Source organism: Dendrobates tinctorius, unplaced genomic scaffold (genome assembly GCF_039654945.1).
Source record: "Dendrobates tinctorius isolate UK_male_01 unplaced genomic scaffold, ASM3965494v1 ptg000109l, whole genome shotgun sequence".
Classification (NCBI taxonomy): Eukaryota; Metazoa; Chordata; class Amphibia; order Anura; family Dendrobatidae; genus Dendrobates; species Dendrobates tinctorius.
In genome coordinates, this window is record NW_027361777.1 from 2,212,372 (window position 1) to 2,284,460 (window position 72,089).

The following is a 72,089-nucleotide window of genomic DNA, read 5'->3' on the forward strand; positions in this document are numbered from 1 at the left end:
AACATACTATAGTACTAGATTACCTGACAGCAAAAGAAGGAGGAATGTGTCATATAATTGGTCCCACCTGTTGCAATTATATTGACAAAATAGGTGAACTTAGAGACCAATGGTTAAATCAGCACAGTGCAAACAGACTCCTGGTGGGGTAACACATTCTCTTTTTAAATCCAGCAAATTGGTTTAATGGCCTAGCAGGATGGATTTTTGGCATTGTACAGACTTGTATGCAAATTTTGTTGTTTTGCTTATTGTTTTATCTAGCCGTAAAAGCGCTAATATATGTATTACTTAAGCTGCTGAATAATATATGTGTGAAAAAATAATCTAAGGCTGAACCTTCTGTAGTGTATCATAGACCCCAGATAGCCGTTGCTGATGGGGAAAGTGAGTGTCCACACTGAGGGTGGATGGGTGAAGCAGGTAGGAAGCCCCCTTATGGGTACTAGACCCATGAGACAGTAGCTCCTTTGTGGACATCAGCTGACCCTGTGGCAAAAGTTATACCATTTACAAAAGGGGGAAATTGATATAGAAGGTTTGCCTTCATATCCCTTTAATACTTCAATTGCCTTTTGCCTATTATTGCTAGAATTATTCTTATGACACTGCAGACTATTAGTCTCTGTTTCAAGGAGACTATACTTGTTATCATATATGTCCTCAATAGTCAGCAACAACATGTTCTGGGTACATGGCAAACAAGGTATGACCCTGAGGGGTGGGGGCTACATGAGCCACATAGAGCTACATTTGTTGTAAATGGTATAAAATATTGCCTTGTGTTTCATTACGTCAGATAAAGTGATTTTCCCACGGCCCGTGTGCAGTCTCTTTTGTCTCCAAGTGCTTGTAAATTAAGGGCGTAAAAAACTCCTAATTCAGACTCACTGGTCATCTGGCATTCCTGACTTTGGTCAGAACGAAAACAGCTACGACAGCTTCAATTCAATTCAGTCTGTTTTTGGAAGCCTTATCTCTCCTGATGCTGGGTATTGTAACCAAAAAGCATGCATACCAACCTCCCTACCTATCTGCTGAGGCTCCCTGGGGGGGCTACATGGGAGACTGTGTGGGGCTCATGCAGTATATGGGGAGGCTGTGTGGGGTCTCATACTGTACATGGCGAGGATGTGTGAGGTTCATGCTGTACATGGCGAGGCTGTGTGAGGTTCATGCTGTACATGGGGAGGCTGTGTGGGGCTCATGCATTACATGGGTAGGCTGTGTGGGGCGGCTGTGTGGGGCTCATGTTGCATATGTAGTAGCTTGTGTGAGGCTCATGTTGTGTATATAAGGGGCTGTGAGGGGTTAAAGATATATAGGGGTTTAGCATATTTAATTCTGCTCAATATTAAGTGATAATATTAATTTATTAATATTAATTGTAAGAATTAATTTCAAGCTATTGGTTCTGCCTTCCACAACAGTCATGGTCTCATGTGGCCCCTCTAAAAAATTAATTGCTCACACCTGCTTTATAGTGAGTCTGACCCATAGGCAGCACGTGTCCGGCACCGGCTATACGGTCTAAGCCCAGTATGTTTGTCTCTGAAACACTGCAGCATCACAGAGAAAAACTTTTCTGACTTCTCCCCTCCTGCTGCCAATGACTGGTTGCACGCAGAAAGAAAATTGTCCCTCAGTGGGAGCAGATGGGGAGAAGCCACCAGGGACCCACCTGTCTGACTAGTCACCTGTGTGACCTCAGTCCACGGCGGCTTTCAAAGTAGGTTTTTGCATGAAATGCCGCAGCGTGTCAGAGTCAACCATACCTGGCTGGAATGATACAGCCAATGTCTGATCAATGCGGCCTGTGGATTGAGCAGCTGGCATCAGCCATCAGATTCCCTTTAAGATCCCATAGGTGCCAGTTATGTCACATGGTTGACCATTATCCTTATGTCTTTGAAGAGAGCTATAACTCCCAGCATGTACAGGAGCTAATATGGCATGTTGGGAGTTATAGTTCACCACAGGAGTAATGATTTTCTTTTGCATTAGTGGCATGGGAGCAGAGAGGACAATTTTTTTTGTTAATTCTAAGGCTATGTGCACACGTTGCCGCGCAAATTTCAGCGGGAATGCCGGAATTCCATTCCGCAGGAAATAAGCGAGAAAAACGCATTTTAATTTCTGCCTATTTCCCACGGAAAAACTAGCAATTTGCAAAAGTAATTAGCTTGCAGAATGCTAGCGTTTTCCAAGCGATCTGTAGCATCGCTTGGAAAACTGATTGACAGGTATATCACACTCGTCAAACAGTGTTTGACTATTAAGGAAAGAGAGCGCACAATATATCCACGCTGACCACACAAGGACAGAAATATTCTTCATTGCTTTATTGTGCCGATGCGTTTCATGGCATATCTGCCACTTCCTCAGGGCCAAAGAATTACAGAATCTGATTACAGCAGTGGTTTTATACAAAACCTTCATGACATCACAATTACATGCAAAAAGACATCACTTCCTGTGGAAACACCCCCTCCAATGTCAAAATGTCATACACCAGTCACAATAACTTTATATCAAGATCTAAACTCTGATAAAACACATTAAACATCTAAAAAATCAATCTTTAATTTGAAAAAGTGTATGAAACCTATATTCACTACATATTAAAATTTGATAAAAATAGAGTTGACTAGAATCCAACCCACAGATTTTTGGCGAGCCAGAACACTTAAGGCCTCCCATTACCATCATACTATGTCTCCACTTGTTAGGATTGTTGTGGTTTTATATAAGCCCTTCATGACATAAGACCTACATGACATCACTAACAGACAAAACATCACTTCCTGTGAAAACTCCCCCTCCAATGTTAAAATGTCATACGCCAGCCAAGATAACTTTATATCAAAATATAACCTCTCATAAAACACAATGAACATCTAAACAATGAATCTTTCATTTAAAAATGTATGAAACCTATAATAAATATATATTGAATTTTTATAAAGATATAATGACTGGACTCGAACCCACAGGGTTTAGGCAAGCCAGAACCCTGTAGGCTTCCCATTACCATTATGCTACCTCTCCACTTGCAAGGAATGGTTATGTAATTTGGAATTAACCGATTGTTTGGTAAAATTCCCACTAGGTGTCCGACATCCAATAACGGACCCCCATGTGAGAACGCTGACCCGCCAGGTCAGGGAAGGAAATCCGTCGGGCCGCTAGGGACAAAGAAACATGAGAGAAAGCTTATCAAAAAATATCTACCAACTCATTGAGGCCTTTAGGATGAATGGTATCTAGTTTATATATCCAATACAGTTCTCTCTTATTTAGACACTGTATTCTGTTTGGGGTATCTGATGGTATATGATCTATGGGTGTAACTCACAGAGAGGCTTTATTCCCGTGTTTTTCAAAACAATGTCGAGACAAGCCATGTTTCAGATATCCTTTAGAGATATTGTGTCTATGTGAGTTCATCATTAGATGTAGAGGCGGTGTAGTGCATCTCACATATTGTTTCCCACAGCAACAATCAATTAGATAAATCACAAAACTGGATTGACATGTTAGCTTAAATTAATGTCATATACTCTATCATTATCACTGTTTGAATAAAAGGTATTTACATTATCACTGATCCATAAACACAAGCGTTTTTTTGTTTTTACATTTAAAGGAAACTCTTATGTGCTTCTGTAGGGTACTTTTTCCTGCATTCGGGGCTTTTTTGTCTCCCACATCCCTAATTCTACTGGGGGCTAAAATGTTTTATAGGGATGGCGCCCTCCTAAAGGTAACCACTGGTCTAGTTGGTAATACTTTCTGACAGACTGGGTAATTTAGTAGGACCTTTCAGTGCTTCTGTATTATATTCCTGAGAAAGTGCCATTTTGGGAAGAAAAGGTTGTGATGAAATTAGTGGTATAGTATTCATCTGTAGATTTTTTATTGTCTGTCCCATGTATTAAACTACTTTGTGAAATTCCCTTTGCCTCTGATTATGCTTTTTTTACTAATTTTTTAGGGTATTCACGCTCTAAAAATCTCTCTCTTAGACATTTACTTTGACATTTCTGTCCTTGTGTGGTCAGTGCGGATACATTGAAAAACCTGGTCTTTTTCTTCCTCCTTTGTGATAGTGTTTGACTAGTGTGAACAACTTTTTACTATTGAGGCTGCCTATGAAGCATCAGTAGTAAAAAGATCTAATATTAAAAATAATTAAATAAATAAAAAATCGTGTCATTCTCACCTTCCGACGTCCCACGCAGCGTTCCCGATCATCGCGATGCTCCCGGTAGGTCCCGTTCCCATTTGATGACATCGCGGTCTCGCGACTCTGCTACGGTATCGCGAGACTGAGACGTCATCAATGGTCATTGTCGCAATGCATCACTTGGAACGGGACCTGCCTGGAGCATTGCTGAGGCCTGGTGACGCTGCGAGGGACATCGGAAGGTGAGATTATCACCATTTTTTTATTTTAATTCTATTTTTACAGGTATATGGTACCCAGAGCCTGGAGGAGAATCTCCTCTCTTCCAAACAGTGGGTACAATCCGCAAATGTTCTGCTTACTTTTCGCATGGTGAGCATAGCCTCATGCGGAAAGAAAGCAGAACAATGCATTCCTATGTGCGCGGAATTCCCGTGATTCCGCACAAAGAATGAGCATGCTGCGTATCTTTCTGCAATGCAATTCCGCCACGGAAAAATCCGCAGCATTAGGAAAGCATGTGCGGACTGCTATATGATTGCATGGGATGCTTTTTTTTGCGTTTGTGGAATGCTCTGCGGATTTGGCCGCGCGGATTTTTAAAATTCGTAGATAAATCTGCAGGTCAAAACACCTGCAGTTTTACCTGTGGATTAGCCTGCGGTATTGCCCTGCGGTTTATCATCTCTACAGTGGAGGAGATGGTAAACTGCAGCCGAATCCGCAGAAAGAATTGACATGTCAATTTTTTCTGCGGTTTAGAAACCGCAGAAAAATCCACGTGGAAAAATCTGCACCGTCTGCACTGCGGTTTTTGATATCCATAGGATATTATGGTAGTGTACACCGCAGCAGAAACTGCTGAGGATCCGCAGCATAATCCACAGCGTGTGCACACACCCTAAGGCTGTGTTCACACGTAGCATTTTTTTCCAGAAATGCCCGATGGCCAGTCCGGCCCTGGGTGTGATAAGCTGCAGTAATGTGTTTAGCTTTGGTTGCAAATGTGGTAGGGGCCGGGCCTCGGGGGTGGACCACTGCTTACCCTGCGGTGCGTGTTTGTGGTCGTCAGGAGGACGACGAATAAAATCCGTAACTGTTACAAGTGAAATCTGTCTCCGCCTCGTCCTTGAAATGCCTGGTATCTGTGTCATCCGGACAGGGTAAGCAGTGGTCCACCCCTGAGCCCGGCCCCTACCACATTTGCATCCAAAGCTAAACACATTAATGCAGCTTATCACACCCAGGGCCGGACTGGCCATCGGGCATTTCTGGAAAATGCCAGAACGGCCAAACCCTGTAGTGGGACACACGATCTGTAATCCTCTTCACGCTGTCAGCTGCTAAAAATCACGGCCGCCACATGAAATTTGTGGCTGCGGTCTGATGGCCAACTCCTGATCCGGGAAGCAGCGACGTTACAGAGATAGGGCAAGGGGAGGAGGAGACTCAATGTGCTCAGTGCTGTGCTGCTTGGAGCTCCGGTCCTGCTTCTTACTGCAGTGATCAGTACATCAGACGTCCACTTCCTCAAGTCTAGCGCAGCTTGCATGGCCAGAAGGGGTTAGCAAGCATCTGATAAGCTGAGTGCACTACACAGAGAAGAAGCCCAGACAGCAGCACAGGAGCTGCACCTAGGAAGAAAGAAGCTGTTAAGAGGCAGGCATTAGTGTACGTGCACACGCTGTGGAATGCTCTGCGGATTTGGCCGCGAGGATTTTGTAAAATTCGTAGATAAATCTGCAGGTCAAAAGACATGCAGTTTTACCTGTGGTTTAGCCTGCGGTTTTGCCCTGCGGTTTATCATCTCTACAGTGGAGGAGATGGTAAACTGCAGCCGAATCCGCAGAAAGAATTGACATGTCAATTTTTTCTGCAGTTTAGAAAACACAGCAAATCCGCGTGGAAAAATCTGCACCATCTGCACTGCGGTTTTTTATATAACATAGGATATTATGGTAGTGTACACCGCAGCAGAAACTGCTGCGGGTCCGCAGGGCCAAAACTTCTGTGGATCCGCAGCAGAATCCACAGCGTGTGCACACACCCTAAGGCTGTGTTCACACGTAGCTTTTTTTGCGTTTTCGCTGCAATTTTAAACGTGCGATTTTGCTGCAAAAACGCAAAAAAAAGCATCCCATGCAATCATATAGCAGTCCGCACATGCTTTCCCAATGCTGCGGATTTTTCGTGGCGGAATTGCATTGCAGAAAGATGCGCAGCATGCTCATTCTTTGTGCGGAATCGCGGGAATTCCGCGCACATAGGAATGCATTGTTCTGCTTTCTTTCCGCATGAGGCTATGCTCACCATGCGAAAAGTAAGCAGAACATTTGCGGATTGTACCCACTGTTTGGAAGAGAGGAGATTCTCCTCCAGGCTCTGGGTACCATATACCTGTAAAAATAGAATTAAAATAAAAAAACGGTGATAATCTCACCTTCCGATGTCCCTCGCAGCGTCACCAGGCCTCAGCAATGCTCCAGGCTGGTCCCGTTCCAAGTGATGCATTGCGACAATGACCATTTATGACGTCTCAGTCTCGCGATACCGTAGCAGTGTCGCGAGACCGCGATGTCATCAAATGGGAACGGGACCTGCCGGGAGCATCGCGATGATCGGGAACGCTGCGTGGGACGTCGGAAGGTGAGAATGACACGATTTTTTATTTATTTAATTATTTTTAACATTAGATCTTTTTACTACTGATGCTTCATAGGCAGCCTCAATAGTAAAAAGTTGTTCACACTAGTCAAACACTATCACAAAGGAGGAAGAAAAAGACCAGGTTTTTCAATGTATCCGCACTGACCACACAAGGACAGAAATGTCAAAGTAAATGTCTAAGAGAGAGATTTTTAGAGCGTGAATACCCTAAAAAATTAGTAAAAAAAGCATACTCAGAGGCAAAGGGAATTTCACAAAGTAGTTTAATACATGGGACAGACAATAAAAAATCTACAGATGAATACTATACCACTAATTTCATCACAACATTTTCTTCCCAAAATGGCACTTTCTCAGGAATATAATACAGAAGCACTGAAAGGTCCTACTAAATTACCCAGTCTGTCAGAAAGTAATACCAACTAGACCAGTGGTTACCTTTAGGAGGGCGCCATCCCTATAAAACATTTTAGCCCCCAGTAGAATTAGGGATGTGGGAGACAAAAAAGCCCCGAATGCAGGAAAAAGTACCCTACAGAAGCACATAAGAGTTTCCTTTAAATGTAAAAACAAAAAAACGCTTGTGTTTATGGATCAGTGATAATGTAAATACTTTTTATTCAAATAGTGATAATGATAGAGTATATGACATTAATTTAAGCTAACATGTCAATCCAGTTTTGTGATTTATCTAATTGATTATTGCTGTGGGAAACAATATGTGAGACGCACTACACCGCCTCTACATCTAAGGATGAACTCACATAGACACAATATCTCTAAAGGATATCTGAAACATGGCTTGTCTCGACATTGTTTTGAAAAACACGGGAATAAAGCCTCTCTGTGAGTTACACCCATAGATCATATACCATCAGATACCCCAAACAGAATACAGTGTTTAAATAAGAGAGAACTGTATTGGATATTTAAACTAGATACCATTCATCCTAAAGGCCTCAATGAGTTGGTAGATATTTTTTGATAAGCTTTCTCTCATGTTTCTTTGTCCCTAGCGGACCGACGGATTTCCTTCCCTGACCTGGCGGGTCAGCGTTCTCACATGGGGGTCCGTTATTGGATGTCGGACACCTAGTGGGAATTTTACCAAACAATCGGTTAATTCCAAATTACTTAACCATTCCTTGCAAGTGGAGAGGTAGCATAATGGTAATGGGAAGCCTACAGGGTTCTGGCTTGCCTAAACCCTGTGGGTTCGAGTCCAGTCATTATATCTTTATAAAAATTCAATATATATTTATTATAGGTTTCATACATTTTTAAATGAAAGATTCATTGTTTAGATGTTCAATGTGTTTTATGAGAGGTTATATTTTGATATAAAGTTATCTTGGCTGGCGTATGACATTTTAACATTGGAGGGGGAGTTTTCACAGGAAGTGATGTTTTGTCTGTTAGTGATGTCATGTAGGTCTTATGTCATGAAGGGCTTATATAAAACCACAACAATCCTAACAAGTGGAGAGATAGTATGATGGTAATGGGAGGCCTTAAGTGTTCTGGCTCGCCAAAAATCTGTGGGTTGGATTCTAGTCAACTCTATTTTTATCAAATTTTAATATGTAGTGAATATAGGTTTCATACACTTTTTCAAATTAAAGATTGATTTTTTAGATGTTTAATGTGTTTTATCAGAGTTTAGATCTTGATATAAAGTTATTGTGACTGGTGTATGACATTTTGACATTGGAGGGGGTGTTTCCACAGGAAGTGATGTCTTTTTGCATGTAATTGTGATGTCATGAAGGTTTTGTATAAAACCACTGCTGTAATCAGATTCTGTAATTCTTTGGCCCTGAGGAAGTGGCAGATATGACATGAAACGCATCGGCACAATAAAGCAATGAAGAATATTTCTGTCCTTGTGTGGTCAGCGTGGATATATTGTGCGTTCTCTTTCCTTAATAGTCAAACACTGTTTGACGAGTGTGACATACCTGTCAATCAGTTTTCCAAGCGATGCTACAGATCGCTTGGAAAACGCTAGCATTCTGCAAGCTAATTACTTTTGCAAATTGCTAGTTTTTCCGTGGGAAATAGGCAGAAATTAAAATGCGTTTTTCTCGCTTATTTCCTGCGGAATGGAATTCCGGCATTCCCGCTGAAATTTGCGCGGCAACGTGTGCACATAGCCTTAGAATTAACAAAAAAAAATTGTCCTCTCTGCTCCCATGCCACTAATGCAAAAGAAAATCATTACTCCTGTGGTGAACTATAACTCCCAACATGCCATATTAGCTCCTGTACATGCTGGGAGTTATAGCTCTCTTCAAAGACATAAGGATAATGGTCAACCATGTGACATAACTGGCACCTTTGGGAACTTAAAGGGAATCTGATGGCTGATGCCAGCTGCTCAATCCACAGGCCGCATTGATCAGACATTGGCTGTATCATTCCAGCCAGGTATGGTTGACTCTGACACGCTGCGGCATTTCATGCAAAAACCTACTTTGAAAGCCGCCGTGGACTGAGGTCACACAGGTGACTAGTCAGACAGGTGGGTCCCTGGTGGCTTCTCCCCATCTGCTCCCACTGAGGGACAATTTTCTTTCTGCGTGCAACCAGTCATTGGCAGCAGGAGGGGAGAAGTCAGAAAAGTTTTTCTCTGTGATGCTGCAGTGTTTCAGAGACAAACATACAGGGCTTAGACCGTATAGCCGGTGCCGGACACGTGCTGCCTATGGGTCAGACTCACTATAAAGCAGGTGTCAGCAATTAATTTTTTAGAGGGGCCACATGAGACCATGACTGTTGTGGAAGGCAGAACCAATAGCTTGAAATTAATTCTTAATATTAATTTATTAATATTAACTGTATCACTTAATATTGAGCAGAATTAAATATGCTAAACCCCTATATATCTTTAACCCCTCACAGCCCCTTATATACACAACATGAGCCTCACACAAGCTACTACATATGCAACATGAGCCCCACACAGCCGCCCCACACAGTCTACCAATGTAATGCATGAGCCCCACACAGCCTCCCCATGTACAGCATGAACACCACACAGCCTCCCCATATACAGCATGAACCTCACACAGCCTCGCCATGTACAGCATGAACCTCACACATCCTCGCCATGTACAGTATGAGACCCCACACAGCCTCCCCATATACTGCATGAGCCCCACACAGTCTCCCATGTAGCCCCCCCAGGGAGCCTCAGCAGATAGGTAGGGAGGTTGGTATGCACGCTTTTTGGTTACAATACCCAGCATCAGGAGAGATAAGGCTTCCAAAAACAGACTGAATTGAATTGAAGCTGTCGTAGCTGTTTTCGTTCTGACCAAAGTCAGGAATGCCAGATGACCAGTGAGTCTGAATTAGCAGTTTTTTACGCCCTTAATTTACAAGCACTTGGAGACAAAAGAGACTGCACACGGGTCGTGGGAAAATCACTTTATCTGACTAAATGAACCACAAGGCAATATTTTATACCATTTACAACAAATGTAGCTCTATGTGGCTCATGTAGCCCCCACCCCTCAGGGTCATACCTTGTTTGCCATGTACCCAGAACATGTTGTTGCTGACTATTGAGGACATATATGATAACAAGTATAGTCTCCTTGAAACAGAGACTAATAGTCTGCAGTGTCATAAGAATAATTCTAGCAATAATAGGCAAAAGGCAATTGAAGTATTAAAGGGATATGAAGGCAAACCTTCTATATCAATTTCCCCCTTTTGTAAATGGTATAACTTTTGCCACAGGGTCAGCTGATGTCCACAAAGGAGCTACTGTCTCATGGGTCTAGTACCCATAAGGGGGCTTCCTACCTGCTTCACCCATCCACCCTCAGTGTGGACACTCACTTTCCCCATCAGCAACGCTATCTGGGGCCTATGATACACTACAGAAGGTTCAGCCTTAGATTATTTTTTCACACATATATTATTCAGCAGCTTAAGTAATACATATATTAGCGCTTTTACGGCTACATAAAACAATAAGCAAAACAACAAAATTTGCATACAAGTCTGTACAATGCCAAAAATCAATCCTGCTAGGCCATTAAACCAATTTGCTGGATTTAAAAAAAGAGAATGTGTTACCCCACCAGGAGTCTGTTTGCACTGTGCTGTTTTAACCATTGGTCTCTAAGTTCACCTATTTTGTCAATATAATTGCAACAGGTGGGACCAATTATATGACACATTCCTCCTTCTTTTGCTGTCAGGTAATCTAGTACTATAGTATGTTGGTTAGTAACTATGATTAATTGTCTCTGTATTGTATTAGTTTCATTAAGAACTTCAAGAATCTGGAAAATCTGATCATCTAGGTAGTCGATAGCTTCCACTAATTTATCCCTCATTTGTGTTATGAAGGGGTATATTAGCATATAACTGAATATTTTATTTGTTATCCCCATTTCTACTAGATGCGGCCTACCATTTGGACGGGGCTTATTGTCTGCAGCCCTTCTATACAAAGTATGAATTGGAATTGCTGCTGTGTCTATTTTCTTATAAGGAATTATGAAAGTGGCTTGTATTAGTTTGGCAAGAGTGCAAACTCCTCTTATGTCTGGGCTCACCCACCTGTAGGCACGATGTCCGCAAACCAAGAATACTCCTTCAGGGAGAACACAAACGTGACCAGGGGTCTGTATACATTGGTATAAACTCAAAAGTCCTGACATAGGCTTAAGGGCACACCAAGTATTATTCATTTGATTTCCACTTATACCAGATGTACATTTACCCCTTTCTTTCCTTATTATTTTACCCGTAGATGCTCTACAGCCTTCAACACCATCTTGGTACACCGTCTCATTAACCTGTGTTTGATCATGAGTGTATATACGGAAGCAATTATTGTCCTCACCACAGGTATTTGCTCCAGTGTGTTGAAGACTGAACCACAGTCCATCATTGGGAATGGGGTCTGAGTGAGGGATTTCAGTCCTCCTCCTGGCGACCATATTTCCGATGTCTGAATCATATTCCCGCCACCACATTTGTACCTTAGGCCGCGTTATGTTAAACTGAAACCAGGGATTAGAGGCCCATCCGATTATAGCCAATGAGGCAGATATATGATGGGGCACATCTTTTCCCAGAAACCTAGATTGAGTCCAAGTCTCTTTGTGTATGCAGTGTGGTGTTAATACCTTCTAGGGCAGCACGGTGGCTCAGTCCCACCAAGGACAACATCTGCAAGGAGTTTGTATGTTCTTCCCGTGTTTGCATGGGTTTCCTCTGGGTACTCCGGTTTCCTCCCACATTCCAAAGACATACTGATAGGGAATTTAGATTGTGAGCCCCATTGAGGACAGTGATGATAATGTGTGCAAACTGTAAAGCGCTGCAGAGTATGTTAGCGCTATATAAAAATAAAGATTATTATTAGATTTATTATTATTCCATGGCTCCATAGGTAAGGCTAAGTATGGTATAGTCCTTGCAGATACTGGGCTGTGTGTACAGATCCAACAGTCTTTTGGTTTCTGTCCTTCCATGTCCTATAAGAAGAGCATGATGTTGAATAAGTTTGTTGTCCCAGTCAGCATTTAAGAGTTTGTCCTGTGTCTCTGTAGAGTGCAGTAACCCTTCCACTGCCAGCAAGGTGATTAGGAGAACAGTCATTCTGCTGTTGAAAGGACCTTCTTGCAGTGACTCAAGTTTTACTGAGGTGGATGTGGTCAGCTGGACTTGGAAGGGGCCGTCAAATCGTGGGTTCAGGCTCCTTCTCACGTGTCTGCGTATAACCACCCAATCACCTGGATTGAGCTGATGCACATCTGCACTGACATTAGGATCTGGAATGGATGAGAACACATGTTTATACACCACTTTAAGTCTTTCCTGCAAGGCCTGGACATAGGCTGTCATAGAACCGTGTTGCATTTGTAGCACCTGTGGGAAGTACAGACCAGTCTTTGGTGCACTACCAAACAGGACTTCAAAGGGAGACAAGCCTGTCTTTCTATTTGGAGTGTGTCTGACTCCAAGTCATGTTGATTATACCTATATGACTTGTCTTTTCCACAGCAGTCTCTACATTCTAGTAATATTGAACACACTAGATCCAGCAGCATTCCCCAAATCCACTCCACAAGGTCTACCAACAGATCATGTTGTAATGAAATCCATAGCTCAGTTGCTAAAAAATTTTCAAACAGAGGATTCCATGCAACATGATCTTTTGTTGAACCTTGAGGACTGGAGTTGGGGAACCCTGCTGGATGCACTCTGTGCAATATTCCTAGAATGTAGAGACTTTTCTGGAAAAGGAAAGTCATGTAGATTTGGTTTGTTGACAACACATATCTCCAAGACTGACACAAGAAACAAGTCTCACACAAGAAACAGTAATGGAGATATGTTTTTCCAAAAACCCTATGTGTATGGTGCAGTGTGTGTAGTCGGCGATAGACAAGGTAAACCATTACCAATTTTTTGAAAGCAAAAGTGCACATTTATTTTGAAACCAAAAATAAACAAGAAAAATTTTATTATGAATGACATTTGGGGGAAGATTGGGAGACTTTGGGTGTGTGGAGATACAAGGAACGACTGGAGGTAGAGGAAGGGGTTCTAGGAGAAGGGGTGACAAAAGTACTCGAGGAAGGGAGCTCTGGAATGGACATTGAGGCAGGTTGAGACACATTAGGAGGAGACGGTGGATGGACCAACAAAGTTTTTTTTTTTTCTTCTTTTTTGGCACAGGTATATCCTGCCCCGACCTACTTGCAGCCTGTGACCGCTTTTCTTTTGTAGACCGCCTGGTGACTGTGGACTGTGGCATTTCCCTGTAAAATAGGGAATGTGGATCACCCCTTTGCTGCTCTGTGGTGGCAGTGCTGCTCAAAGTGGCAGTGGCGGTGCTCCTAGATGGGGAGCATGTTGGGTCGGTGCTACGTGAAGGAGGCTGCGAATCAGGTATCTCAGCCAAAGTTCTTGGGGGACTACGAGGAGGAGGAGTGGTGGTGGTGCTCGTTTGATGAGGAGTGCTGGCGGTGCTCCTTTGCTTGAGGAGTGCTGGCGGTGCTCCTTTGCTTGAGGAGTGCTGGCGGTGCTCCTTTGCTTGAGGAGTGCTGGCGGTGCTCCTTTGCTTGAGGAGTGCTGGCGGTGCTCCTTTGCTTGAGGAGTGCTGGCGGTGCTCCTTTGCTTGAGGAGTGCTGGCGGTGCTCCTTTGCTTGAGGAGTGCTGGCGGTGCTCCTTTGCTTGAGGAGTGCTGGCGGTGCTCCTTTGCTTGAGGAGTGCTGGCGGTGCTCCTTTGCTTGAGGAGTGCTGGCGGTGCTCCTTTGCTTGAGGAGTGCTGGCGGTGCTCCTTTGCTGAGGAGTGCTGGCGGTGCTCCTTTGCTGAGGAGTGCTGGCGGTGCTCCTTTGCTGAGGAGTGCTGGCGGTGCTCCTTTGCTGAGGAGTGCTGGCGGTGCTCCTTTGCTGAGGAGTGCTGGCGGTGCTCCGTTGCTGAGGAGTGCTGGCGGTGCTCCGTTGCTGAGGAGTGCTGGCGGTGCTCCGTTGCTGAGGAGTGCTGGCGGTGCTCCGTTGCTGAGGAGTGCTGGCAGTGCTCCTTGCTGTTGACTGCTGATGTCGGTTGCCCAAGCAGGTTCTGTGGTGGTTTGGCTCCAAGCTGGTGGTGCTGTGGCGGTGCTCCATACAGGAGCAGCGCTTGCCATAGTGGTGGTGGCGGAGGTGTGTCCTGCAGCACTCAGACTTGAGGTGGTGTAGTGATGTCCGGCTTCGCTGGGAATGCAGGTGGCCGTGCAGTGGTATGCAGCAGAAGTCGGTAGTGTGGTCAAGCGAGCCAGTGGTGGAACTGTTGGAAATGACACCACTGACTGCTGCACATACTGATTCTGCTGCATAGCCTGCAAGTAAGCAGTGTTGCAGGCCTGTAACACACTCAGCTGTTGCTCAGGACTAAGGTGTTCCGCCATGCCCTGTTCAATTTTACTGAAAAAATGGTGCGCTGGTCTGTTGAGGTCGACCTCCAGACGGTCAAGGCGCTGGTCGACAGAGTGGAAGCGGTGTTCCATGTGGTTAAAACCACGTTCCATGTGGTTAAAACCACGCTCCATCAGGAAAAAAACGCTTTCCGTTCTGGCGGCCAGCGCCCTGAGGCTGGCCTTAAAGGCCTCGCTCAAGTGCATGAACTCGGGCATGACATTACTGTCCAAGGCCCACTGCCGCTGGCGGGTAGTGCCCGCATAACCAGTGACAGAGACCTGGGACAGGGGAACACCTGATGGACCAGCTTTCTGGTCACCAGCTGTCTGTGTTGCTGACCTGCAAGATGCTTCCTGGCTGTCGGATGGCTGAGACGGGTCCGAGGTCGATCGATGAAGAACCGCTCCCGGGACAGGGTTAGGTTGCAGGGTGCTGCTCCAAGTGCTGTGGAAAGAAAGGGAAAACATTAGTATCATGCATTTACAAGAAGCAACACCTGTGGAATAGAAAAGCATATATTAAGCACAAACGAAAAAAAAAAAACTTACGCTCTGCTGGCAAGGACCGGTCTCAGGAAAGCCAACTCGTGATGGTAGCGGTACTTTCTTCTGCGCCTTGCCGCAGAACCACTCCGAACCGGTCCCTCAGCACAAACATCAGTGTTGAATCGGTCCTTCATCGAGCGCCAACGTGTGCGGATTTTTTTCACTGTTGGTAAAAAAAAAATTAAAAATGCACTAGTTTAACGTCATTCTCACCACACACCTCATTGAACTTTGAAAACAGTCTCTGCTGCAGCACCAATAAAATTCTAGACACAATGCAGTAACTGTTGAGACGGCGGACACTGTTATGTTTCCTGCTACAATATATGTATCAGCGAAAACAACAGTATCATCAGGAACAAGAGTGAAAACAGGATCAAGACAGCAGTTGAAAAATCAATCACAGTTCTCAACAAGGCATTGGTAATATATCAAATCAATCACAGTTCTCAACAAGGCATTGGTGTGTTTAATGCAAGAATATATCTTGCAAAAAACACAGCACCGTCAGGTCCAAAAAACAATGCAGCAGTTGAAGACACAAATCAATCACCGGTTTCAACAAGGCATTGGTGCTTTTCATGCAAGAATATATCTTGCCAAAAAAACCACCACCGTCAGGTCCACAAAACAATGCAGCAGTTGAAGACACAAATCAATCACAGTTCTCATCAAGGCATTGGTGCTTTTCATGCAAGAATATATCTTGCCAAAAAACACCACCACCGTCAGGTCCACAAAACAATGCAGCAGTTGAAAATACCAATCAATCACAGTTCTCAACAAGGCATTGGTGCTTTTCATGCAAGAATATATCTTGCCAAAAATACACCACCACCGTCAGGTCCACAAAACAATGCAGCAGTTGAAGACACAAATCAATCAAAGTTCTCAACAAGGCTTTGGTGGTTTTCATGCAAGAATATATATTGCCAAAAAAAACACCACCACCGTCAGGTCCACAAAACAATGCAGCAGTTCAAGACACAAATCAATCACAGTTTTCCACCAGGCATTGGTGTGTTTAATGCAAGAATATATCTTGCAAAAAACACATCAGCACCATCAGGTCCAAAAATAAATGCTATATCACAGAGCATCTTTATACTTACTGAACACCCTTTTTGAAGCTGCAGAGGCGCTGTCCAAGCCATCCATCACTGCGGCCACCTCATTCCAGAGCTGCCGGGTCACCACTGTGTCTTTGTACTGCTGGTCACGGCTGTCCCACAATGGGATGCGGTCCTCAACGAGGCGGATGAGGTGCTCGTTGTCTGTGTAGACTTCTTCGTCATCCCGCTGTGGAACCTAGAAAAAAAAATATAGAATGTTTAGAAGTTTGGAAAAGATACAAAAAGAAACAGAAAAGAAGCAAGAGAAAGAAAGACAGAAAAAAAAAATATATATATACTCACATTGCGTCTCCTCGCCACGACTTGACTATGCTGCTCCCGCTCAGAATCCTCAGACGGCTCCCGCTCAGACCGCTCCGACTGCTCCCGCACTCCATTTTCACTTCCCGTGTCCGATGTCTGTAAAGAAAGAAAAAATTAAAACAAATTTCTAGAGGCAGCTATACTTATCAAAAGGCAGCAAGATTCTCACCTCACGATGAGCTTGGGCCAGTTCTTGCCGAGATGGCGAATAGACCGATCCGGAAGAAGACATGCTGAAAAGAAAACAAAAAATACATTAGTACATAATAAATTGTACAGGACACACAGACATTATTTTTAAGAATACTCACATTTTGGCTCCTGAAGCTTGAATTCACAGGTAGAAGGCTCTTGTAGAATGCTTGTCTGGTCTCTGCAAGGCATTATGTAGAGTAATTGTCTGACCCTGAAGACACATTCTTTTATGTACACTCCTCCAAAACAATGTTGCTTGTTTAGGGGGAGTTCTAGACAAGTGTCTAGACATTGTTTACTCAAATCGCGTGTGCGCACAAGGCGCTGACGTGCGCGGTGCCAAGCGCTCATCAGCAACCACATAGACTGTAATGCTATTTTTGGGCGCACACGTGCGAGTGCGATTTTTTTAACGATGCCGCCGGAAAAAAAAATGCAACATGTAGCGTACGTCGCGTCTGGGTGCACACCTGTAAAATGCGCAGCGCACGCTAAACGCTGAAGAGCGCGTACATTCGCAAGACCCTGCGATCACCATGTTAAAGATAGGGGGACATTGCGCGTGTGCACGATGCGCTGCGCGATCAAACGCTAGTGTGAAACGAGCCTTACTACGTAGATAAGGGAGCAGAACCAACCTTACGAGAGAGACATGGGAGCAGAACCGAGCTTACTACAGTGCTATGGGAGCATAACCGATCTTACTACAGAGATAAGGGAGCAGAACCGAGTTTACTACAGAGATAAGGGAGCAGAACCAAGCTTAATATGTCTACTTCACAGATATGGGAACAGAACCAAGCTTACGGCATGCATATGGTACAAGAATCTAGATTACTACATCAATACAGAACCAAGCTTACGGCATGCATATGGTACAAGAATCTAGATTACTACATCAATACAGAACCAGAACCAAGCTTACTGCTTAGATATGGTACCATAACTGAGCTTACTGACAAACATACATATATCTCTAGAAACACTGACAAGTAAACACACATTACAGCAGGGACATTGCTAGGGTTCTAAAAGTTCAGGGGTCCATGCCTCAAAGTGCATGTCTACCCATCTGACCCCCCTATAATCATCTAAAGAGCATCTATAGATATACAAGTACAGTATACCACTGTTGCTAACCAAAAACATACAATGCAAAGACCAATATTATCAAAATTACTACTATAAAAGACCAAAACAATAAAACTACTCAATGTCCACCACCATCACCACTACTCAGCAAATACATAATATAATATAACCATTACCTTTACATAACAAAACACTATACAGAGACCAATGACACCACCATACACCTACTACTACATAGACTGAAACAAATTTAGCGGTCACTAAATAAAAAAATTGTCTACTAAAAAGAGCAATATTACCATCTTACTGTTATCGTATATTGGTAGATACTAGTCCCACAGAACATACACGTGAGTACAGTAGTTATATATAGAACCTTACAGCTGACAATCTTTCTGATTTGGGTTGCTCACTTTTCCTGTCTTTTTCATCAGGCCCAGACCTCCATTACCACTTCTCCAGCCACAACTCATCTGCACAGATTACAACAAAAACACATTTGACATCTCACATTTCTACTGATGTCTCATTTATTCCCAACCTACAAAAACTCCCCACTCTGCTTACCTGAGGCATAGGATACTGACCCCAATATTTTAAAAAACTGTGCCATTACTATGATTACTCCCTCCCCCAAAAATTAGTGTCCCATAGAAATTAATACCCCCACTGTGCAAAGGCGTGTATGCTCCTTTAACCCCTTCCCGACCAATGACTCCACATAGGCATCATGAAAAGCTGTGCCAATCTGACCAGTGACGCCTATGTAGCATCATGAATTAATTGCCCTCCTGCGGGTCGGGTGACTGACCTTTCAGTGACCCCACCCGACCCACACACACAGGGGGCTTTGTACTTCTCCACAGGTGGGGTGGCTTCACCCCCACATGTCTACAATCGCTCTGATTGGCTGTTAAAAGTGAAAATGATAAGGTGCTGGTTTAATTATATTGTGTTTATGTCTGCTGTAACTTGCATTTAGCATTTATGCTCTGTTAATTATTCTAAATAAATTATTTAGCTTGAAAAACTCCAATTTTGATCTCTTGTGATGCTTAATAGCTCATTTATGATATTTTTTTTGCTATTATATTTCCAGTGAGTTGAGCCTTTGAAGAATTTTTTCCAGTATTTGGGATATATTTGCACTTTATACTATATACAGTATGAGCCTGTTCATCGCTTCCTATATACAGTATGAGGCTGCATATTGCCTCCTATATACAGTATGAGCCCACATAGCCTCCTGTATACAGTATGAGGCCGCATATAGCCTTCTATATACAGTATGAGGCCGCATATAGTCTCCTATATACAGTATGAGCCTGCACATTACTTCCTATATACAATATGAGCCCACATAGCCTCCTATATACAGTATGAGGCTGCACATCGCTTCCTATATACAGTATGAGGCCACATATAGCCTCCTATGTACGGTATGAGCCTGCACATCGCTTCCTATATACAGTATGAGGCCGCATATAGCCTCCTATATACAGTATGAGCACCCACATATAGCCTCCTGAATACAGTTTTTGCCTCCTATATACAGCATGAGCCTGCACATTGCTTCCTATATACAGTATGAGCCTGCACATAGCCTCCTATAAACAGTATGAGCCTGTACATCATTTCCTCTATACAGTATGAGGCCGCATATAGCCTCCTATATACAGTATGAGCACCCACATATAGCCTCCTTTGTACAGTATGAGCCTGCGCATTGCTTCCTATAAACAGTATGAGCATCCACATAGCCTCCTATGTACAGTATGAGCCTGCAAATCGCTTCCTATAAACAGTATGAGCCTGCACATCGCTTCCTATAAACAGTATGAGCCCACATATAGCCTCCTGAATACAGTATTTGCCTCCTATATACAGTGTGAGTCCCCATATAGCCTTCTATATACAGTATGAGCCTGCACATCGCTTCCTATACACAGTATGAGGCCACATATAGCCTTCTATATACAGTATGAGCACCCACATATAGCCTCCTGTATACAGTATGATGCTGCATATAGCCTCCTATATACAGTATGAGGCCGCATATAGCCTCTTATATACAGTATGAGCCTGTACTTCGCTTCCTATATACAGTATGAGGCCGCATATAGCCTCCTATATACAGTATGAGCACCCACATATAGCATCCTGAATGCAGTGTTTACCTCCTATATACAGTATGAGCCTGCACATTGCTTTCTATATACAGTATGAGCCTGCACATAGCCTCTTATATACAGTATGAGCCTGTACATCACTTCCTATATACAGTATGAGGCTGCATATAGCCTCCTATATACAGTATGAGCCCACATAGCCTCCTGTATACAGTATGAGGCCGCATATAGTCTCCTATTTACAGTATGAGCCTGCACATTGCTTCATATATACAATATGAGCCCACATAGCCTCCTACAGTATATACAGTATGATCACCCACATATAGCCTCCTGAATACAGTTTGTGCCTCCTATATACAGTATGAGCCTGTACTTCACTTCATATATACAGTATGAGGCCGCATATAGCCTCATATAGCTATACAGTATGAGCATCCACATATAACCTCCTATGTACAGTATGAGCCTGCGCATTGCTTCCTATAAACAGTATGAGCATCCACATAGCCTCCTATGTACAGTATGAGCCTGCACATCGCTTCCTATAAACAGTATGAGCCTGCAAATTGCTTCCTATATACAGTATGAGCCCACATATAGCCTCTTGAATACTGTGTTTGCCTCCTATATACAGTGCGAGTCCCCATATAGCCTCCTATATACAGTATGAGCACTCACATATAGCCTCCTGAATACATTGTTTGCCACCATATTGCCTCCTATATACAGTGTGAGTCCCCATATAGCTCCTATATACAGTATGAGCCCCTATATAGCATCCCATATCTAACTGCATTTACCTTGGTATCATTAATTTTCTATGAGACTGCTCTGTTCTCATATTGTGCATTTATGCATTTAGTAGGGCTTAATGGAATGATTGCGCTTGTTACACATCAACTCTAGATGCGCTCACTTATTAGACTTTGGTTGGGGCAACTTTAACCCCTTCACCCCCAAGGGTGGTTTGCACGTTCATGACCGGGCCAATTTTTACAATTCTGACCACTGTACCTTTATGAGGTCATAACTCTCGAACGCTTCCATGGATCCCGGTGATTCTGACATTGTTTTCTCGTGACATATTGTACTTCATGTTAGTGGTAAAATTTCATTCAAATAACTTGCGTTTATTTGTGAGAAAAACGGAAATTTGGCGAAAATTTTGAAAATTTCGCAATTTTCCAACTTTGAATTTTTATGCCCTTAAATCACAGAGATAAGGCACACAAAAAACTTGATAACTAACATTTCCCACATGTTTACTTTACATCAGCACAATTTTGGAACCAAAATTTTTTTTTGTTAGGAAGTTATAAGGGTTAAAAGTTGACCAGCGATTTCTCATTTTTACAACACCATTTTATTTTTAGGACCACATCACATTTGAAGCCACTTTGAGGGGTCTATATGATAGAAAATACACAAAAGTGACACCATTCTAAAAACTGCACCCCTTAAGGTGCTCAAAACCACATTCAAGAAGTTTATTAACCCTTTAGGTGCGTCACAGGAATTTTTTTGAATATTTAAAAAAAAATGAACATCTAACTTTTTTTCATAAAAAAAATACTTCAGGTTCAATTTTTTTTATTTTACCAAGGGTAACAGGAGAAATTGAACTGCAAAAGTTATTGTGCAATTTGTCCTCAGTACGCAGATACCTGATATGTGGGGGGGAACGACTGTTTCGGCGCATGGCAGAGCTCAGAATGGAAGGAGCGCCGTTTGACTTTTTCAATGCAAAATTGGCTGGAATTCAGATTGGACGCCATGTCACGTTTGGAGAGTCCCTGATGTACATAAACAGTGGAAACCCCCTACAAGTGACCCCATTTTGGAAACTAGACCCCCCAAGGAACTTATCTAGATATGTGGTGAGAACTTTGAACCCACAAGGGCTTTACAGAAGTTTATAACGTACAGCGGTACAATTAAAAAATCATATTTTTTCCACAAAAATGATCTTTTCACCCCAATTTTTATTTTCCCAAGGGTAACAGGACCCTAAAAGTTATTGTGCAATTTGTCCTGAGTACGCTGATACCCCACATGTGGGGGTAAACCACTATTTGGGCGCATGGCAGAGCTCGGAAGGGAAGCAGCGCCATTTGACGTTTTTGGCTGGAATTGAGATCGGACACCATGTCGCGTTTGGAAAACCCCTGATGTACCAAAACAGTGGAAACCCCCCACAAATGACACCATTTTGGAAACTAGACCCCCTAAGGAACTTATCTAGATGTGTGGTGAGAACTTTGAACCCCCATGGGCTTCACAGAAGTTTATAACATAAAGCCATACAATTAAAAAATCATATTTTTTAAACAAAAATGATCTTTTCACCCTCAATTCTTATTTTTCCAAGGGTAACAGGACCCTAAAAGTTATTGTGCAATTTGTCCTGAGTACGCTGATACCCCACATGTGGGGGTAAACCACTATTTGGGCGCATGGCAGAGCTCGGAAGGGAAGCAGCGCCATTTGACGTTTTTGGCTGGAATTGAGATCGGACACCATGTCGCGTTTGGAAAACCCCTGATGTACCAAAACAGTGGAAACCCCCCACAAATGACACCATTTTGGAAACTAGACACCCTAAGGAACTTATCTAGATGTGTGGTGAGAACTTTGAACCCCCATGGGCTTCACAGAAGTTTATAACATAAAGCCATACAATTAAAAAATCATATTTTTTCCACAAAAATGATCTTTTCACCCTCAATTCTTATTTTTCCAAGGGTAACAGGACCCTAAAAGTTATTGTGCAATTTGTCCTGAGTACGCTGATACCCCACATGTGGGGGTAAACCACTATTTGGGGGCATGGCAGAGCTCGGAAGGGAAGCAGCGCCATTTGACGTTTTTGGCTGGAATTGAGATCGGACACCATGTCGCGTTTGGAAAACTCCTGATGTACCAAAACAGTGGAACCCCCCACAAATGACACCATTTTGGAAACTAGACCCCCTAAGGAACTTATCTAGATGTGTGGTGAGCACTTTGACCCCCCCAGTGCTTCACAGAAGTTTACAACGCCCGGGCGTGAAAATAAAAAATTCGTATTTTTTCCACAAACATGATCTTTTAGTCACCATTTTTTTATTTTCCCAAGGGTACCAGGAGAAATTGGACCCCAAAAGTTGTTGTCCAATTTGTCCTGAGTATGCTGATACCCCATATGTGGGAGAAAACTACTGTATGGGCACACGTCGGGGCTCGGAAGGGAAGTAGTGACGTTTTGGAATGCAGACTTTGATGGAATGGTCTGCGGGTGTGATATTGCCTTTGGAGAGCCCCTAATGTACCTAAACAGTGGAAACCCCCCACAAATGACACCATTTTGTAAACTAGACCCCCCAAGGAACTTATCTAGATGTGTGGTGAGCACTTTGACCCCCCCAGTGCTTCACAGAAGTTTACAACGCCCGGGCGTGAAAATAAAAAATTCGTATTTTTTCCACAAACATGATCTTTTAGTCACCATTTTTTTATTTTCCCAAGGGTACCAGGAGAAATTGGACCCCAAAAGTTGTTGTCCAATTTGTCCTGAGTATGCTGATACCCCATATGTGGGAGAAAACTACTGTATGGGCACACGTCGGGGCTCGGAAGGGAAGTAGTGACGTTTTGGAATGCAGACTTTGATGGAATGGTCTGCGGGTGTGATATTGCCTTTGGAGAGCCCCTAATGTACCTAAACAGTGGAAACCCCCCACAAATGACACCATTTTGTAAACTAGACCCCCCAAGGAACTTATCTAGATGTGTGGTGAGCACTTTGACCCCCCCAGTGCTTCACAGAAGTTTACAACGCCCGGGCGTGAAAATAAAAAATTCGTATTTTTTCCACAAACATGATCTTTTAGTCACCATTTTTTTATTTTCCCAAGGGTACCAGGAGAAATTGGACCCCAAAAGTTGTTTTCCAATTTGTCCTGAGTACGCTGCTACCCCATATGTGGGAGAAAACTACTGTATGGGCACACGTCAGGGCTCGGAAGGGAAGTAGTGACGTTTTGGAATGCAGACTTTGATGGAATGGTCTGCGGGTGTCATGTTGCCTTTGGAGAGCCCCTAATGTACCTAAACAGTGGAAACCCCCCACAAATGACACCATTTTGTAAACTAGACCCCCCAAGGAACTTATCTAGATGTGTGGTGAGCACTTTGACCCCCCCAGTGCTTCACAGAAGTTTACAACGCCCGGGCGTGAAAATAAAAAATTCGTATTTTTTCCACAAACATGATCTTTTAGTCACCATTTTTTTTATTTTCCCAAGGGTACCAGGAGAAATTGGACCCCAAAAGTTGTTTTCCAATTTGTCCTGAGTACGCTGCTACCCCATATGTGGGAGAAAACTACTGTATGGGCACACGTCAGGGCTCGGAAGGGAAGTAGTGACGTTTTGGAATGCAGACTTTGATGGAATGGTCTGCGGGTGTCATGTTGCCTTTGGAGAGCCCCTAATGTACCTAAACAGTGGAAACCCCCCACAAATGACACCATTTTGTAAACTAGACCCCCCAAGGAACTTATCTAGATGTGTGGTGAGCACTTTGACCCCCCCAGTGCTTCACAGAAGTTTACAACGCCCGGGCGTGAAAATAAAAAATTCGTATTTTTTCCACAAACATGATCTTTTAGTCACCATTTTTTTTATTTTCCCAAGGGTACCAGGAGAAATTGGACCCCAAAAGTTGTTGTCCAATTTGTCCTGAGTACGCTGACACCCCATATGTGGGAGAAAACTACTGTATGGACACACGTCGGGGCTCGGAAGGGAAGCAGTGACGTTTTGGAACGCAGACTTTGATGGAATGGTCTGCGGTTGTCATGTGCGTTTGGAGAGCCCCTGATGTACCTAAACTATTGAAACTCCCCACAAGTGACCCCATTTTGGACACTAGACCCCCCACGGAACTTATCTAGATGTGTGGTGAGCACTTTGAACCCCCAAGTGCTTCACAGAAGTTTATAACACTCGGACGTGAAAATAAAAAAAATCATTTTTTTTCCACAAAAATGATATTTTTGCCCCCAATTTTTTATTTTCCTAAGGGTAACAGGAGAAATTGGACCCCAAAAATTGTTTTGCAATTTGTCCTGAGTAGGCTGATACCCTACATGAGGGGGTAAAACACTGTTTGGGCGCATAGCAGAGCTTGGAAGGGAAGGAGCACCATTTGACTTTTTCAACTCAGAATTGGCTGGAATTGAGATCAGACGCCATGTTGCATTTGGAGAGCCCCTGATGTGCCCAAACAGTGGAAACCCCCAATTCTAACTCCAACCCGAACCCCAACACGCCCCTAACCCTAGCCCTAACCCTAGCCCTAACCCTAGCCCTAACCCTAGCCCTAGCCCTAGCCCTAACCCTAACCCTAGCCCTAACCCTAACCCTAGCCCTAACCCTAACCTAACCCTACCCCAACACACCCCTAGCCCTAACCCTAGCCCTAACCCTAATGGAAAAATGGAAATAAATACATTTTTTTTATTTTATTATTTTTCCCTAACTAAAGGGGTGATAACGGGGGGTTTGATTTACTATTTATGGCGGTTTTTATGTTTGGCGGCTGTCGCACGCTAAAAGACGCTTTTTATTGTAAAAATAGTTTTTGCATCACCACATATTGAGAGCTATAATTTTTCCGTATTTTGACCCACCGAGTCATGTGAGGTCTTATTTTTTGCGGGACGAGTTGACGTTTTTATTGGTACCATTTTCGGGCACGTGAAATTTTTTGATCGCTTTTTATTCCGATTTTTGGGACGCAGAATGAACAAAAACCAGCGTTTCATGAATTTCTTTTGGGGGGGATGCGTTTACACCGTTCCGCGTGCGGTAAAATTGATAAAGCGCTTTTATTCTTCGGGTCAGTACGGTTACAGCGATACCTCATTTAGGTCGTTTTTTTATGTTTTTGTCGGTTTTATGCAATGAAAACTATTTTATATAAAAAATAATTATTTTTGCATCGCTTTATTCTGCGAGTTATAACTTTTTTATTTTTTTGCTGATGATGCTGTGTGGCGGCTTGTTTTTTGCGGGACAAGATGACGTTTTCAGCGGTACCATGGATATTTATATGCGTCTTTTTGATCTCGCGTTATTGCACTTTTTGTTTGGCGGTATGATAATAAATCATTATTTTTTGCTTCGTTTTTTATTTTTATTTTTTAAGGGGTTCGCTAAAGGGGTTAACTAATGGGACAGTTTTATAGGGCGGGTCGTTACGGACGCGGCGATACCTAATATGTGTACATTTATTGTTTTTTTTTTTTATTATTTTAAAAAAATGAATTTATTGGGGAATATTTTTTTTTTTTTTTACTAATTTATTTGGCGATTTTTTTAAATTTATTTTTACACTTTTTTTTAAATTTTTTTTTACTTTATTACATAGTCCCAGGTGGGACATCACTGTCCTGTGACAGATCGCTGATCTGTCACATCACAGATCACTGTGACAGATCAGCAATCTGTCACAGGCAGTGCACAAGGCTTCCTCATGCCTGCGCTTTGCAGGCACTGAGGAAGCCAGCTTCCCCAGGCCCCCGAAGGCCCCCGTCGCCATCTTGGATTCGGGGGCCTGGAGGATAGGAGTCCCCCGCAGCAGCGCTGCACATTGCGCTGCCGTGGGGGGCTCAGGGAAGCACGGAGGGAGCCCCCTCCCTGCCGATGCTTCCCTTTAACTCCCGGTACACCGCGATCGCGTTTGATCGCGGTGTGCAAGGGGTTAATGTGTCGGGGGCGGTCCGTGACCGCCCCTGACACATTGTGCCGGGTGTCAGCTGTGATAATCAGCTGACACCCGGCCGCGATCAGCGGCGCTCACCACGTGGGCGCCGCTGATCGCGGTAGACGTACTATCCCGTCCCCGGTCATACGGGCCCGGGTACCGTGGACGGGATAGTACGTCTCATGTCAGGAAGGGGTTAAAATATAATAATGATAATGGTCCTGTCTAGTGACAAGTTTATTTTACAGGCTTCTGGAGAAAGGCACAATACCAGTCATTCAAGGGTTAATTCTTTGGAACACAGAGGGACTTTCTAGCCAATGAAACCACAGTATAAAACACCTGTGATAACTATGGCAACTGCGCTGATGTCATAAACACATGCATCTATGATGCAGGAGAAGATTCCAGAACCATAAGTCATTCAGCCGTAGACGGAAGCCATACTTGATGTGTCTGGAGACCTGGAGCTTCATCACTCCACAATGGGAGGAAGGGGACACCGCCTAGCCAGCCAGATCAGCCATAGCGCCTAGCCAGCCAGATCAGCCATACCGCCTAGCCAGCCAGATCAATGGGGTGACAGATGTTGCAGCCAGATCTCCCTCACGTCCGGTACTCGCCGCCTTCACTTTATGTGTACGGCCTGGAGAGTTCGCATTAGGCTTCTCCAAAACAAATATGACACAATGTACAAATTCAGGTACAATTTGCTGTTACATGTTGGCACTAACCTTCTAAGCCCAAGGGAAGGGCAGTCCTGCAGCCATGGTTCCCTAGAGGTTTCCACCACAGGGGGTTTTTCCTCTCCTGAGTGCTGAAGGACGATTCTTCGTGAGTCGGGGGTTCTGCCATTTTCAGTGTCTCTTTCATAGTAATTGGCTGATTCTAAATTTCAGACACTGAAAGAAATAATAATGATGAGATTCGGTCAATTTAACATCCAATAAAAGTGTTTTGTGTGTTTCTTTCACAATCTTCGGTTGGTGAGATTTTGTTGGGGGTCAGGATCCAGCATCTATGATCAAGCCATGAAGCCAGATATGAAGTCAGAGCAATTTAACCCTGCGCTGGAAGACAGGACGGAGCAGAGATGACAAAGTGTGACTGCACAATTAGCACAAGTTCACACTCTTCCTCCCATTCAGATACACGAGGGGATTCAGGGCCGAGTTGGGACTAAAAAGCAGCCCTGGCACACAAAATTCACCAGCCCACATACAATAAGTGTCCTCAACCCAAATCGTAGAACACTGATAGGTCATGTAGGATTTTGCTTTATCCGTTACCAGGGCCGAAACAAAGTATTTTGGGTGCCCAAGGCAGATGAAGCCGAAGGCGCCCATTTTGCATTTCTACCCAGCTAATTCTTCCCTTTTCCATTAGGTCTATGACATCATGTGATTAATAACTGATGAGCTGAATCCTTCTAAGTCAGGCCCATATACATTTGTATCTCATGAACCTACAACTCCCAGTATGTCCTTAACAATGGTAAGGAGATGCTGGGAGTTATCAGTCTTTATCAGACTGTGGACTATACAGGAACCATAGTACTGATGAGACGCAGTCAGTACCAATAGCTAAAAATGTACATCCTGGTACCTTATAGGTGACCTCTTCTCTGATTGAGTCTTTTCTTTCTCTTAGGCCTGTTTCACATTTCAGTTTTCTGGCGTTAGTCAAAATCCGCCAGTGTGCAAAAACGGATCCGTTTCCGTTTTGTGGCAAACGGATGCAACTGGATCCGTTTTTTGTACGGATCCGCTTTAGACGCTAGTGCATGAAATTTAAAGTAAGGCCTGTTTCACGAGAGAGAGAGATTTGGCTGCCACAGAATGGGATTTGGGGTTAAATATCATGAAAGGACATTCATTCGGGAATGCTCAGTATAAAAAGGAGGATCCGATGGCAGATTCCGTCAATTGACGGTTGGCAATGGATCCACCGCCTTTTCTTATCCACATCTCGCTTCTTAAGGCCCCTTTCACATTCAAGTCTTTTGCAATCAGTCACAATCCGTCAAAGTGTTCAGATCCGTCAAGTGGACGGATCCTGCGTATATTGCAAAAAACTGATGCACTGGATCTGTTTTTATGACTGATACGTTGTAGTAGCCTTGCTGTAGGAATTAAAGAAACAGAATTCTGGAGCGAGAGAGAGAGAGAAGGATTTTGTGCCAGAATAGAAAAAGCAGCCGCAGGGGTTAAAATAAAGGAAGAAAAATTATTCCGGGCATGCTCAGTTTTAAAAGATGGAATCCGTCGCTATCCGACTTTTCGACGTACACAAAAAATGTTCATCTGTCCGTTGTCTCTGGCCGACGGACAGAGATTTTCTGACGGATCCGTTGGACGACAGATGAAACATGTGGCCATCCGTCACAATCTGTCACTAATACAAGTCTATGAGAAAAAAACGGATCCAGCATGAAAAAATGATGGAAAGCCAAAATTAGAGTTGAGCGAAACGGATCGAAAAATTTCAAAAGTCGCCGACTTTTGGCAAAGTCGGGTTTCATGAAACGAAACCCGACCCTAGGATGAGGTCGGCCACGAGGTCGGCGACTTATGCGCCAAAGTCGCGTTTCAAAAGTTTGTTTTGCGCTCTTTCAGCCAATCAGGATCCACGGACACTGGGCAACGTGATGACATAGGCAGGGGTCACCACCATCTTTCAGAAGGGCATGCAAGTGATTGGCTTGCTTTGGTGGGCGTCACAGGGGGTATAAAAGGGCGTGCACGCCGACCGCCATGTTCCTCATGCTGATCTCAGAATAGGGAGAGCTGCTGCTGATTCTGTAGGGAGAGCGTTAGGCAGGGAAGAAGACACCAAAAACTGCTTCTGCTGCTAGCGATTTTGCCTGTACAACACACCAGTCACTGTGTGTGCAGTGCAAGGGGAGGCTATATTTTGCTGGATCAGCGGTGTTGGTTGTTAGGCTGCCTTCTAAGGCTTCCTGACAGCTGCATTGCTGTTTACCCACTGCTCTGCAAACTGCTTTTTTAAAAGCAATCCCAATTTTTTTTTTGTCCTGCTGAGGTACTGAGCGTGCATTTTTTCACACCATACAGCGGTGCACACTCCTCACACAGTACCGAGTAACGGCTGTTATCACAGCCACAGTGAAGCTATCTGTGTGTCACTCTGTAAGAATAAGTCGAGGACATGTTCCGTTCTTACAGACCTGCACCTTCTAGTTTTGTCTAGCTTTCAAACAGTTAAATATATTTGCTGTGTGATCACATTCAGAACTATAGAGAGACAGCGTGTGTCAGTCCGTATACTTAAAAAACACGGACCTTGACAATTTTACGTACACCGGACAGCCATGTATGTGCACGCTCCTCTCAGTACCGTGTAATGGCTGTTATCACGGCCACAGTGAAGCTATCTGTGTCACTCTGGAAGGATAAGTGGAGGACTTGTTCCGTTCTTACAGACTCTAGGGAGATTCCTATTCTGCCCAATTCTATATACACCTTGTAGTTTGTGATACACTAGCCAATTTCTGCCTGTGACATAGCGCTGTGATATTCAGTGGGCCTCACACAATCCAAAAGTGTCCAGTGTCCACTAGTGTGTGCAGAAATTCAAAATCTCTGTTATCCTGTAGTCACTTTTTTCACACCTGTGCCATCGAGCCTGTGACATAGCGCTGTGATATTCAGTGGGCCTCACACAATCCATAAGTGTCCAGTGTCCACAAGTGTGTGCAGAAATTCAAAATCTCCCTTATCCTGTAGTCACTTTTTTCACACCTGTGCCATCGAGCCTGTGACATAGCGCTGTGATATTCAGTGGGCCTCACACAATCCAAAAGTGTACAGTGTCCACAAATGTGTGCAGAAATTCAAAATCTCCCCTGTCCTATAGACACCTTGTACCTTGTTTTACATTACTATATAGTTTGTTGGATTTTGTCTACATTTCTACCAAAAATGAGGAAGGCTGGTGGAAGAGGCTGTGGAATTGGGCGGGGGTTGGCAGCTGGTAATGATGGTGTTGGTGGTGGATCGGATGGTAGTGGCAAAAGCAAAATAGGACCGAATGCAGGAGGTGTTGAGCCTGTGTCATCATCTGGCTCCACAAGGCCTCGAAGGCTTACTTTTCTAGGAGTTGGCAAACCGCTTTTAAAGCCAGAACTTCAGGAAAAAGTTTTGGCTTACATTGCTGACTCAGCCTCCAGCTCTATCGCCTCCTCTTCTGAAGTTGTAAAAAATAAAAGCACTGAGTCGTCATTGGAGGCTCATGTTCATGAACCACAAATTTCCTTGTGTCCTTCACCCCAACCAAGATTGAAGGATGACGCAGGCCATACTACTGATTACTCCATGGAGCTGTTTTCACATACCATGCCTGGATTATCAAGTGAAATGGTGAATTACCCAGGCCAAGATGAATCTGACATCGAGTGCCCTGATGCACAGCCACTGATAGATGATTCTGCTGGTACATTCACTCAGAGCACTACATTGCCCTCGCAGTGTACAGAGCCAGATTCTGACCCTGATGAGACTCAGGTGCCCCTTCCCGCACACTATACCACCATACACGGTGACACAGAGGAAGGTGCACATGACATTGAAGAGGAGGTGATGGATGATCCAGTTGTTGACCCAGATTGGCATCCATTGGGGGAAGAGGGTGCTGCTTCCAATAGCTCAGATGAGGAGCATCCACAGCAGACATCGACATCGCAACAGCTGTTATCTGGCAGGCACGGAGCACTCCAAAGACAGGTTCCAAAAATCAAAAGAGTTGCTGGACAGCTTGTCCAGAGGGTCAAAATATCACAGCGTGCTAGGCCGCAAAATGTCTGCCAAAGTAGGAAGAGTGCAGTGTGGCACTTTTTTGAACAAAATCCTCATGATCAGGCCAAGGTTATCTGTAAGAAGTGCGCAAAGACCTTTAGCCAAGTGAAAAATCTGAAAAATTTGAATACCAGTTGCATGCTTAGACATTCAACCACCATGCACTTGCAAGCATGGACACAACACCAAACCTCAAGTACCACATGTGCAACTGATCACAAAGAAGGTAGTCAGCAATGCTACATTGTTTCCCCCACTGTAAGCCCACCGGTTAGCACAGCAGCAAATGTTGAGGTGTTGTTGCAAGGCCACAGCAGTCAGGGAATCCCACTGTTATATCAACGAAAGACTGAATCTAGGCCATCAGAAAGAACACCAACTCCATCACCATCATCAACCCTCTCTCAGTCCGCCCTGTCCACCGCTACTTCCACCATATGCAGCTCTCGAGTCCAGCTCACCCTCCCAGACACTATGAGTAGGTCAAGAAAGTACTCAGTCTCTCATCCGCGTACACTGGGTTTGAACGCCCACATTGCCAAACTAATCTCATTTGAGATGATGCCCTATCGGTTGGTGGAAAGCGCAGCTTTCCGCGAACTCATGGCCTATGCAGTACCACGCTATGACCTACCCAGTCACCACTTCTTCTCTCGCAAAGCCATCCCAGCCCTCCACCATCATGTGAAAGACCGCATTGTCCATGCACTCAAGCAGTCAGTGAGTGGCAAGGTGCACCTCACAACTGATGCATGGTCCAGTCGGCATGGCCAGGGCCGTTACGTGTCCATCACTGCGCACTGGGTTAATGTGGTGGATGCAGGGTCCACAGGGGACAGCGGTGGTGGGACAGTGCTGCCTAGCCCACGGTATAGGAAACAGTTGGCTGTAAGCGTTCGATCCTCCTCCTCCTCCTCCAGAAGCGAAAGCTCGTCCACAAAGCGCAGTCGTACGAGCACTCCATCTGCAGCTGCCACTGTTGCACATGAGGTGTCCCCCTATCGAGCAGCTAGTGGAAAGCGTCAGCAGGCTGTGTTACAGATGATGTGTTTGGGCGACAGACACACCGCCGAGGTGCTCGCCGAGTACTTCCAGCGACAAACTGAGTCATGGCTGGGCAGTGTACATCTTGAGGCAGGCAAGGTAGTTAGTGATAACGGCCATAATTTTGTGGCAGCCATAGCCCTTTCAATACTCAGCCACATACCTTGCTTGGCTCACACCTTGAACCTGGTGGTGCAGTGCTTCCTCAATAATTATCCGGAGTTAACAGCCCTGCTCCAGAAGGTGCGAAGACTGTGCTCGCACATCCGCCGGTCGCCTGTACACTCCATTCGTATGCAGAAGCTGCAGTGATTGCTCCACCTTCCCAACCACCGCCTCATTATCGACATTGCAACAAGGTGGAACTCCACCCTGCACATGGTTGAGCGGCTGTGCGAGCAGAGGCAGGCCATAATGCATTTGTGGGAGGATACACGGCCAGGCACTTTGAGAGCAGACATGGAGTTGACAGGTGTGCAGTGGTCGAAGCTAAAAGACCTCTGTAAAGTCCTTCAGTGTTTTGAGGAATGCACACGGCTGGTAAGCGCAGACGACGCCATCCTAAGCATGAGCATCCCACTTATGCATCTGCTCATGCAAACTTTGACGCACCTTAACCCTCCGTCAGGTGCAATAGATCTGACAGGCACACAGTAATTAGTTTCACTTCTCTCTCCTTGCCCACTTATCAGAAAACCCCACCCCTCCTAGTTATCTCCTGACTCTACAGGCTCTGTGAAACCTGATATCACAGTGACTCAGCAGACCTTCTAGTGAGCAGATATCAACACTTTGGCTTCTCAGGCACATTGCGCCTGATTTCAACACAAATTGAAAGGTTAGTATTTTCTTTTTTTATTCATCACGATTGTGTATTTAGCTTGTTTTATGAAGGATTAATGCTAAGTTAGTGTACATAAGTACTGTTTTCTTAGACAAAAGGAGGGTGGCTTCTAAGGCACATTGCGCCCTAACACATACTCTTTCTCTCTTGCTTCAGATTTTCTGCTGCAATGGCCAGAAAACAGTATGATTCATCTAAACCCCTTCATTTAGAAGAAATGAAGATTTTTTTTGTTAGAAGATGATGAGGAAGAACCAGCAGTAACTGAGGATTTAGAGGAATCTAGTGACATTTCATCTGAAGATGAGGTAGCAGAATGTAACACTGATTCTGGAACAGAGCAGGATGGTGATGACACTGATACAGAGGAAACAGACACAGATCTAGCTTATTATTTGGGCAAAGATAAAAATACAAAGGACGTCCCAAGGACGTTCCAGAACAAACACCGACTCTACCACCTTCTAAAAGACGCAGTTGTACTACCTGCTCATTTGTATCTGGTTTCAGAAGGCTTTCTAAATATGACTGCAAAATATGTAAAGAATCAATCTGCCTTTCCCATGCAACTTTCGTCTGCCAGCCTTGCTTTTCTAAGTGTACCTGTGCTGCTTCTGCTGCAATTGAAACCACTGAAGATGAGTAGAAAATAATTAAGTAACATCTAAGTGCAATATCCTTTAAGTTTTTTTCCATAATTTTATATTTAAGCAATAGTTAAGTAAAGATAACTGGAGCCTATTTGGCGGTACTACCGAAAAGTGGTACTTTTAGTTTTAATAAGTTTATGGTTAATAAATGTTTTTTTTGCATCTGATTTGGTGTAATCTCTTTTAATACATTCCTATGAAGGTCACTGACTACTTCTATAGTCCTGAAATTGAAATATGTAGCTACTATAGGTGGTTTTCTGACCTGTGCTTGTCAGGCACATTGCGCATGAACTGAGGAGAATCTATATTGCGCCTGACGGAGGGTTAAGGAGCAGGCGTCTGCAGCCAATGTTGACGAGGAGGGAATCCTTGATGACATTCAGCCATTGTCTGCTCAGGGACCTCTCCTGGACGAGGTGGAGGAAGAAGAGGAGGAGGAGGATGATGATGGGGATGATTACTTAGGGGAGGAGGATGCATCTCGTGGGGCAAGTGAAAATGTTGGCGTGGTAAGGTCTGGTACAGGGTTTGTGCGTGACTGGAGGGATGTGGATTTGCCAGAAAGTGCTACTCCAACCAGCACTCGCAGTGCATCATTGACACCGGGAACATTGGCCCACATGTCAGATTATGCCTTGCAGATCCTAAAAAGGGACCCCCGCATTGCCAAAATGATGAACGATGACGACTACTGGTTGGCCAGCATCCTGGATCCACGCTATAAAGGCAAATTACAAAACATCATGCCACAGGAGAACCTTGACCTAATATTGGCTAATAAACAAGCAACTCTGGTAAATCGGTTGCTTGAGGCATTCCCAGCACACAGCAGCGGTGATGTTTCTCACACGAGCCGTACGGGCCGGGGGCAGCTTGGCAGAGGTGTTCGTGGTGCACACAGCAGAAGTGGCGTTGGAGACAGGGGTTTCATGACAATGTTGTGGACTGATTTTTCAAGTACCACTCACACAACTGGTAATACTGCATCGATGGAAAGTGACAGGAGACAGCAGTTGTCAACTATGGTTACAAACTACTTTTCCTCCCATATCGATGTTCTCCCACACAGGTCATTCCCCTTTGACTATTGGGCCGCTAAACTGGACACCTGGCCTGAATTGGCACAATATGCCTTACAGGAGCTCGCTTGCCCAGCTGCAAGTGTGCTATCGGAAAGAGTCTTCAGTGCAGCTGGATCAATCCTGACAGAAAAAAGGACCCGCCTGTCAACCCAAAATGTGGATGATCTAACCTTCATTAAAATGAACCATGCATGGGTTTCGAAGGATTTTGTCCCACCTTCCCTTGATGACACATAGGTTGCCAGAAAAATGGCTTGCTTTGGTTATCCTCCTATTCCGCGAACTTGATCTATTTCGCCTTTTGCAGCAGCTGAATGTCCCACATCAACATATGCCACTTTGTAAACCTCCCTAACTGGGCTGCCCCCCCCCAATGGCCGGGGTCACCACCTAGCACCTGAAACCGTGCAAGTGCCGTTGCCCTGGACAGGTGGGTGGGCCGACTCTTGGGCGCGGGCACTGGCACAGGGTCCCTCATAGTGCAATCAAGTGTCTCTGACGGTGGTGGTGCACACCCGCCGTCAGACACACCGCCATACTATGAGGGGCCCAGGGCCAGTACCGACGCCCACGAGTGTGCCCCCCTTGCTTGGGCAGGGCCCCAGCAATTGCAATGTTTACCTCTCCCTGCTCCTCCGCTGTGTAGTCTGGTCTGTCAAATCCTTCACTGGGACTGCCACTACAAATTGATTGAACTGAAAGATGATGGTTAAGATGTAGCTATGCCCTGTCCTGCTGTCCGGGCTCTAGCTCCAGAGAGCCTGCCTCCTGATGTATAGACATATATTTTGAATGTGTACGCTATCCATACATGTTATCTGGGGATACGGTACCCTTTCTCACCTTTGTGCAATCACGTGTAATCCATACTGGGCGTGAGAACGGCTGGCGAGCTGTTAAGCAAGCTACAGCACCTGTGGTTTGCACACATAAGTTTTTAATTTTTTCAGGAATGACGGTTAGGCCTAATTCCGGAACTGCGGTTGACCTGCACTTACTGGGAAATCATCGTTCGCGGGTAATAATTGTAATCAGTGATCCCCATCACTAACGTTGTTCAGCGGGTTATCTGCACCTGTAAGCGACAAACGCTGGCCTTTTCAGTGTAGCGCCCATGCAGCCACGGACATGTAAGGGCATGACACACCAGTTATTGGCCAATCTCATGTGCCAGAGCCTCACGTGTCCCTCTAGTAAGCCGGACTCGGACCGCGGGGCATGACGGAGTCTCGTTCGTTAACGGAATTAAGCTTGCAATGTGTGCATCTGTTCTGTAGCTGGCATGGTTGAGGTTTCCCAGGTGGAGTCGAATTTAACCGTAGGCTCCACTCCTGCTGGTGCCCTTCTGGACATTCCTTTAAGGTTCAGCTTTGCAACCATACTGCCCACGTAAAACAAACACTTTGCCTTCATGAACGCTGTTTGGAGGGTCATGACTCGTGGGAATAACGCCGCCCAATCAGTTAACCTACTAGAGAGATCCTTCGTTGCTCCCAAGCATGACATCACACTCCCTAGGAGGAAGGTAATGCCACTGTGGCGACCGTACTCCTGGGGGCGACACAAGTGCACTGATGCCCAGCCACTGCTCGATGAATCTGCTGGTACATTGACCCAGACCACTACATTCCCCTCGCACGCTACACGGCCTGAATCTGACCCTGATGAAACTCAGGTTACCCTTCCCATATACAGTTCCATCTTACACGGTGACAAAGAGGAAGCTGCAGATGAAAGTGCAGGTTCGGCCCACCCGCCATCAGACACACTACCGTACTATCAGGGGCCCTGTGCCAGTGCCGTCGCCAACGAGTGGGCCCCCCCTGCTTGCTCAGGATCACAGCACTTGCAAGGTTGAAATACTGTGCAGTGAGATGGAAGATGGGGACGACGAGGAGTCCAGACTAGTACAGGGATTCCCTAGCGAGGAGACTTATTTGATTGTTTTCAATGTTGGGACAACAATTTTTGGGGAGCACTATACTCTGGAGAATAATAGATGGGGCCCACCATACACTGGAACATTCCAAAGGTGGACATCAGACACTGGAGCAGCATTTACAGGGCCCATTATACACTAGAGCATTAGAAATGGGGCCCATTATGTTTGGAGCATTATTTGGGCCCATAAGACAGTGGAGCTTCATCCATGGGGACCAACATATACTGTAGCATTATGTGGAGCTCATCATATACTGTTTCAAACATTATATGGGACCAATGATTCTGTATGGAGAAATAGATGGGCCTCGTCATGAGATGTAAAAAGTGAAGTATTTTTCATTGTACTATACCGCTATTTCTCTGCCGTATCGGAGCATGATGAGTTTTGGTATGTGTTAAAGGGGCGCTCTTTCGCCCAGGGCACATGAAAACCTGGAGCCAGCCCCCCCCCCCACAACTTTAGCCAAATAACCCCCATTTTTCAGAGCGTAACTTGTATTATGAAGTTAATTAAGGTTGACAAGCTTAAGTAAGAAGAATTGATGCTTTTGGCATTCAAATGGGCACTGTAGGTGTGTTTCCTGTCCTCCTCTCACTGCCGACTTTTTCCCCATTGACTTACATTGGGTTTCGTGTTTCGGGACGACCCCGACTTTTCCCTATAATCGGACGATCTTGCTCGACCCGACTTTTGGAAAAGTCGGGTTTCACGAAACGAAACTCGACCCTAAAAAACAAAAGTCGCTCAACTCTATCAACGACCAAAGGGGCGGCAAATTTTTCGACCGCCCCGGGCGCCACAAACAGTTTCTATGCCACTGAGCTGCAGGAATGTATAATGTGTATAAAGTGCACAGTAATGAATGTTCTAAATATTCACTGTCATTACCAAGAATTATCCGTGTTATATGGCCGGAACAAGATGCAGTGCCACCGACAGCGCGCAGGCAGGTAAATAGGATGGTTTTTTTCTTAACAGGAATCATACATACAAAGATAGGGGATAAGGAGCCATGCATACAATGACAGGGACGGGGGAAACATGCATACCACGGTAGGGATGAGTGGTCAATGCACACCCGGCTTATACTCAAGTCAATAAGTTTACCCAGTTTTTCGTGGCAAAAGTTGGTGCCTCGGCTTATACTCGGGTCGGCTTATACTCGAGTATATACGGTAATAGGTAAAACCTGACAAGAATAAACAATAATTTGCAGTTAGCCCAATCGTGGGGATAAATAGCTGAGAAATAAATAGTGATTAGTATATCTTAATAAATATATTGCAATTCGCCCAGTACAAAGCTGTGAAAAAAAAATGGTAGTTACTATTTCCATTAAGTTTTACACTCAACCAGTTGATTAACCAAGAGTGATGGCATGTACCCGAATAGAATTCTCCTAGAGGCTGCAAATAAGAGCGGCAGGAAGTAAAGGGTTAATTGGTACATAGAACACACAATTGGGTGAAAATATTAAATGGTCATGAGCAATATGTCCCGGCATAAAGAGTGTGATTATATCCTTAGTCCATAGTTAATGCTTGGTATAAACCTGCATTCATAAAATAGTCCAATGTCTATAGCCGTGGGGAGAGCTGCCCCGGCCGATGACGGATACACCAAGTACTTTCTCCAATGAGTGGAGGGCTCGTGCCCTGTGAAATAGCGCGCTGAACAGTACAAGGTGATTTCACCATATATAGTTGTATGTGAGTGTTGCTACTCACAATACCTCCGATGGTCTGCGTAGAATCCGGTGACTGCGTTCTGGCTGGTGCAGTAAAGGTCGGACCTGGGAGATGCGGTGATATGCCGAGGTGTAGTGTGAGACCAGCGCTCCTGCGCTCCAGCTGTCGGCAGGGATCCGGTCACTCTGGTCGATAGCTGCGTCCCGGCAGATGTGCAGTAGGAGCAGGACCTGTGTGACGCGGTGGATCACGTGGTGCCGTGTAACTGCTGCTAGATGGAGGTACGGGTGGCAAAAAGGGCCGAAACCAACGCGTTTCGGAAAACTCAGCTTCTTTCTTCAGGTCCGGGACATATTGCTTCTGACCATTTAATATTTTCACCCAATTGTGTTCTATGTACATATTAACCCTTTACTTCTAGGAGAATTCTATTCGGGTACATGCCATCTCTCCTTGGTTAATCAACTGTTTGAGTGTAATACTTACTATTTCCATTAACTACCATTTTTTTCACAGCTTTGTACTGAGCGAGTTGCAATATATTCATTAAGATATACTAATCACTATTTATTTCTTAGCTATTTATCCCCACAATTGGGCTAACTGCAGTTTATTGTTTATTCTTGTCAGGTTTTACCTATTAAACATTCTTCTATTTGTCTCATTAATAAGTGACTAGCTTTTCTCCCACATCTAGGTTTTTTCAGCGCGAGTCTATCACAAATATTTATAATCCTTTCGATTTCCTTGTGGTTGGTATCTAGAGTCGCAGCAGTTACAAAACCTTTTACAAAGGCGTCACTTTATCTCTATCCTTCATTTTTTGTTTTTAACAATTTTTCCCTGGATCTGTAGCTGGATATTTCCTGCTTTTGAATTGCCTCCTATATACAGTATGAGCCTGCACATTGCTTCCTATATACAGTATGAGTCTGCACATAGTCTCCTATATACAGTATGAGCCTGCACATTGCTTCCTATATACAGTATGAGGCCGCATATAGCCTCCTATATACAGTATGAGCCGGCACAGCGCTTCCTATATACAGTATGAGTCTGCACATAGTCTCCTATATACAGTATGAGCCTGCACATCGCTTCCTATATACAGTATGAGGCCGCATATAGCCTCCTATATACAGTATGAGCCTGTACTTCGCTTCCTATATACAGTATGAGGCCGCATATAGCCTCCTATATACAGTATGAGCACCCACATATAGCCTCCTGAATTCAGTGTTTACCTCCTATATACAGTATGAGCCTGCACATTGCTTCCTATATACAGTATGAGCCTGCACATAGCCTCCTATATACAGTAGCAAAAAACAAATGATTGAATGAGAGTAATGGTTTTGGGTCCTTTCTGTAAAAATCGTATGGGTATCTTTTTAGTCTTGGTTTTAGTTTTCTGTTTTTAATTATTTTTTCCTGTGCTTATACTCCAGTTCTCTATCTTCGTATCGCAATATATAAGATCTGGCATGGAATTCATTGTTGAGGGCATTTCAAGATTTTATGAAGAAACACTCCTCTCACAAGAAATCTACGGCTCTTTTCGTACCCATTGGGTCTTCAATATTTCATATTATTTGTTCACATTTTTATTCATTTTTTCTTTTTTTATTTCTTTATTTCATTTACATTTTTATTTGTTTTATTTTTATATATTTTTTTTTCACTCATTTTTTATTTTTTTCACAATTTTCTTTGTGTATTTTTGCTATGTATTATGCATTATACATAATTGTGTGTATAATTACTTTATGATATATGACATTTGATGTATGTATTGAATGCCATGTGTTATTTTTATGTACATTTGTTTTTTAACAGAGACATGATATATAGTTGTTATAGTTATATGATGCACATACACTTTCATATAGCCTGCATACACATTATGCTAATTGTTAAAAAAAATTTTTATTGCTTGCATAGTGTGCTTATAATTGACACATGTGTGTGTGCCTTTGCACTCTATGTCAGGCATATTCACTTTAATGGTTCATACACACCGCTATAATTATTTCAGCATCATTATGTTTTATCCCCTCACTTTCAACACTTGCTATCACTTTAAGTAGTGATTATTATTCTTCATAATTATTTTATTTTCTTGTCCTCACTTGAGCGCATGCCCAGTTCTGTCCTCCCTAGGAGCCGTCTGACGTGCTCAGTCTGGTATGTGGCGGTCTCTGGCTGTTTTGCAGCTTGAGCCGCTTTCATGCTGATGAGCGCTGATCATAGACTCCCTGTTCATAGTGGGGACTCAACAGCGCATGCGCCGATAATGCTGTGGACGTTTAGAACTGGATACTATTGACGTCATTGTGGACACTACAGCTCAGGTCCTGAATTTTACAAGCTTTATTAGGGAAAGCGGTTTATTGGTTGACCGCACTATATAAACTAGATCCGGGGCACTTGTAAACCATGCCTCCTGAGGAAGCTGCGGCGTAACGCGCGTAGGGGCGGCAGGTTTTACAGCGACATACACTACACATGTAAGTTGTTACTTTCTAATGCAGTCCTTGTATCTTACTCTGGAATTTGTATAGACAGTTTTTACTCTGTGTACACTTAACGCCTACCAGGCTTATTTGATACAAGGCACTTGTGCACTTTATATTCAGCAGTTTACTCTGGGCACTTATTGTATGCAAAACCTTATCTGGGCATACATATTATGTAAATGGGGAGTTTGCTGTTTACTATGCATTCTATTTGTGAAAGGAAAGCAAAGAAACTACATGTTTTATACAGATAAAAACTTTATTAACTGTCAAGGTGCTGGTTTAATTATATTGTGTTTATGTCTGCTGTAACTTGCATTTAGCATTTATGCTCTGTTAATTATTCTAAATAAATTATTTAGCTTGAAAAACTCCAATTTTGATCTCTTGTGATGCTTAATAGCTCATTTATGAGATTTTTTTTGCTATTATATTTCCAGTGAGTTGAGCCTTTGAAGAATTTTTTCCAGTATTTGGGATATATTTGTACTTTAATCTATGTACAGTATGAGCCTGTACATCGATTCCTATATACAGTATGAGGCTGCATATAGCCTCCTATATACAGTATGAGCCCACATAGCCTCCTGTATACAGTATGAGCCTGCATATTGCTTCTATATACAATATGAGCCCACATAGCCTCCTATATACAGAATGAGCCTGTACATCGATTCCTATATACAGTATGAGGCCGCATATAGCCATCTATATACAGTATGAGCCTGCATATTGCTTCTATATACAATATGAGCCCACATAGCCTCTTATATACAGTATGAGCCTGCACATCGCTTCCTATATACAGTATGAGGCTGCATATAGTCTCCTATATACAGTATGAGCACCCACATATAGCCTCCTGAATACAGTTTTTGCCTCCTATATACAGTATGAGCCTGCACATTGCTTCCTATATACAGTATGAGCCTGCACATAGCCTCCTATATACAGTATGAGCCTGTACATCACTTCCTATATACAGTATGAGGCCGCATATAGCTTCCTATATACAGTATGAGCACCCACATATAGCCTCCTATGTACAGTATGAGCCTGCGCATTGCTTCCTATAAACAGTATGAGCATCCACATAGCCTCCTATGTACAGTATGAGCCTGCACATCGCTTCCTATAAACAGTATGAGTCTGCACATTGCTTCCTATAAACAGTATGAGCCTGCAAATCGCTTTCTATATACAGTATGAGCCCACATACAGCCTCCTGAATACAGTATTTGCCTCCTATATACAGTGTGAGTCCCCATATAGCCTTCTATATACAGTATGAGCCTGCACATCGCTTCCTATATACAGTATGAGGCCACATATAGCCTCCTATATACAGTATGAGCACCCACATATAGCCTCCTGTATACAATATGATGCTGCATATAGCCTCCTATATACAGTATGAGGCCGCATATAGCCTCCTATATACAGTATCAGCCTGTACTTTGCTTCCTATATACAGTATGAGGCCGCATATAGCCTCCTATATACAGTATGAGCACCCACATATAGCCACCTGAATGCAGTGTTTACCTCCTATATACAGTATGAGCCTGCACATTGCTTCCTATATACAGTATGAGGCTGCATATAGCCTCCTATATACAGTATGAGCCCACATAGCCTCCTGTATACAGTATGAGGCCGCATATAGCCTTCTATATACAGTATGAGCCTGCACATTGCTTCCTATATACAATATGAGCCCACATAGCCTCCTATATACAGTATGAGCCTGCACATCGCTTCCTATATACAGTATGAGGCCACATATAGCCTCCTATGTACGGTATGAGCCTGCACATCGCTTCCTATATACAGTATGAGGCTGCATATAGCCTCCTATATACAGTATGAGCACCCACATATAGCCTCCTGAAAACAGTTTTTGCCTCCTATATACAGTATGAGCCTGCACATTGCTTCCTATATACAGAATGAGCCTGCACATAGAATCATAGAATCATAGAATCGTAGAATCGTAGAGTTGGAAGGGACCTCCTGGGCCATCTGGTCCAACCCCCTGCTCAAAGCAGGATTCGCTAAATAATCCCAGTCAGATGTCTGTCCAGCCTCTGTTTGAAGACTTCCATTGAAGGAGAACTCACCACTTCTCGTGGCAGCCTGTTCCACTCATTGATCACTCTAACTGTCAAAAAGTTTTTTCTAATATCTAATCTGTGTCTCCTCCCATTCAGTTTCATCCCATTGCTTCTAGTCTTTGCTTGTGCAAATGAGAATAAAGTTGATCCTTCTACAATGTCACAGCCCTTTAGATATTTGAAGACAGCTAATAAGTCTCCTCTCAGTCTTCTCTTTTGCAAACTAAACATTCCCAAATCCTGCAACCTTTCCTCATAAGACAGGGTTTGCAGACCGGTCACCATTCTGGTCGCTCTTTTCTGAACTTGCTCCAGTTTGTTGATGTCTTTTTTAAAATGTGGTGCCCAAAACTGGACACAATATTCCAGATGAGGTCTGACCAAAGAGGAGTAGAGGGAAATAATGACTTCACGTGATCTAGACTGTATGCTTCTGTTAATACATCCTAGAATTGCATTTGCCTTTTTTGCTGCTGCATCACACTGTTGACTCATATTCAGTCTGTGATCTATTAGTATACCCAAGTCTTTTTCACATGTGCTGTCACTTAGCCCTATTCCTCCCATTCTATATATGCTTTTTTCATTTTTATTGCCCAGATGTAGTACTTTGCATTTCTCCCTGTTAAAAACCATTCTGTTAGTTGCTGCCCACTTCTCCAGTTTATTTAAATCTTTTTGAATCCTCTCTCTCTCTTCTCTAGTATTAGCTATCCCTCCTAGCTTCGTGTCATCAGCAAATTTAATCAGTTTACCCTCAATTCCTTCATCTAAATCGTTGATAAAGATGTTGAACAATACAGGGCCCAGGACAGAGCCCTGTGGTACCCCACTTGAGACATTCTTCCAACTGGATGTGCAGCCATTTACGACCACTCTTTGGGTCCGATCACTAAGCCAGTTATGAATCCACCTAACAGTTGCCTTGTCCATTCCATACTTAGTCATTTTTTCAATAAGGATTGTATGAGAGACTTTGTCAAATGCTTTGCTGAAGTCAAGATATACTATATCTACAGCATTTCCTTGATCCACCCAATCAGTAATACCGTCATAGAAGGAAATTAAATTAGCCTGACATGACTTATTAGTTACAAACCCATGCTGACTCTGCTTAATCACTTCATTCTTATCCAGGTATTGACATACATGTTGTTTAATAATTTGTTCAAAGATCTTTCCTGGTATAGAAGTCAGACTCACCGGCCTATAGTTGCCTGGGTCCACCTTCTTCCCCTTTTTGAAGATAGGAACAACATTTGCTCTTCTCCAGTCTTCTGGCACTTCTCCTGTTCTCCAAGAATTTTCAAAGATTATGGAGAGGGGTTCAAAAATTTCTTCTGCTATCTCCTTCAGTACTCTGGGGTTTACTCTGGACCTGGAGACTTGAATTCATTTAGGTTAGCTAAGTGTTTCCTCACTATCTTTCTGTTTATAGATATCCTGGATTCTTCTATTCCCTTAATAGGACAGTGAATAACAGTTGATGTTACATTTCCTTTCTGAGAGAAAACAGATGCAAAATAGGAATTTAAAAGTTCGGCCTTCTCAACATCCTGTCTTACCATTTCATCATTTTCATCCTGTAAAAATCCTATAGCATCTTTGACTTTTCTTTTACTTTTGACATATCCCCAAAATCCTTTATTATTGCTTTTGACATCTCTTGCAAGCCTCAATTCATTTTCAGCTTTAGCTAATCTGATTTGTGCCCTGCAGGTTCTGCAGACAGCATTATATTCTTCTTTAGATATGCCTCCCTCTTTCCATTTTATAAACATTTTTTTCTTCCTTTTTAGCATGTGCTTAAGTTCTGTGTTCATCCATCCTGGTTTCCTTAAATGCTTCCTATCCTTCCATCTTTTCGGAATTGTTAACAACTGTGCTTTGAGAATTTCATTTTTCAAGATTTCCCATCCTTCCTGGACATTTTTGTCTTTAAGGATATCCAGCCATTGGATCCCTCCAATTCTCTTTCTGAATCCCTTAAAATCTGCCTTTCTGAAATCTAACCTTGACGTCTGAGTCTTCACAGGTCTTCCGCCTCTAGTTATCCAAAATTCTAAAATAGCATGGTCGCTACCTCCTAGGGTCCCAGCCACTTTTACCTCCTCAACCATTTCCTCCCTGTTTATAAGAATTAGATCCAAGGTAGCAGTTCCCCTTGTTTTCTCCCTTACCTTTTGGAAGATAAAGTTGTCAGCAAGAGACGATAAGAATTTCCTTGACCTGTTAGTTTTGCCTGAGAGAGATTCCCAACAAATGTCTGGATAGTTGAAATCTCCCATGACAACTATGTCATATTTTTTGGAGAACTTGGCCATTTGATGCATAAAGAGTTCATCCATATCTTCAGCTTGCACAGGCGGCCTGTAGTAAATGCCTACAATGGTGTCCTTTCCATTGTTCTGTCCTTGTATTCTTACCCAAACAGTTTCCACAGAACTCCCAGTCTCTGAAGCTTCAATCTCTGTGCAGATATACGTGTTTCTAACATACAATGCGACACCCCCTCCTCGTTTATCAAGTCTGTTTCTTGCAAATAAGTTGTATCCTTCTAGTCTTGTATTCCAATCATGTGTATTGTCCCACCAAGTGTCAGTGATTCCAATGACATCATATTTCTTTTCCTGTGTTAGTAGTTCCAATTCTCCTTGTTTGTTGCCCATGCTTTGTGCATTAGTATAGAAACATTTTAGTTTGTGATTGGTTCCTCTTTCTCCAATATTTTTATTAATTAGATTCTTTCGTGTTTGTTCTTCCTTTCCACTTCTAATAGCAAAGTTCTCAATAGCATTTGTCAGGTGTATGGCTTTTTCTGGTCTTTTGCTTCCCTTCCCACGTTGTTCTAGTTTAAAGCTCTCCTTACAAGTGTAGCAAGGCGACTTCCAAATATCTGCTTTCCAGTCTTCGTAAGGTGCACCCCATCTCTAGCAAGTAGTCCATCGTATAAGTAGTTCACTCCGTGATCCAGAAATCCAAATCGTTGCTGACGGCACCATCGACGTAGCCAGTTGTTCACCTGCAGAATCTTATTCCACCGCCTTGTTCCATGGCCATCCACTGGGAGGATGGAAGAGAAGACCACCTGCGCTCCCAGTTCTTTCACTTTCTTGGCTAAGTCTTCAAAGTCTCTGCAGATGGTTTCCAGGTCGTTAAATGCGGTGTCATTTGTCCCCACATGTAGTAGCAGGAATGGGTAGTCATCTGTAGGTCTGAAGAGTCCTGATATCCTGTCAGACACATCTTTAATTTTTGCACCTGGAAGACAGCACATTTCTCTTGAAGTTAGCCTCCTATATACAGTATGAGCCTGTACATCACTTCCTATATACAGTATGAGGCCGCATATAGCCTCCTATATACAGTATGAGCCTGTACTTCGCTTCCTATATACAGTATGAGGCCGCATATAGCCTCCTATATACAGTATGAGCATCCACATATAGCCTCCTATGTACAGTATGAGCCTGCGCATTGCTTCCTATAAACAGTATGAGCATCCACACAGCCTCCTATGTACAGTATGAGCCTGCACATCGCTTCCTATAAACAGTATGAGCCTGCAAATCGCTTCCTATATACAGTATGAGCCCACATATAGCCTCCTGAATACAGTGTTTGCCTCCTATATACAGTGTGAGTCCCCATATAGCCTCCTATATACAGTATGAGCCCCTATATAGCATCCCATATCTAACTGCATTTACCTTGGTATCATTAATTTTCTATGAGACTGCTCTGTTCTCATATTGTGCATTTATGCATTTAGTAGGGCTTAATGGAATGATTGCGCTTGTTACACATCAACTCTAGATGCGCTCACTTATTAGACTTTGGTTGGGGCAACTTTAAAATATAATAATGATAATGGTCCTGTCTAGTGACAAGTTTATTTTACAGGCTTCTGGAGAAAGGCACAATACCAGTCATTCAAGGGTTAATTCTTTGGAACACTGAGAGGGACTTTCTAGCCAATGAAACCACAGTATAAAACACCTGTGATAACTATGGCAACTGCTCTGATGTCATAAACACATGCATCTATGATGCAGGAGAAGATTCCAGAACCACAAGTCATTCAGCCGTAGACGGAGCCATACTTGATGTGTCTGGAGACCTGGAGCTTCATCACTCCACAATGGGAGGAAGGGGACACCGCCTAGCCAGCCAGATCAGCCATACCGCCTAGCCAGCCAGATCAATGGGGTGATAGATGTTGCAGCCAGATCTCCCTCACGTCCGGTACTCGCCGCCTTCACTTTATGTGTACGGCCTGGAGAGGTCGCATTAGGCTTCTCCAAAACAAATATGACACAATGTACAAATTCAGGTACAATTTGCTGTTACATGTTGGCACTAACCTTCTAAGCCCAAGGGAAGGGCAGTCCTGCAGTCATGGTTCCCTAGAGGTTTCCACCACAGGGGGTTTTTCCTCTCCTGAGTGCTGAAGGACGATTCTTCGTGAGTCGGGGGTTCTGCCATTTTCAGTGTCTCTTTCATAGTAATTGGCTGATTCTAAATTTCAGACACTGAAAGAAATAATAATGATGAGATTTGGAATAAAATTCGGTCAATTTAACATCCAATAAAAGTGTTGTGTGTGTTTCTTTCACAATCTTCGGTTGGTGAGATTTTGTTGGGGGATCAGGATCCAGCATCTATGATCAAGCCATGAAGCCAGATATGAAGTCAGAGCAATTTAACCCTGCGCTGGAAGACAGGACGGAGCAGAGATGACAAAGTGTGACTGCACAATTAGCACAAGTTCACTCTCTTCCTCCCATTCAGATACACGAGGGGATTCAGGGCCGAGTTGGGACTAAAAAGCAGCCCTGGCACACAAAATTCACCAGCCCACATACAATAAGTGTCCTCAACCCAAATCGTAGAACACTGATAGGTCATGTAGGATTTTGCTTTATCCGTTACCAGGGCCGAAACAAAGTATTTTGGGTGCCCAAGGCAGATGAAGCCGAAGGCGCCCATTTTGCATTTCTACTCAGACGGTGTTAGGCCCAGTATGGATTGCACGTGATTGCACAAAGGTTAGAAAGGGTACCGTATCCCCAGATAACATGTATGGATAGCGTACACATTCAAAATATAGGTCTATACATCAGGAGGCAGGCTCAGACGGTGTCAGGCACAGTATGGATTTGACGGCCCAGATTACACAGCGGAGGAGCAGGGAGAGGTAAAGATTGCAAATGCTGGGGCCCTGCCCAAGCAAGGGGGGCCCACTCGTGGGTGTCGGTACTGGCACTGGGCCCCTCATAGTACAGCGGTGTGTCTGACGGCGGGTGTGCACCACCACCGTCAGAGACACTTGATTGCACTATGAGGGACCCTGTGCCAGTGCCCGCACCCAAGAGTCGGCCTACCCACCTGTCCAGGGCAACGGCACTCGCACGGTGTCGTGCGCTAGGTGGTGACCCCGGCCATGGGGGGGGAGGCAGCACAGTTAGGGAGTTTTAGAAAGTGGCATATGTTGATGTTGGACATTCAGCTGATGCAAAAGGCGAAATAGGTGAAGTCCCAGGAAGAGGTGGACCAAAGCAAGCCATTTTTCTGTCACCCTATGTGTCATCAGGGAAAGGTGGGACAAAATCCTTGGAAACCCATGCATGGTTCATTTTAATGAAGGTTAGATCATCCACATTTTGGGTTGACAGACGGTCCTTTTTTCTGTCAGGATTGATCCAGCTGCACTGAAGACTCTTTCCGATAGCACACTTGCAGCTGGGAAAGCGAGCTCCTGTAAGGCATATTGGGCCAATTCAGGCCAGGTGTCCAGTTTAGCGGCCCAATAGTCAAAGGGGAATGACCTGTGTGGGAGAACATCGATATGGGAGGAAAAGTAGTTTGTAACCATAGTTGACAACTGCTGTCTCCTGTCACTTTCCATCGATGCAGTATTACCAGTTGTGTGAGCGGTATTTGAAAAATCAGTCCACAACATTGTCATGAAACCCCTGTCTCCAACGCCACTTCTGCTGTGTGCACCACGAACACCTCTGCCAAGCTGCCCCCGGCCCGTACGGCTCGTGTGAGAACCATCACCACTGCTGTGTGCTGGGAATGCCTCAAGCAACCGATTTACAAGAGTTGCTTGTTTATTAGCCAATATTAGGTCAAGGTTCTCCTGTGGCATGATGTTTTGTAATTTACCTTTATAGCGTGGATCCAGGATGCTGGCCAACCAGTAGTCGTCATCGTTCATCATTTTGGCAATGCGGGGGTCCCTTTTTAGGATCCGCAAGGCATAATCTGACATGTGGGCCAATGTTCCCGGTGTCAATGATGCACTGCGAGTGCTGGTTGGAGGAGCACTTTCTGGCAAATCCACATCCCTCCAGTCATGCACAAACCCTGTACCAGACCTTGCCACGCCAACATTTTCACTTGCCCCACGATATGCATCCTCTCCCCTAAGTAATCATCCCCATCATCATCCTCCTCCTCCTCTTCTTCCTCCACCTCGTCCAGGAGAGGTCCCTGAGCAGACAATGGCTGAATGTCATCAAGGATTCCCTCCTCCTCTTCCTCCTCATCAACATTGGCTGCAGACGCCTGCTCCTTAAGGTGCGTCAAAGTTTGCATGAGCAGACGCATAAGTGGGATGCTCATGCTTAGGATGGCGTCTTCTGCGCTTACCAGCCGTGTGCATTCCTCAAAACACTGAAGGACTTTACAGAGGTCTTTCAGCTTCGACCACTGCACACCTGTCAACTCCATGTCTGCTCTCAAAGTGCCTGGCTGTGTATCCTCCCACAAATGCATTATGGCCTGCCTCTGCTCGCACAGCCGCTCCACCATGTGCAGGGTGGAGTTCTACCTTGTTGCAATGTCGATAATGAGGCGGTGGTTGGGAAGGTGGAGCAATCGCTGCAGCTTCTGCATACGAACGGAGTGTACAGGCGACCGGCGCATGTGCGCGCACAGTCTTCGCACCTTCTGGAGCAGGGCTGTTAACTCCGGATAATTTTTGAGGAAGCACTGCACCACCAGGTTCAAGGTGTGAGCCAAGCAAGGTATGTGGCTGAGTTTTGAAAGGGCTATGGCTGCCACAAAATTACGGCCGTTATCACTAACTACCTTGCCTGCCTCAAGATGTACACTGCCCAGCCATGACTCAGTTTGTCGCTTCAAGTACTCGGCCAGTACCTCGGCGGTGTGTCTGTCGCCCAAACACATCATCTGCAACACAGCCTGCTGACGCTTTCCACTAGCTGCTCGATAGGGGGACACATCGTGTGCAACAGTGGCAGCTGCAGATGGAGTGCTCGTACGACTGCGCTCTGTGGACGAGCTTTCGCTTCTGGAGGAGGAGGAGGAGGAGGGTCGAACGCCTACAGCCAACTGTTTCCTATACGGTGGGCTAGGCAGCACTGTCCCACCACCGCTGTCCCCTGTGGACCCTGCATCCACCACATTAACCCAGTGCGCAGTGATGGACACGTAACGGCCCTGGCCATGCCGACTGGACCATGCATCAGTTGTGAGGTGCACCTTTCCGTTCACTGACTGCTTGAGTGCATGGACAATGCGGTCTTTCACATGATGGTGGAGGGCTGGGATGGCTTTGCGAGAGAAGAAGTGGCGACTGGGTAGGTCATAGCGTGGTACTGCATAGGCCATGAGTTCGCGGAAAGCTACGCTTTCCACCAACCGAAAGGGCATCATCTCAAACGAGATTAGTTTGGCAATGTGGGCGTTCAAACCCAGTGTACGCGGATTTGCCTCCTATATACAGTGTGAGTCCCCATATAGCCTTCTATATACAGTATGAGCCTGCACATCGCTTCCTATATACAGTATGAGGCCACATATAGCCTCCTATACAGTATATAGTATGAGCACCCACATATAACCTCCTGTATACAATATGATGCTGCATATAGCCTCCTATATACAGTATGAGCCTGTACTTCGCTTCCTATATACAGTATGAGGCCACATATAGCCTCCTATATACAGTATGAGCACCCACATATAGCATCCTGAATGCAGTGTTTACCTGCTATATACAGTATGAGCCTGCACGCTTCCTATATACAGTATGAGCCTGCACATAGCCTGTACATCGCTTCCTATATACAGTATGAGGCTGCATATAGCCTCCTATATACAGTATGAGCCCACATAGCCTCCTGTATACAGTATGAGGCCGCATATAGCCTTCTATATACAGTATGAGGCCGCATATAGCCTCCTACATACAGTATGAGCCTGCACATTGCTTCCTATATACAATATGAGCCCACATAGCCTGCTATATACAGTATGAGCCTCCACATCGCTTCCTATATACAGTATGAGGCCACATATAGCCTCCTATGTACGGTATGAGCCTGCACATCGCTTCCTATATACAGTATGAGGCCGCATATAGCCTCCTATATACAGTATGAGCACCCACATATAGCCTCCTGAATACAGTTTTTGCCTCCTATATACAGTATGAGCCTGCACATTGCTTCCTATATACAGTATGAGTCTGCACATAGTCTCCTATATACAGTATGAGCCTGCACATCGCTTCCTATATACAGTATGAGGCCGCATATAGCCTCCTATATACAGTATGAGCCTGCACATCGCTTCCCATATACAGTATGAGGCCACATACAGTGGGGCAAAAAAGTATTTAGTCAGTCAGCAATAGTGCAAGTTCCACCATTTAAAAAGATGAGAGGCGTCTGTAATTTACATCATAGGTAGACCTCAACTATGGGAGACAAACTGAGAAAAAAAAATCCAGAAAATCACATTGTCTGTTTTTGTTTCATTTTATTTGCATATTATGGTGGAAAATAAGTATTTGGTCAGAAACAAAATTTCATCTCAATACTTTGTGATATATCCTTTGTTGGCAATGACAGAGGTCAAACGTTTTCTGTAAGTCTTCACAAGGTTGCCACACACTGTTGTTGGTATGTTGGCCCATTCCTCCATGCAGATCTCCTCTAGAGCAGTGATGTTTTTGGCTTTTCGCTTGGCAACACGGACTTTCAACTCCCTCCAAAGGTTTTCTATAGGGTTGAGATCTGGAGACTGGCTAGGCCACTCCAGGACCTTGAAATGCTTCTATACTGTATATAGGAGGCTATATGCGGCCTCATACTGTTTATAGGAAGCGATGTGCAGGCTCATACCGTACATAGGAGGCTATATGTGGCCTCATACTGTATATAGGAAGTGATGTGCAGGCTCATACTGTGTATAGGAGGCTATGTGGGCTCATATTGTATATAGGAAGCAATGTGCAGGCTCATACTGTATATAGGATAATATATGCGGCCTCATACTGTGTATAGAAGGCTATATGCGGCCTCATACTGTATACAGGAGGCTATGTGGGCTCATACTGTATATAGGAGGCTATATGCAGCCTCATACTGTATATAGGAAGCGATGTACAGGCTCATACTGTATATAGGAGGCTATGTGCAGGCTCATACTGTATATAGGAAGCAATGTGCAGGCTCATACTGTATATAGGAGGTAAACACTGCATTCAGGTGGCTATATGTGGGTGCTCATACTGTATATAGGAGGCTATATGCGGCCTCATACTGTATATAGGAAGCGAAGTACAGGCTCATACTGTATATAGGAGGCTATATGCAGCATCATACTGTATACAGAAGGCTATATGTGGGTGCTCATACTGTATATAGGAGGCTATATGTGGCCTCATACTGTATATAGGAAGCGATGTGCAGGCTCATACTGTATATAGAAGGCTATATGGGGACTCACACTGTATATAGGAGGCAAATACTGTATTCAGGAGGCTATATGTGGGCTCATACTGTATATAGGAAGCGATTTGCAGGCTCATACTGTTTATAGGAAGCGATGTGCAGGCTCATACTGTTTATAGGAAGCGATATGGAGGCTCATACTGTACTTAGGAGGCTATGTGGATGCTCATACTGTTTATAGGAAGCAATGCGCAGGCTCATACTGTACATAGGAGGCTATATGTGGGTGCTCATACTGTATATAGGAAGTGATGTACAGGCTCATACTGTATATAGGAGGCTATGTGCAGGCTCATACTGTATATAGGAAGCAATGTGCAGGCTCATACTGTATATAGGAGGCAAAAACTGTATTCAGGAGGCTATATGTGGGTGCTCATACTGTATATAGGAGGCTATATGTGGCCTCATACTGTATATAGGAGGCGATGTGCAGGCTCATACTGTATATAGGAGGCTATGTGGGCTCATATTGTATATAGAAGCAATGTGCAGGCTCATACTGTATATAGAAGGCTATATGCGGCCTCATACTGTATACAGGAGGCTATGTGGGCTCATACTGTATATAAGAGGCTATATGCAGCCTCATACTGTATATAGGAATCGATGTACAGGCTCATTGTCATGATCTCAGTGCGGGTTTGACTCGCACACGTGGGGTTAATGTTTGGAACCAGTGCTGATGACTGGCATTTCTGGGGTTAAAGGTTGTGATCCCAATGCAGGCTTACCTGCACACCTGGGGCTATGATAAGAGACTCGGGTAGGATACGGGGTGTCCGGCTGGGAGATTCAGAGCATAAAATAAATCTATATGCGGATGACATCATCCTCACATTGACAGACCCTGTTGCCTCTCTGAAGCAGACTTGGGACATCATAGACCTGTTTGGATCGGTTTCATATTACAAGCTTAACATAAAGAAAACTAATGTTTTGTCACTTTTTATTCCAGCACCCATTAAGCAGCAACTAAGAGACAGATACCCTTTCAATTGGGACTGTACTAAGATTCCATATCTTGGAATATGGCTCACAGGTAATCTCACACACATGGGTGAGGTGAACACTGAATGTCTTTTGCAGTCTCTCGAGATCAAGTTGGGAGAACTGTCAAAGACCCCGGCCACTTGGATGGGTAGAATAGTTCTGTACAAAATGTTCTGCCTCCCAAAGGTATTGTTTTTCTATAGAAATGTACCTTTACCTCTCTCAATGCAGTCTATACAGAAACTCACCTATCAAATGAATAAATTTATATGGAACAACCAAAAATCAAGAGTGAGGAAACATACTCTGCTCAAATCCAAAGAAAATGGTGGGATAGCCCTCCCAGACCTAGAGGCATACTACTTTGCTACCATGGCTGAGCTAACAAAAATGCTGGACAAAATTCTCCATCATGTTTGTTGATGATTTACTTGACAACAATAGAGTCATACCTTTTGAACTGGTTAAAACCAAGTTTGGAGTCCCCAATACTGAGTACATGACATATCTCCTGCTCAAAGAGGAGTATAGTAATTATAAGAAAAACTTCTGTGGAGTGATCATGATTAACCATACTATTTACAATTTTTTAATTAACACCTCCCAGCCACAAGAGTTTCTTGAAACCCTTATACACTATTCTAAATAACAAATACACCTTTTCCAATAAAGGATGTTTTGAAAAGTGGGAAACCACTCTACAGAAACAAATACAAATTCCCCAATGGACAACATTATTCAAAATAGCGGCAAAAGCCACAAAATGTATGAATATTCTTGAGACTCATTATAAGCTGGTCCATAGATACTATCTCACTCCGAATAGACTCAGATATTTTGGAGGAGGGGGGTCTGGACTATGCTGGTGCGGATGTGGATCACAAGCTGACTTGCTTCATGTGTTTTGGGGATGCCCTATCTTAAAAGTATATTGGCTCAAGGTTTTTCAATTAATCTCGATTATATGTAACTGTCGTGTCCACCCACACCCAGCTCTAGCCTTGTTACTCATTGGAATCTATAGGTTTAAAAAAGAAAAATTTCTGGTCGCTCATATTCTAATGTCTGCTGTGTATCTAATAGCGAAAGGTTGGAACAACATGCAACCACCTGATGTTGTTACATTGATTATGTTGGTCGACAAACATTACACATATGAAAAAATTCATTAATAATAATAATAGATGGAATAAATGGTTTGAACTTAAATCTAAAATAGAAAATGTTTTCATATCTTGAACCCTTTTTTTTCTTCCTTTTCTCACTCATATCATGCTCAAAAACTTCATATTTCCAGATGCCCGCCGGTGTTTCTACATTTGCCTATTGGTTGATTTGTTTATTGTTGATTACATTCATCTCAAGTGTCTTTGATTTTGATACATGATGGAAAATAGTACCATATTGTATTGTATTGTTACACAATGTTTAAAATGCCATATGGAAATGACTCACACTATATGAATGTATGTTTTATATTTCTGTTATCTTGAAAAACCTTAATAAAAACATTGTTTAAGAAAATTCAAAACATTCATTATTCAATAGAGCCCAATAGGAAAAAGCAGCGTTTTCAATGAACAATCACATTTCTTGGTAGAATCATGCAGGATTGAAATTTTTGATGTTTTTTTACTCCTCTCAACAGCCCAAACAAGTTTCTAAAAGGATGAGTTTGCAACTACTTTACTTTTGGAGAAAATTCAAAACATTCATTATTCAATAGAGCCCAATATAGCAAAAAGCAGCGTTTTGAATGAACACTCACATTTCTTGGTAGAATCGTGCAGGATTGAAATTTTTGATGTTTTTCTACTCCTCTCAACAGCCCAAACAAGTTTCTAAGAGGATGAGTTTGCAACTACTTTCTTTTGGAGAAAATTCAAACATTCATTATTCAATAGGGACCAATAGCAAAAAGCAGCGGTTTGAATGAACAATCACATTTCTTAGTTGTTATAGTTATATGATGCACATACACATTATGCGAATTGTTAAAAAAAATTTTTTATTACTTGCATAGTGTGCTTATAATTGACACATATGTGTGTGCCTTTGCACTCTATGTCAGGCATATTCACTTTAATGGTTCATACACACCGCTATAATTATTTCAGTATCATTATATTTTATCCCCTCACTTTCAACACTTGCTATCACTTTAAATAGTGATTATTATTCTTCATAATTATTTTATTTTCTTGTCCTCACTTGAGCGCATGCCCAGTTCTGTCCTCCCTAGGAGCCTTCTGACGTGCTCAGTCTGGTATGTGGCTGTCTCTGGCTGTTTTGCAGCTTGAGCCGCTTTCATGCTGATGAGCGCTGATCATAGTCTCCCTGTTCATAGTGGGGACTCAACAGCGCATGCGCCGATAATGCTGTGGACATTTAGAACTGAATACTATTAACGTCATTGTGGACACTACAGCGCAGGTCCTAAATTTTACAAGCTTTATTAGGGAAAGCGGTTTATTGGTTGACGGCACTATATAAACTAGATCCGGGGCAATTGTAAACCACGCCTCCTGAGGAAGCTGCGGCGTAACGCGCGTAGAGGTGGCAGGTTTTACAGCGACATACACAGCACATGTAATTTGTTACTTTCTAATGCAGTCCTTGTATCTTACTCTGGAATTTGTATAGACAGTTTTTACTCTGTGTACACTTAACGCCTACCAGGCTTATTTGATACAAGGCACTTATGCACTTTATATTCAGCAGTTTACTCTGGGCACTTATTGTATGCAAAACCTTATCTGGGCATACATATTATGTAAATGGGGAGTTTGCTGTTTACTATGCATTCTATTTGTGAAAGGAAAGCAAAGAAATTATATGTTTTATACAGATAAAAACTTTATTAACTGTCAAGGTGCTGGTTTAATTATATTGTGTTTATGTCTGCTGTAACTTGCATTTAGCATTTATGCTGCTCTGCTAATTATTCTAAATAAATTAATTATTTAGCTTGAAAAACTCCAATTTTGATCTCTTGTGATGCTTAATAGCTCATTCATGAGATTTTTTTTGCTATTATATTTCCAGTGAGTTGAGCCTTTGCAGAATTTTTTCCAGTATTTGGGATATATTTGTACTTTATCCTATATACAGTATGAGCCTGTACATTGCTTCCTATATACAGTATGAGGCCGCATATAGCCTTCTATATACAGTATGAGGCCGCATATAGTCTCCTATATACAGTATGAGACTGCACATCGCTTCCTATATACAGTATGAGGCCGCATATAGCCTCCTATATACAGTATGAGCACCCACATATAGCCTCCTGAATACAGTTTTTGCCTCCTATATACAGTATGAGCCTGCACATAGCCTCCTATATACAGTATGAGCCTGCACAAAGCCTCCTATATACAGTATGAGCCTGTACATCACTTCCTATACACAGTATGAGGCCGCATATAGCCTTCTATATACAGTATGAGCACCCACATATAGCCTCCTACGTACAGTATGAGCCTGCGCATTGCTTCCTATAAACAGTATGAGCCTACAAATCACTTCCTATATACAGTATGAGCCCACATATAGCCTCCTGAATACAGTGTTGGCCTCCTATATACTGTGTGAGTCCCCATATAGCCTTCTATATACAGTATGAGCCTGCACATTGCTTTCTATATACAGTATGAGGCCACACATATAGCCTTCTATATACAGTATGAGGCCGCATATAGTCTCCTATATACAGTATGAGCCTGCACATCGCTTCCTATATAAACAATATGAGCCCACATAGCCTCCTATATAAAGTATGTGCCTGCACATCTCTTCCTATATACAGTATGAGGCCGCATATAGCCTCCTATATACAGTATGAGCATCCATATATAGCCTCTTATGTACAGTATGAGCCTGCGCATTGCTTCCTATAAACAGTATGAGCATCCACATAGCCTCCTATGTACAGTATGAGCCTGCACATCGCTTCCTATAAACAGTATGAGCCTGCAAATCGCTTCCTATATACAGTATGAGCCCACATATAGCCTCCTGAATACAGTGTTTGCCTCCTATATACAATGTGAGTCCCCATATAGCTCCTATATACAGTATGAGCCCCTATATAGCATCCCATATCTAACTGCATTTACCTTGGTATCATTAATTTTCTATGAGACTGCTCTGTTCTCATATTGTGCATTTATGCATTTAGTAGGGCTTAATGGAATGATTGCGCTTGTTACACATCAACTCTAGATGCGCTCACTTATTAGACTTTGGTTGGGGCAACTTTAAAATATAATAATGATAATGGTCCTGTCTAGTGACAAGTTTATTTTACAGGCTTCTGGAGAAAGGCACAATACCAGTCATTCAAGGGTTAATTCTTTGGAACACTGAGAGGGACTTTCTAGCCAATGAAACCACAGTATAAAACACCTGTGATAACTATGGCAACTGCGCTGATGTCATAAACACATGCATCTACGATGCAGGAGAAGATTCCAGAACCACAAGTCATTTAGCCGTAGATGGAGCCATACTTGATGTGTCTGGAGACCTGGAGCTTCATCACTCCACAATGGGAGGAAGGGGACACCGCCTAGCCAGCCAGATCAGCCATAGCGCCTAGCCAGCCAGATCAGCCATACCGCCTAGCCAGCCAGATCAATGGGGTGACAGATGTTGCAGCCAGATCTCTCTCACGTCCAGTACTCGCCGCCTTCACTTTATGTGTACGGCCTGGAGAGGTCGCATTAGGCTTCTCCAAAACAAATATGACACAATGTACAAATTCAGGTACAATTTGCTGTTACATGTTGGCACTAACCTTCTAAGCCCAAGGGAAGGGCAGTCCTGCAGCCATGGTTCCCTAGAGGTTTCCACCACAGGGGGTTTTTCCTCTCCTGAGTGCTGAAGGACGATTCTTCGTGAGTCGGGGGTTCTGCCATTTAAGATGTCTCTTTCATAGTAATTGGCTGATTCTAAATTTCAGACACTGAAAGAAATAATAATGATGAGATTTGGAATAACATTCGGTCAATTTAACAACCAATAAAAGTGTTTTGTGTGTTACTTTCACAATCTTCGGTTGGTGAGATTTTGTTGGGGATCAGGATCCAGCATCTATGATCAAGCCATGAAGCCAGATATGAAGTCAGAGCAATTTAACCCTGCGCTGGAAGACAGGACGGAGCAGAGATGACAAAGTGTGACTGCACAATTAGCACAAGTTCACACTCTTCCTCCCATTCAGATACACGAGGGGATTCAGGGCCGAGTTGGGACTAAAAAGCAGCCCTGGCACACAAAATTCACCAGCCCACATACAATAAGTGTCCTCAACCGAAATCGTAGAACACTGATAGGTCATGTAGGATTTTGCTTTATCCGTTACCAGGGCTGAAACAAAGTATTTTGGGTGCCCAAGGCAGATGAAGCCGAAGGCGCCCATTTTGCATCTCTACCCAGCTAATAAGGTAAGGGAGAAAACAAGGGGAACTGCTACCTTGGATCTAATTCTTATAAACAGGGAGGAAATGGTTGAGGAGGTAAAAGTGGCTGGGACCCTAGGAGGTAGCGACCATGCTATTTTAGAATTTTGGATAACTAGAGGCGGAAGACCTGTGAAGACTCAGACGTCAAGGTTAGATTTCAGAAAGGCAGATTTTAAGGGATTCAGAAAGAGAATTGGAGGGATCCAATGGCTGGATATCCTTAAAGACAAAAATGTCCAGGAAGGATGGGAAATCTTGAAAAATGAAATTCTCAAAGCACAGTTGTTAACAATTCCGAAAAGAGGGAAGAATAGGAAGCATTTAAGGAAACCAGGATGGATGAACACAGAACTTAAGCACATGCTAAAAAGGAAGAAAAAAATGTTTATAAAATGGAAAGAGGGAGGCATATCTAAAGAAAAATATAATGCTGTCTGCAGAACCTGCAGGGCACAAATCAGATTAGCTAAAGCTGAAAATGAATTGAGGCTTGCAAGAGATGTCAAAAGCAATAATAAAGGATTTTGGGGATATGTCAAAAGTAAAAGAAAAGTCAAAGATGCTATAGGATTTTTACAGGATGAAAATGATGAAATGGCTTACCAGGATGTTGAGAAGGCTGAACTTTTATATTCCTATTTTGCATCTGTTTTCTGTCAGAAAGGAAATGTAACATCAACTGTTATTCACTGTCCTATTAAGGGAATAGAAGAATCCAGGATATCTATAAACAGAAAGATAGTGAGGAAACACTTAGCTAACCTAAATGAATTCAAGTCTCCAGGTCCAGATGAATTACACCCCAGAGTACTGAAGGAGATAGCAGAAGAAATTTTTGAACCCCTCTCCATAATCTTTGAAAATTCTTGGAGAACAGGAGAAGTGCCAGAAGACTGGAGAAGAGCAAATGTTGTTCCTATCTTCAAAAAGGGGAAGAAGGTGGACCCAGGCAACTATAGGCCGGTGAGTCTGACTTCTATGCCAGGAAAGATCTTTGAACAAATTATTAAACAACATGTATGTCAATACCTGGATAAGAATGAAGTGATTAAACAGAGTCAGCATGGGTTTGTAACTAATAAGTCATGTCAGACTAATTTAATTTCCTTCTATGACGGTATTACTGATTGGGTGGATCAAGGAAATGCTGTAGATATAGTATATCTTGACTTCAGCAAAGCATTTGACAAAGTCTCTCATACAATCCTTATTGAAAAAATGACTAAGTATGGAATGGACAAGGCAACTGTTATGTGGATTCATAACTGGCTTAGTGATCGGACCCAAAGAGTGGTCGTAAATGGCTGCACATCCAGTTGGAAGAATGTCTCAAGTGGGGTACCACAGGGCTCTGTCCTGGGCCCTGTATTGTTCAACATCTTTATCAACGATTTAGATGAAGGAATTGAGGGTAAACTGATTAAATTTGATGATGACACAAAGCTAGGAGGGATAGCTAATACTAGAGAAGAGAGAGAGAGAGGATTCAAAAAGATTTAAATAAACCGGAGAAGTGGGCAGCAACTAACAGAATGGTTTTTAACAGGGAGAAATGCAAAGTACTACATCTGGGCAATAAAAATGAAAAAAGCATATATAGAATGGGAGGAATAGGGCTAAGTGACAGCACATGTGAAAAAGACTTGGGTATACTAATAGATCACAGACTGAATATGAGTCAACAGTGTGATGCAGCAGCAAAAAAGGCAAATGCAATTCTAGGATGTATTAACAGAAGCATACAGTCTAGATCACGTGAAGTCATTATTTCCCTCTACTCCTCTTTGGTCAGACCTCATCTGGAATATTGTGTCCAGTTTTGGGCACCACATTTTAAAAAAGACATCAACAAATTGGAGCAAGTTCAGAAAAGAGCGACCAGAATGGTGACCGGTCTGCAAACCCTGTCTTATGAGGAAAGGTTGCAGGATTTGGGAATGTTTAGTTTGCAAAAGAGAAGACTGAGAGGAGACTTAATAGCTGTCTACAAATATCTAAAGGGCTGTCACATTGTAGAAGGATCAACTTTATTCTCATTTGCACAAGGAAAGACTAGAAGCAATGGGATGAAACTGAATGTGAGGAGACACAGATTAGATATTAGAAAAAACTTTTTGACAGTTAGAGTGATCAATGAGTGGAACAGGCTGCCACGAGAAGTGGTGAGTTCTCCTTCAATGGAAGTCTTCAAACAGAGGCTGGACAGACATCTGACTGGGATGATTTAGCGAATCCTGCTTTGAGCAGGGGGTTGGACCAGATGGCCCAGGAGGTCCCTTCCAACTCTACGATTCTATGATTCTATGATTCTTCCCTTTTCCATTAGGTCTATGACATCATGTGATTAATAACTAATGAGCTGAATCCTTCTAAGTCAGGCCCATATACATTTGTATCTCATGAACCTACAACTCCCAGTATGTCCTTAACAATGGTAAGGAGATGCTGGGAGTTATCAGTCTTTATCAGACTGTGGACTATACAGGAACCATAGTACTGATGAGACGCAGTCAGTACCAATAGCTAAAAATGTACATCCTGGTACCTTATAGGTGACCTCTTCTCAGATTGAGTCTTTTCTTTCTCTTAGGCCTGTTTCACACTTCAGTTTTCTGGCGTTAGTCAAAATCCGCCAGTGTGCAAAAACGGATCCGTTTACGTTTTGTGGCAAACGGATGCAACTGGATCTGTTTTTTGTACGGATCCGCTTTAGACGCTAGTGCATGAAATTTAAAGTAAGGCCTGTTTCACGAGAGAGAGAGATTTAGCTGCCAGAATGGGATTTGGGGTTAAATATCATGAAAGGACATTCACTCGGGCATGCTCAGTATAAAAAGGAGGATCCGTTGGCGGATTCCTTCAATTAACGGTTGGCAACGGATCCACCGCCTTTTCTCATCCACATCTCGCTTCTTAAGGCCCCTTTCACACTCCAGTCTTTTGCAATCAGTCACAATCTGTCAAAGTGTTCAGATCCGTCAAGTGGACGGATCCTGCAAAAAACTGATGCACTAGATCCGTTTTTATGACTGATCCGTTGTAGCAGCCTTGCTGTAGGAATTAAAGAAACAGAATTCTGGAGAGAGAGAGAGGGATTTTGTGCCAGAATAGAAAAAGCAGCCGCAGGGGTAAAATAAAGGAATTAAAATGATTCCGGGCATGCTCAGTTTTAAAAGACGGAATCCGTCGCTATCCGACTTTTCGACGTACACAAAAAACGTTCATCTGTCCGTTGTCTCCGGCCGACGGACAGAGAATTTCTGACGGATCTGTTGGACGACGGATGAAACGTGTGGCCATCCGTCACAATCTGTCACTAATACAAGTCTATGAGAAAAAAAACGGATCAAGCATGAAAAAATGATGGAAAGCCAAAATTAAAAATATATATATTGTATACCAAATTATAATGTGATGACATAAAAATCTGAATAATAAATATATCAATACATCTTGCCAAAATTAGTATATTATCAACACAAAAAATAGAATAAAAAATATATATCAAAAAGTGCTAAGTGCTAAAATATAAAATCTGAATACATACAATAAATAAATCAATACATCTTGCCAAAATTTGTATAATATCAGCACCAGAAAAAAATAAATAAAAAATATGTAAGAAAAAATGCTAAGTGCTAAAATATATCGCTCAAAAAACTTTTCTATTAATAATGTGTAAGTTAAATATATAGTGTAGACAATAATATCGTGAAAAGTACTACCATAATATTCTAAAAATTGCACTAAAAAGTGCTATAGTGCTGTAAAATAAAAATTGTGCAAAAGTGAAAAGTATTGCAAGATATAGAATTAAATCCACTGTAAATGATTCAGTACTATAAAGTGCTGGAGGACAAAACATTCAATGCACATTGAAAATAAATGAATATACAAGTATAACCAAGAAATAATGCTCTACAAAAAGCACTGCAGTGCTATAGATGAATTGCAGAGTACTGCAAAATATGAGGGATAAATACAAATGAAAGTTTACGTATACTAAAATATGCCAAGATATAAATTACTATAATATGACCCAGTAATATAAGGTGCTATAGTGCTACACCGCCATACACATTAAGTTTGGAGCTGTGACCAAGCTCACCCCAGCGAACAGCGCTTGACACTGGACGCCAGAGTCTGTGGCTGCACGGGTACAACAGTCCCAGCAGCCAAATCCGGAGGGCAGGAGACTGCAGCCCTCCTGACCCCATCACACACCTGAATGCACAGCAGCATACCAGAGCCAGAGCCACCACGAAGGAGTGACACCTGTGAAAGGCTCAAGCTGCCTGCCATACAGGCAAGGACTAAAGAACCGCAAGGAACAGAGGACTGAGCATAGCTTTAGACCTCATGGGACAGCGTAGAAAGGAGGCCTCCAACCCATCTGGCTTAGTGGATCCTAAATTGCTTCCAGGCTGGCTGGATCTCCATTACCATCTATACTCAGTGCCCTGGTTTGCAACTCAAAATGTGAGTAAAACCATAAAGTCTGCACCCCGTTGTGTTCTCCTGTTTATTTGCTGCGTCACCTCAGCACTGCATTACATCCATCATCACCATCTTTTATAATATAATTGCTCTGGGACTTAGCTCCACCTGTGGAGAGCTGTACCAACTCTGCTGCATCACCATCAGCCTCAGCGGTCTTTTTAAGCAGCGTCGGCTATCCCTTGCCGAATACCACAGGTGGCATCACAAACTATATCTTATATAGGGTCCAGGATCCAGCAGGATGATGAGGAGCTCTCCTAGCCAGCGTCCTCTCCCATTCACGGCATAGCCACGCCCCACCTTGAGATTGTTGATATCTTTCAACAATTTTAGTTCTCAAGTCCTCACAGTTCTCATTTTTTCTTTATGTCCTCCATGCTTAGTGTGGCACAGAGACAAACATTGCAAAGATTGAGTCAACTTCTCCCCTTTTTATCTGGTGTCAGGTGTTATTTTCATATTGCCCCCAATTGGTTTTAAATTCTGCCTGGAATCTGCCTTAAAAAGAGCCTCAAAACCACTGCAAAAAGTGAATATAATCCACAGCAATCCTACACAATGATCCCCCACTTATCGCGGGCATTACATTCTAAACCTCCAACACGATAGTTGAAAATCCGCCAAGTAAGAAACTTACATTTATTTTAGCATTTATATATTTTAAGGATTTACAAACCCCTCCCACACACTTATTTACCATTACTAGTCCCTTATTAGTCGGCCCCGTTCCTTATTAACCTTTTGCACCTTTTTATAAACACTACTTACTACACTACATGATGAAGATGATGAATTAGCTGTGTAGTACTGATGAATGAAGGTGATGAAAATGGGATGAATGTACAGTACTGTACTGCACAGCATGGAAGAGCATTACAGCTCTCCTATTGGCACCACTTCATCAGGAGCTTCTTCAGGTGTGGCAGTAGTATCTTCAGCCTCATCCGTAACTTTTAATACCACTAAATGCGTAACCAACCTCTTGTTCGAGTGATGAACATAGTCATGGAGAGATGGTGGTTCTGCTTCTTAAGAACCATACGGAGGTCCTATTCCTCTGCCAATCGATGAAGTACATTGCCCATTATGGCCATGATTACAAGTCGATCAAGTGTTACGCCAACCTCCTCCTCTTCTTAAACCCGTTGTTCAAACTGTTCCTCATCCTCTTCTTCACTTGCTGAAGGGTGTTTCCGTCTTCAGTAGTCATGTCACTGAAGCCCTCTCCTCCCGGTATTTTCACCAGCTTCACAGCCTAATCCACCGCAGAGTGATACATTTCATCAAGAGAAAGTCTGACACATCATTTTCTTTATGGTTTTTTGAACATTTTTTCAATATATATTTTGTTTTTAAATATTTGATAGACTCAAAAAAACAATTAGTGGGACAAAAGGTAGTCACTTATTAAAGAGACAAATAGAAGAATATTTACTGTATACACTCGTGTATAAGCCGAGTTTTTCAGCACTTTTTTTGTGCTGAAAACACCCCCTTTGGCTTATACACGAGTCACGGTCCCAGAAAGCCGGCAGAGGAGGGGAGCAGCAGGTCACAGAGGTCACCAGCTTCCAGCACACCATATTCACATGCCTGCACGCCTCTCCCCTCCCTTAGGCATGGAGCGCATATTCATTACCTAAATGAGCAGTACCACGTGATCACTCGACAGGAAGAGCTGCAGGCTCCGGCAGCCAGAACGAGCTGCAAAGCCACCAGGGAGGTAAAAAGGATGGTTTTACCAGTTATAGGGCGTGCTGGGTCTGCTGGACAATTGTTTCTCAAAGGATCATTGTGGATACAGGGACCTCATTGCCTACTGATCAGGCACCAGGAAGCCCTGGATGATATCTGGAGTTTCCGCTGTGGAGTCTCTGATACTTGCCTGGAGTTCATCCTGAGCCATCTGATTCATGAATACAATGCCAGTCCTGTAGTGAACATTGTCACCGGTGTATAATGAAGCTCTGCAGATTCCTGAGGGCTGGTTAACTCTTTAGCCACTGCGCAGGTCTCTGCTGATGTCAGGGGGTGGTCTAACGGGCCCCCTGACTATTGTGCTCAGTGTTATAATTGTGTCCCCTTTATGTTGAGGGCTGGTCCTGGCCTATGAATGGCTGATAACAGGGACCCATAGCTGCAGCACTGGAGTAGCGTGGGGGGGCAGTCCGCCCCAGGCGGCACGTGTGTGGGGGAGGCGCGGCAGCATGACAGCTCCTCGGCTGCTTTTAGGAAAGGCCCCAGCAGCCGTGTTGCTATGGTAACACTGTAGGACTACATTACCCATCATGCCTCGGGCGTGCATTCCTGGTATGACCCCGCTGCAGCGCTGTAGATTGGCAATCACATGACCGTGGGATCTGCCGAGGCTCGAGGCTGTCACATGCCCAAACAGCGAGCGGAGCGGCCGCACAGCACAGAGCATGGCCAATGTGGCCAACAGGGTGTCGTGGTCCGGCCGGGAGCAGCTGGAGGAGGCCGGGGAGAGCACGCCGCTGCTGAACGGAGCCGGCAACCGGCAGGTGAGGGCGAGAGGGATACTGGGAATTGGGGGGCTGTGCAGATAAGTGACCATGGCGAGGCTGTGCAGGGGAGGACATGGGGGGCTCTGTAGGGGGTGGACATTGGGGGCTCTGTAGGGGAGGACATGGGGGGGCTGTGTATGGGAGAACATGGGGGCTCTGTAGGAGGGACATGGGGGGCTGTGCAGGGGGGGTACATGGGGAGGCTGTGTAGGGGAGAACATGGGAGGCTGTGCTGGGGGGGTACATGGGTAGGCTGTGTAGGGGAGGACATGGGGGGCTGTGCAAGGGGAGAACATGAGGGCTCTGTAGGGAGTGTACTGTGGGTCTGTGCAGGGGAAGGACACGTGGGTCTCCTTACACTGTTTTATGGTGCGGCTCTATGCAGGGCAGTGGTGGAGGTTCAGTAGGGTCATCAAGCTAATACATACATATATATAGAGAACTGCAAGAAGATGAAAGTCTAGAAATTTAGAAATAACAGCAGAGTTAGTAGTAGACTAAAAATTAGATCTTTGAGTTTAGTGTGGGCTCTTCGGATGCTTGCGGAATATCAACGACCAAAGGGGCGGCAAATTTTTCGACCGCCCCGGGCGCCACAAACAGTTGCTACGCCACTGAGCTGCAGGAATGTATAATGTGTATAATGTGCACAGTAATTAATGTTCTAAATATTCACTGTCATTACCAAGAATTATCCGTGTTATATGGCCGGAACAAGATGCAGTGCCACCGACGGCGCGCAGGCAGGTAAATAGGATGGTTTTTTTCTTAACAGGAATCATACATACAAAGATAGGGGATAAGGAGCCATGCATACAATGACAGGGACGGGGGAACCATGCATACCACGGTAGGGATGAGTGGTCAATGCACACCCGGCTTATACTCAAGTCAATAAGTTTACCCAGTTTTTCGTGGCAAAAGTAGGTGCCTCTGCTTATACTCTGGTCGGCTTATACTCGAGTATATACGGTAATAGGTAAAATCTGACAAGAATAAACAATAATTTGCAGTTAGCCCAATCGTGGGGATAAATAGCTGAGAAATAAATAGTGATTAGTATATCTTAATAAATATATTGCAATTCGCCCAGTACAAAGCTGTGAAAAAAAATGGTAGTTACTATTTCCATTAAGTATTGCAGTCAAACAGTTGATTAACCAAGAGATGGCATGTACCAGAATAGAATTCTCCTAGAGGCTGCAAATAAAAGCGGCAGGAAGTAAAGGGTTAATAGGTACATAGAACACACAATTGGGTGAAAATATTAAATGGTCATGAGCAATATGTCCCGGCATAAAGAGTGTGATTATATCCTTAGTCCATAGTTAATGCTTGGTATAAACCTGCATTCATAAAATAGTCCAATGTCTATAGCCGTGGGGAGAGCTGCCCCGGCCGATGACGGATACACCAAGTACTTTCTCCAATGAGTGGAGGGCTCATGCCCTGTGAAATAGCGCGCTGAACAGTACATGGTGATTTCACCATATATACTGTAGTTGTATGTGAGTGTTGCTACTCACAATACCTCCGATGGTCTGTGTAGAATCCAGTGACTGCGTTCTGGCTGGTGCAGTAAAGGTCGGACCTGGGAGATGCGGCGATATGACGAGGTGTAGTGTGAGACCAGCGCTCCTGCACTCCAGCTGTCGGCAGGGATGCGGTCACTCTGGTCAATAGCTGAGTCCTGGCAGATGTGCAGTAGGAGCAGGACCTGTGTGACGCGGTGGATCACGTGGTGCCGCGTAACTGCTGCTAGATGGAGGTACGGGTGGCAAAAAGGGCCGAAACCAACGCGTTTCGGAAAACTCAGCTTCTTTCTTCAGGTCTGGGACATATTGTTTATGACCATTTAATATTTTCACCCAATTGTGTCCTATGTACATATTAACCCTTTACTTCTAGGAGAATTCTATTCGGGTACATGCCATCTCTCCTTGGTTAATCAACTGAGTGCAATACTTACTATTTCCATTAACTACCATTTTTTTCACAGCTTTGTACTGGGCGAGTTGCAATATATTCATTAAGATATACTAATCACTATTTATTTCTCAGCTATTTATCCCCACGATTGGGTTAACTGCAGTTTATTGTTTATTCTTGTCAGGTTTTACCTATTAAATATTCTTCTATTTGTCTCATTAATAAGTGACTAGCTTTTCTCCCACATTTTGGTTTTTTCAGCGTGAGTGTATCACAAATATTTATAATCCTTTCGATTTCCTTGTGGTTGGTATCTAGAGTCGCAGCAGTTACAAAACCTTTTACACAGGCGCCACTTTATCGCTCTCCTTCATTTTTTGTTTTTAACAATTTTTCCCTGGATCTGTAGCTGGATATTTCCTGCTTTTGAATTGCCTCCTACATACAGTATGAGGCCGCACATAGCCTCCTACATACAGTATGAGGCCGCACATAGCCTCCTACATACAGTATGAGGCCACACATAGCCTCCTACATACAGTATGAGGCCGCACATAGCCTCCTACATACAGTATGAGGCCGCACATAGCCTCCTACATACAGTATGAGGCCGCACATAGCCTCCTACATACAGTATGAGGCCGCACATAGCCTCCTACATACAGTATGAGGCCGCACATAGCCTCCTACATACAGTATGAGGCTGCATATAGCCTCCTACGTACAGTATGAGCCCGCATATAGCCTCCTACATACAGTATGAGCCCGCATATAGCCTCCTACATACAGTATGAGCCTGCACAGCGCTTCCTATATAGAGTATGAGCCTGCACATAGCCTCCTATATACAGTATGAGCCTGTACATCGCTTCCTATATACAGTATGAGCCCACATAGCCTCCTGTATACAGTATGAGGCCGCATATAGCCTTCTATATATAGTATGAGGCCACATATATCCTTCTATATACAATATGAGGCCACATATTGCCTTCTATATACAATATGAGGCCACATATAGTCTCCTATATACAGTATGAGCCTGCACATTGCTTCCTATATACAATATGAGCCCACATAGCCTCCTATGTATGGTATGAGCCTGCACATCGCTTCCTATATACAGTATGAGGCCGCATATAGCCTCCTATATACAGTATGAGCACCCACATATAGCCTCCTGAATACAGTGTTTGCCACCATATTGCCTCCTATATACAGTGTGAGTCCCCATATAGCTCCTATATACAGTATGAGCCCCTATATAGCATCCCATATCTAACTGCATTTACCTTGGTATCATTAATTTTCTATGAGACTGCTCTGTTCTCATATTGTGCATTTATGCATTTAGTAGGGCTTAATGGAATGATTGCGCTTGTTACACATCAACTCTAGATGCGCTCACTTATTAAACTTTGGTTGGGGCAACTTTAAAATATAATAATGATAATGGTCCTGTCTAGTGACAAGTTTATTTTACAGGCTTCTGGAGAAAGGCACAATACCAGTCATTCAAGGGTTAATTCTTTGGAACACTGAGAGGGACTTTCTAGCCAATGAAACCACAGTATAAAACACCTGTGATAACTATGGCAACTGCGCTGATGTCATAAACACATGCATCTATGATGCAGGAGAAGATTCCAGAACCACAAGTCATTCAGCCGTAGACGGAGCCATACTTGATGTGTCTGGAGACCTGGAGCTTCATCACTCCACAATGGGAGGAAGGGGACACCGCCTAGCCAGCCAGATCAGCCATAGCGCCTAGCCAGCCAAATCAGCCATACCGCCTAGAAAAGCCAGATCAATGGGGTGACAGATGTTGCAGCCAGATCTCCCTCACGTCCGGTACTGGCCGCCTTCACTTTATGTGTACGGCCTGGAGAGGTCGCATTAGGCTTCTCCAAAACAAATATGACACAATGTACAAATTCAGGTACAATTTGCTGTTACATGTTGGCACTAACCTTCTAAGCCCAAGGGAAGGGCAGTCCTGCAGCCATGGTTCCCTAGAGGTTTCCACCACAGGGGGTTTTCCCCTCCTGAGTGCTGAAGGACGATTCTTCGTGAGTCGGGGGTTCTGCCATTTTCAGTGTCTTTTTCATAGTAATTGGCTGATTCTAAATTTCAGACACTGAAAGAAATAATAATGATGAGATTTGGAATAAAATTCGGTCAATTTAACATCCAATAAAAGTGTTTTGTGTGTTTCTTTCACAATCTTCGGTTGGTGATATTTTGTTGGGGATCAGGATCCAGCATCTATGATCAAGCCATGAAGCCAGATATGAAGTCAGAGCAATTTAACCCTGCGCTGGAAGACAGGACGGAGCAGAGATGACAAAGTGTGACTGCACAATTAGCACAAGTTCACACTCTTCCTCCCATTCAGATACACGAGGGGATTCAGGGCCGAGTTGGGACTAAAAAGCAGCCCTGGCACACAAAATTCACCAGCCCACATACAATAAGTGTCCTCAACCCAAATCGTAGAACACTGATAGGTCATGTAGGATTTTGATTTATCCGTTACCAGGGCCGAAACAAAGTATTTTGGGTGCCCAAGGCAGATGAAGCCGAAGGCGCCCATTTTGCATTTCTACCCAGCTAATTCTTCCCTTTTCCATTAGGTCTATGACATCATTTGATTAATAACTGATGAGCTGAATCCTTCTAAGTCAGGCCCATATACATTTGTATCTCATGAACCTACAACTCCCAGTATGTCCTTAACAATGGTAAGGAGATGCTGGGAGTTATCAGTCTTTATCAGACTGTGGACTATACAGGAACCATAGTACTGATGAGACGCAGTCAGTACCAATAGCTAAAAATGTACATCCTGGTACCTTATAGGTGACCTCTTCTCAGATTGAGTCTTTTCTTTCTCTTAGGCCTGTTTCACACTTCAGTTTTCTGGCGTTAGTCAAAATCCGCCAGTGTGCAAAAACGGATCCGTTTCCGTTTTGTGGCAAACAGATGCAACTGGATCCGTTTTTTGTACGGATCCGCTTTAGACGCTAGTGCATGAAATTTAAAGTAAGGCCTGTTTCACGAGAGAGAGATATTTAGCTGCCAGAATGGGATTTGGGGTTAAATATCATGAAAGGACATTCATTCGGGCATGCTCAGTATAAAAAGGAGGATCCGTTGGCGGATTCCTTCAATTAACGGTTGGCAACGGATCCACCGCCTTTTCTCATCCACATCTCGCTTCTTAAGGCCCCTTTCACACTCCAGTCTTTTGCAATCAGTCACAATCCGTCAAAGTG

At 43.6% G+C, this 72,089-nt stretch overlaps 1 long non-coding RNA gene across 1 annotated transcript; it reads left to right on the forward strand.

Annotated features, from left to right (window-relative positions):
• Positions 1 to 33,529: 33,529 nt before the first annotated feature.
• LOC141100814 (uncharacterized) lies at positions 33,530 to 34,448 on the forward strand. The gene is made up of 2 exons (XR_012234792.1): positions 33,530 to 33,625; positions 33,788 to 34,448. It is a non-coding gene; the product is annotated as an uncharacterized lncRNA (long non-coding RNA).
• Positions 34,449 to 72,089: the final 37,641 nt, after the last annotated feature.